This window comes from Dipodomys merriami, unplaced genomic scaffold, assembly GCF_024711535.1.
Source record: "Dipodomys merriami isolate MVZ:Mamm:240054 unplaced genomic scaffold, mDipMer1.0.p SCAF_28, whole genome shotgun sequence".
Taxonomy (NCBI): Eukaryota; Metazoa; Chordata; class Mammalia; order Rodentia; family Heteromyidae; genus Dipodomys; species Dipodomys merriami.
Window position 1 is genome coordinate 17,057,695 of NW_027204270.1, and position 71,256 is coordinate 17,128,950.

General features: G+C 45.1%; 1 protein-coding gene and 1 long non-coding RNA gene across 3 annotated transcripts in view; both read right to left on the reverse strand.

Moving 5' to 3' along the window:
- Positions 1-6,955: 6,955 nt before the first annotated feature.
- On the reverse strand, positions 6,956-41,003 carry Micos10 (mitochondrial contact site and cristae organizing system subunit 10). Its single transcript, XM_070037795.1, has 4 exons — positions 40,868-41,003; positions 12,665-12,712; positions 11,075-11,184; positions 6,956-7,203 (listed from the first exon to the last, which is right to left on the reverse strand). Exons 1-4 carry the CDS (start codon positions 40,929-40,931, stop codon positions 7,189-7,191), a joined length of 237 nt encoding a protein of 78 aa, XP_069893896.1. The 5' UTR covers positions 40,932-41,003; the 3' UTR covers positions 6,956-7,188.
- A 20,485-nt stretch (positions 41,004-61,488) lies between these two features.
- LOC138838371 (uncharacterized) overlaps positions 61,489-71,256 on the reverse strand; it is a 24,248-nt gene continuing 14,480 nt past the window's right edge. The window contains exon 4 of one of the 2 annotated variants that reach the window (XR_011375593.1): positions 61,489-62,141. This is a non-coding gene — a long non-coding RNA (uncharacterized lncRNA). Of the gene's footprint in view, positions 62,142-65,413; positions 67,770-71,256 lie in introns of those variants that run through there. The other variant, XR_011375592.1, reaches the window with a different exon arrangement.

The following is a 71,256-nucleotide window of genomic DNA, read 5'->3' on the forward strand; positions in this document are numbered from 1 at the left end:
ATGGGAGGGAAGAAAGATCTGGATAAGGACTTTCACTTGTCGAAAACATGATCCTTTCTGCACCTGGTTACTACCAGGTTGCAATAACACTAGATGGCCCAGAAGTGGCCCCCAGAATCCTTTTCTCTATTTCTTTTTTATCCCTGCTCTGAGCATGAAGGGTAAGTATTCTGTGTGTGTGTGTGTGTGTGTGTGTGTGTGTGTGTGTGTGTGTGTGTGTGTGTGTGTGTTTGTGTCAGTTCTGAGGCTTGAACTCAGGGTTTGGGGCATTGTCCCTGAGCCTCTTTTGTGCTCAAGTCTAGAGCTCTAACACTTGACCCATAGCACCACTCTGGGCTTTTTCTGACTCTTGGAAACAAGAGTCTCACAGCCTTTCTTGCCCAGGCTGGCTTCAAAATAATGATCCTCAGATCTCAGCCTCCTGAGTAGCTAGGATTACAGGTGTGAGCCACCGGCGCCCGGCTTGACAATTATGTTTCTAATGAATAAACAGGGATTGTTGTAAGAAAATACAGCTGATTTCAAATCCAATCAAACTACTCTGTAATGATCCGTTCCAATTTAAACAGCTTTTTTTTTTTTTCTTGTGTTGGTGCTGGTCCTTAACTCAAGGCCTTGGCACTGTCCCTAAACTTCTTTGTCCTCTGCTTAAGGGTAGAGATCTACCACTGTAGTCACAGCTCCACTTCTGGCTTTGTTTTTTTGGCAGTTAATTGAAGATGAGAGTCTCATGGACTCTCCTGCTCAGGCTAGCTTTATACTGTGATCCTCAGATCTCAGCCTCCTGAGTATTAGGAGGATATAAGCATGAGCTACTAGCAGCCAACTTAAACAGCTCTTCTTTTGCTGGAGGGAAGAGAGTTGAATTTGGGGCCTCCTACTTTTTAGGCTTGAGCACATTCTCTCTCCCATCTTAAATAGCTTTTGACTAGCATAGAGCATGGGTAAGAACCCAAACTCTGAAATCAAGTTTAAATCCTACTGACATTATCTCTTAACTGTTTTTCCTTAGACAAGTTAATTTATCCTTTTAAAATCTCCTTCATTTATAAAACCAAAATAGGGATAATTGTGCAATAATTAAGCACCATGAAAGACATAAAGATCAGCTGCGAACAAAATGCATGTTTAAATAACTATTATATACTCATTTATATTGATTGAAATCAGCTATGCTGATTCCTGGCTAGGCAAAGAATACAGTTAGCTTGACTGACAGCTGATAATAAGCTCTTGTGGCTGGGAAGGTGGCTCAGTGGTAGAGTGCTTGCCTTGCATACCTGAGGCCCTGGGTTCCATTCCTCAGCACCACATAATCAGAAAAAAGAAAAAAGCCGGAAGTGGCACTGTGGCTCAAATGGTAGAGCTCTAGCCTTGAGCTGAAGAGCTGAGGGACAGTGCCCAGGCCCAGAGTTCATGCCCCATGACTGGACCCAAAAAAAGAAAAAAAAAAAAAAAAGATAATAAGCTCTTGTCTCTAGCCTTAATTTCTTCCCTATTGACAACCATTTCCAACCATACTTCCTTCAAATTTTCCTGACAGCTCATCCACACCGCACATCAAAGCTGATCATTCTGAACTGGAATAGTAGTCCATAGCCATCAGTCTGCAACCTGTCTGGATGCCCCATGGGTTATTGGGTTCCCATTTTATTTCTTCAGCTTGGTTTTTCTCCTTCCCTTCACTACATCTAGCACTGGGCTCAGCCACTAAATCTGATTTTTTTATTTTTTAAGGTCTGACTGGGACTCTTAACTGGGGTACCTGATGCTTTCATTCATTGGCTAGTGCTCTATCAACCAAGCCACAAGGCTTGAATTCAACCCCTACTGTCACTTTTTTTTTTTTAAAGCTAGGGAATGTGTTTCAGTAGAGAAGCTATAATGGCCTTACACTAAAAACTTATCAATGAAGATGTAGTGTTTATAGCCATATGCTCATTCTCTCCCTTGGATCTTATGGATTTCAACCTCAAAAGCCAAATCTTTGAGCCCAACACCTGTAACTTTTCTCTCCTGAAACCATATCTCCTGACTATTGATACCATGCATTTTATTCTGATTCAAGCAGTAAAAGCCTCTTTTTTTTTTTTTTTTTTGTCGGTCATGGGGCTTGAACTCTGGGCCTGGGCGCTGTCCCTCAGCTCTTCAGCTCAAGGCTAGTTACTCTACCACTTGAGCCACACCGCCACTTCTGGTTTTCTGAGTAGTTTATTGGAGATAAGAGTCTCATGGACTTTTCCTGCCCAGGCTGGCTTTGAACCATGATCCCTAGATCTCAGCCTCCTGAGTAGCTAGGATTACAGGCGTGAGCCACGGGTGCCCCGCAAGCCTCTTACTTTTGTGGAGATGGAATCTAGGTCCTTGTGCATGCTGGTCAAGTGTTCTGCCACTGAGCTACACTCCCAGCTCCAGGCAACTTTTATAGACCCCAACCCAGGAACCATTTTTTGTTGTTTTGTTTTTGCTGGTCCTGGGGCTTGAATTCAGGGCCTGGGCACTGTTCCTGAGCTTCTTTAGCCCTAGGCTAGCACTCTACCACTGAGCCAGAGTGCTACTTATGGCCTTTTCTGTTTATGTGGTACTAAGGAATTGAACCCAGGGCTTCATGCATGTTAAGCAAGCACTCTACCATTAAGCCACCTTCCCAGCCCTAGAAACCTTTTTTTTTAAAAAAAAATTAAAAAAAAATTGTCTATTGTGGGCTGGGAAGGTGGCTCAGTGACAGAGTGCTTGCCTCGCATGCATGAGGCCCTGGGTTTGATTCCTCAGCACCACATAAGCAGAAAAAAAAAAAAAAAAAAAAGCCAGAAGTGGCGCTGTGGCTCAAGTGGTAGAGCGCTAGCCTTGAGCTGAAGTGCACTGGGACAGCGCCCAGGCTGAGCTACACTCCCAGCTCCAGGCAACTTTTTTTTTTTTGTCGGTTGTGGGACTTGAACTCTGGGCCTGGGCGCTGTCCCTCAGCTCTTCAGCTCAAAGCTAGCTCTTTACCCCTTGAGCCACAGCGCCACTTCCGGCTTTTTTCTTTTTGCTTATGTGGTGCTGAGGAATCAAACCCAGGGTTTCATGCATGCAAGGCAAGCGCTCTACCACTGAGCCACCTTCCCAGCCCCAGGAACCATTTTTTGTTGTTTTGTTTTGCTGGTCTTGAGGCTTGAACTCTGGGCCTGGGGGCTGTCCCTCAGCTCTTCAGCTCAAGGCTAGCACTCTACCACTTGAGCTACAGCGCCACTTCTGTCTTTTTCTGCTTATGTGGTGCTGAAGAATCGAACCCAGGGCCTCATGCATGCAAGGCCAGCACTCTACACTGAGCCACCTTCCCAGCCCTGTAAGAACCTTTTTTTTTTTTTGGGTCCGGTCGTGGGGCCTAAACTCTGGGCCTGGGCGCTGTCCCTCAGCTCTTCAGCTCAAGGCTAGCGCTCTACCACTTGAGCCACAGCGCCACTTCCGGCTTTTTTCTTTTTGCTTATGTGGTGCTGAGGAATCCAACCCAGGGCCTCAGGCATGCAAGGCAAGCACTCTACCACTGAGCCACCTTCCCAGCCCTGTAGGAACCTTTTTATACCCTTGTGTCAACATATACTTGACCCTCAAAGCCTATAGTGGAAAAAAAAAAAGCCTATAGTGGCTCAGTGGTAGAGTGCTTGCCTAGCATGCATGAAGCCTTAGATTCGAGCCCTCTGTACCATATAAACAGAAAAAGACACAAGCGGCATTGTGGTTCAAGTGGTAGAGTACTAGCCTTGAGCAAAAAAAGCTCAGAGACAGTGCCGAGGCCCTGAGTTAAAGCCATATGACTGAAAGAGAGAGAGAGAGAGAGAGAGAGAGAAAGAGAGAGAGAGAGAGGGAGGGAGGGAGGGAGGGAGGGAGGGAGGGAGGGAGGAAGGAAGGAAGGAAGGAAGGAAGGAAGGAAGGAAGGAAGGAAGGAAGGAAGGGAGAAAGAATGAAAAAAAAGAAAAAGAACTTCTTTGTGGTCACTGACAAGTCAGGGATCGAGCAGGCACTAAGTCCCAGGTCCTATCTCTCCTTGTCTCTGTGGGTCCTCATCTACCGGGATCTTTACTGCTGTCAGTTATCTCTGCCCCACACTCACACTACACAGAGCCTGCTTGCTGAACATGGAGCCTCCCCCTTGCTCCTACCTGGTCCCTATGTGTCCCTATGCCATCCTTTGGTCCCTGAAGCAAAGAGGTACTCATGGCACACTTAAAAGGGGAAAGTGGTGATGGCTTCCAGATGAGCTTATTATTCTAAATTGAACATTCCTTTTGGTACTTAGAATTTCCACTTTCTCCCTTCCACCCTTCTGCATTTGTGTAATTAGAAAGCATGCCACAGGAAACCATTTGTGTCTCCGGATCCTTCAGGACGAAGGCTGTCCCAGCTCTGTGGAAGTACATCCTTTTGGAAATACTTTGCAGAGTTTATTTGGACAGGTTCAAAAATAATCCTTCCAACAATACAATCAGATTGAACCATGACAAGTAAAATGCAATTATGGCTTGGTTACATAAAAAAAATTATAAACAGTGAGGTTTGAGAGAACTAAAAGCAAAACTACATAAACGACACAGTCATCCCCTTACCCCCAATGTCTGCATTTCCGACAGCAGAATTTCAGGACTGCATTCTTGGCTCTTTTGAAATCAGTGAGAGGATGACTGTCACTGAAGGAGACAGCTCAGCAGAGTGTGTTCTGAGGCCATTTCTCAGAACAAAGGCCCACTTCTGCGCAAGGCAAGTACGGCTGATAAAGCATGCCCCTAGTGGGTACTCGGGATTGCCAAAGTCATTCACCCAAATGAGTTCAAAATACATATTGTTCTGGGCCAAATTATACAGTGTCAGGCTGAGACTGTATGTATTTATATATGTTGGCAGAGCAGGCCACTTTCAGGGCGCCACAGCTTCTCCCAGTATCCTGTGCCCAGCTGAGTTCCCATCACTCTCTCCCCAAACCCATGAATTTCTTTGACCTTGGTTCAGAAGGGCAGACAAGAGGCAAAGTCCAAGTTTCACATCCCTACAAGGGAACAGAGCCCTGGAGAACTTGAATTTCTAATGAAACTTAAAGTAGAACAGAATGTAGGCCTCTGCCAACAAAGCTGGAACTTACTGAGGGTTGAGCTGAGATGGTGAGGGCGGGTGGGGGTAGAGACAAGATCAAGTATTGTGCTTTCAGCTGAACTATCTCTCTGAGGAAGTATGAGGAAGGAATACAAAGTACTCTGTACTCTAGGATGAAGACAAACAGCCAAGGCTTCCTTCGGCTGGCCTTTGCCAAGAACTGTTCCCTCAGAGCTGACCGCTTCAAAGGTGCTGGGCAGCCAGCTCTATCCAAACAGACACTTTTCTAAAACTAGCAACTGATCACAGAGGTCTGATTCTGATGGCCTCAGGCACTGCCAATTTTTTTCCCTGCCATACCTAGAGAATTAGCGAGCACACTTTTCTGTCTTAGACGGGAGCCTGTTATTCTTATCTCTGCCTGAATGAAGATGGAAAAAGTGGAGTGGGGGACAATAACACTGAAAGCAAATATGGAGAGTACCAGCGGAAAGGATGAATCAGGCTTCATGGTTATGGTTATTTTTCTGCCAGTTCTATGGGTTGCCTTTGATTATGAAACGAAGCAGGCCAAGTGAAAAGGGGCCACGTGGCTTGGGCATGCCACGGCCTCAACTTGCAGACCTGGGCTTAGCCAGTGCTGTCCAGGCAGATCTACAGCCTACCTTTCTGGAAAGGGGAGTGGGGCAAAGAATGAGGTAGGAACTAGCAGACCGGGATTTGCTATCCTGAATCTACTCATTATAGCACTTGTAAAAACTGAGAGGTGTAACCAGTGTGCCACGACTGGGGTGATACACTATTCTGCAGGGGTGTCACCCAGCCTCTGCCCTTCACTCCTCTCCTTTATCCTGCACTATGGCTCCACAAATGGTGCATCCCCACCCCCAAGCTATGATTCAGAGCCTTCACAGTAGCTACGTCCCTTCTCTTCCTCATTCTTCCTCCTCTGAGGGGTGGTCCTACCAACCTGGCAGTTCCTTCTCCTTTGTTCTCATTACTCTGATCCATGACCCCTACCCCCTACCTGTTACCGTGATTCTCTTTAGAGTTCCAGTGTCTGCCTGTCCATCTCCCAGATCCTAAGCTCCATGAAGGCAGGAATCTGTGTCTTCAGCTACTCCTCCGGTTGCCCAGACCAAGACTTTGCTTATGGAAGATAATTAACATTCACAAGATGGAGGGCCATGGGCACCAAGCTCTGCAGTGGTGGCATTTTATTATAGAGAGAAATAAGAAACAAAAGACCAAACTCTAAGGTTCCACACATCTTCTCAGAAAAAAATGGCAAAACATGTGTCCTACACTTCCCTGGTTTAGGTGAAAGTACAGGCCTGAACTCAAGACAGGTATCAGAAATGGCCCTGGTGTCCTTAAGTCTCAGCTGCTATGTGAACATAAACTATCCCAAATGTGACCTTCCATTCAGGTGAATAGCCCACATGTTCTCCCTATCACCAGAAGGAAACTCCCGCTGAGGCCAGTGCTCACTCCCTGCGGGGGGGCCCCCCCTCCCCTAACCCCACCCCTGCCCCCAACTGTACCAAGCCCCGTGAGACTTGGGATGGACATCAGTGGGAAGAGGCATGCAGTCAGGTTTCAGGAGCACAACATTGTGTGGGCCTAATGTGGAAGTGTGGCACCCCTGAGGCCTGCCCTGCCAGGTCTGCCAGAGGGAAGACAGTGAAACAGAGGTGTCAGGTGCTAGCCATCACCATCAGACACCAGCAGCAACTGGCAACCTGTGGCTCTGAGGTGGAGTGGTTCAGGGAACTGTGGGTTGGGAGTGCGTGAGGGTGGGAAGGCGAGGAGACTGCGACCAGGCTGTTCTAGCAGGGCTCTTGAGGCTCAGAAAGGACGGGCAAAGAAACAAAGGCAAGGCCAGGCGTCCCATTTTTGCTTAATTTATTTCTCTGAAGACCACCTCCTTACAATTTCCAGAGAGAAAATACAAAACGAGAGACAGACTTGGTTTCAAATACACAAATGGTGTGCTGGAGTTAAAGCATGGCCGACAGCATGGTGACAGAGGGATGTCAGCTCGCTCCGGGGCACTTCAGTATTCCTGAGGAATAAATGCGATTCTCTTCCTCCCGAGGGGGTGTTCTCTGCTCCGTGTAGTCACTGCTCCTGCTCCTGGGAGGCAAGAGTACTCAGGTTAAAGAGGCTCTGGGAGCCTGCCTGACCATACCTCCTGCTGTGACTGCCTCACCCACCCAGCTCCCTGGTCTCCAGGGAGGGGATCAGAAGGGTGCCCAAGCCAGTCAAGCAGTCCCCATAGCCATATTCCTGAAACCAGCTGAGATCACAGGCGAGGAGAGCCTCCCTTGACCCAGCAGCCAGTTAACCACAAGTCTCAACCTCAGCACAATTCAGTGTTCTTACTGCTGAATGAGGACAATCATACGTCTCCCGTTGGGCTGGAAGGCCAGAAGGAGAACAAGGAGCTGAAGCCCCTAGGACATCCACCCGGCACAACAGCTATCCTAACAGGCCTGTGTGGGATTTTTTCCCCCCTCAGAGCAGAGGATGACAACATCCCATCCGGCACAGACTCAAGTTCAGATGAAGTTACAAGGCCATTCTGGAGCAGTGTGCACAAGGCTGTAAAGAATGTAACAATATTTTCCACAGCAACTCCCACCTACTAAATATATAATATGCACATAATCACCTCTAAGCCATTATCCATGACAACTCAGCATGGAACAATGGAAACACTCTGAACAGTGAAAAGACCCCAAGCTCTCTCCCTGCTCCTTTCTGTTCGCCCCAAGTTTTGCCAAGAAAGTGAGGAGTCAGAACCCCCAGCCTGGTGGCATGCTCCCCTCCTTGCACTGCCCACCCTCTGCTCGCCTCAGCCTTGCTTCAGCACCAAGGGAGTTACCAGTATCAACCCTCCCTGCCCCCACTGATTGGGTGCTGGGCAGCAGGTTCTAAAATAGAGGCTGTGCAGCTGTGGTGGGACACTGTCACTTGAGAGTTGGTGACCCTGTGGCTACAGCTCTTGACCAGATTAGGGCATGCATTTGTGCCACATTTTCCGCTCTACTTGTTACTGGGGTAGAACAATGGATAAGTCAATCACACTTTTTTTTGGTTGGTCTCAACTATAATAACCAATGTTTCTACTTACACAACACCTTACAACTTAAAAACATTTTCACATTGAATCCTCACCACAACCCTACAGGGGGTAGTTGAGGATGTAGCTTAGGGTACAGCAGGGGCTCAGTATGCGCAATAACCTGGGTACAATACCCACATTCCTACCCCTACAACAATAACAACAAAAACCCATAGGGAGAAATTATTGCATTCTATGGACAGGAAATGGAAGCCCGGAAGTGAAATAACCCTACATGCTATAAGAAGCAGGGTCTCCTGGCCCAGCAGCTGTCCAACACGGCCCACCATGATGGAGATTCTAGCTTAAGGGAAACCTGGAGAGCAGAGTATGCTTAGTTCTTCATTGGAGGCTGGGTTGCAATAAAGATTAGGTCTGCTGGAGCCGGGCGCTGGTGGCTCACACCCGTAATCCTAGCTACTCAGGAAGCTGAGATCTGAGGATCATGGTTCAAAGCCAGCCTGGGCAGGTAAGTCCGTGAGACTCTCTTTTTTTTGGGGGGGTCCGGTCGTGGGGCCTGAATTCTGGGCCTGGGCGCTGTCCCTCAACTCTTCAGCTCAAGGCTAGCACTCTACTACTTGAGCCACAGCACCACTTCCAGCTTTTTTTTCTTTTTTTTTTTTTGCTTATGTGGTGCTGAGGAATCGAACCCAGGGCCTCATGCATGCAAGGCAAGCGCTCTACCACTGAGCCACTTTCCCAGCAGTCCGTGAGACTCTTATCTCCAATAAACCACTAGGAAACTGGAAGTGTTGCTGTGGCTCAAGCGGTAGAGCCCTGGCCTTGAGCTGAAGAGCACAGGGACAGTTCCCAGGCCAAGGGTTCAAGCCCCACAACTGACAAAAAAAAAAAAAAAAAAAATCAGGCCTGCCGGGCGCAGGTGGCTCACACCTGTAATCCTAGCTACTCAGGAGGTTGATATCTGAGGATTGCCATTCAAAGCCAGCCCAGGCAGAAAAGTCTGTAAGCTCTCATCTCTAATTAACCACCAGAAAACCGGAAGTAGCGCTATGATCCAAGTGGTAGAGCTCTTGCTTTGAGCTGAAGAGCTCAGGGTCAGCGCCCAGGCCCAGAGTTCAAGCCCCATAACAGAAAGAAAGAAGGAAAGAAGGAAGGAAAGAAGCAAAGAAGGAAGGAAGATAAGAAAGAAAGAGAAAGAATGATAGATTAGGCCTGGCCAAGTCCAAGGCCTTGACCACTTCACATCTAATTTACTATTCAATTTACTTCCTCACTCTATTCACTTCAGTGCCTACGACGTCTTAAGCCCAGGGACAGAGCAACAAATGCCACCTCTGTCCCTGAGCACCAGCCTCCCCTAAACTGTCACTTAAACCCATGGCAGCCAATCACCTCAAGCAAGAGAAAGGAAAAGAGTATGAAGTTTCCTGGAAACTTCAGGAAGAATGCCACACTCAGCCCTTTTCCAACTTGTTTGCCTCATCAAAAATCTACCCGTGGGCTGGGAAGGTGGCTCAGTGGTAGAGTGCTTGCTTTGCATGCATGAGGCCCTGGGTTCGATTCCTCAGCACCACATAAGCAAAAAAGAAAAAAGCCAGAAGTGGCGCTGTGGCCCAAGTGGTAAAGCACTAGCCTTGAGCTGAAGAGCTGAGGGATAACACCCAGGCCCAGAGTTCAGGCCCCACGACCAGACCCCCCCCCAAAAAAAATCTACCTGTAGTCAAGGACATCAGCACAATCACACAGGACTACACTGCCTCCTTCATTAAAGAGAAAGGTGGGGGCTGGAGGTGGCACAGTTGGTAGAGCACCAGAGAATGAGCAAAGTGTCAGATACCAAGTTCAAGTCCGTCTCATAACAAAAAAAGTCAGAATAACTGTTGCATTCTGGTAGTCTTCAGGTTTAGCCTGAATATGTGAATGATGTTTAAAGGACATTCTGAGATCTGAAGTAAGAAATCCTTCTTTCTAGAGCATTGCTACTACTTGGACTGTCTAGAAAACTAACATACGTAGATGTCTGAAGACACAAAAGCAATTCTGAGGCAAAATGTGGCTTACTGGTAGAGTGATTGTCTAGCATTCATGAAAACCTGGGTTTGATTCCTCAGTACCACATAAACAGAAAAAGCTGGAAATGGCACTGTGGGTCAAGTGGTAGAGTGCTAGCCTTGAGCAAAAGAAGCTCAAGGACAGTGAAATGGCACTGTGGGTCAAGTGGTAGAGTGCTAGCCTTGAGCAAAAGAAGCTCAAGGACAGTGCTCAGGCCCTGAGTTCAAATGCTAAGAATGGTAAAAAAAAAAAAAAAAAAAAGAAAAGAAAAGAAAAGCAATTCTGGGAGCAGTACCACTAATGACCAAATAATACTTTGCACTCAGTGGTATAGTAGTAACATCTTACTCATGAGTCATACTCTAAACAATTCTTCAGGGCCTTAGGAGAAACTTTTTTTCTTCTACAAGAAAGAGAAACAAGCCAGGTGCTGGTGGCTCACGCCTGTAATCCTAGCTACTCAGGAGGCTGAGATCTGAGGGGATCATGGTTCAAAGCCAGTCCCAGAAGTAAAGTACTTGAGACTCTTATCTCCAATAAACCACTAGAAAACCGGAAGTGGCACTATGGCTCAAGTGATAGAGGGCTAACCTTGAGCTGAAGAGGTGAGGGACAGTGCCCAGGCCGAGTTTAGGCCCCACGATCAACAACAACAACAACAAAGAGAGCGAGAAATGGGCTGGAATGTGGCTTAGTGGTGAAATACTTGCCTAGCATGCATGAAGCCCTGGGTTTGATTCTTCAGTACCACATAAACAGAAAAGGCCCGAAGTGGCGCTGTGGCTCAAGTGGTAGAGTGCTTCCCTTGAGTACAGAGAGGCTCAAGGAGAGTACCCAGGCCCTGAGAAACATCAATTCTATACATACTTTTACATATTTTCCATGTAGAAGATATGGAGACTGGAAATCATGCTGACAGTTGGAGTAGGCCATCCCTAGTCCCATGCCAGAACCAAAGGCTAATGGCCACGTTCTTCCTGTGAACAGAAAAAGGAAATCTCAGTAGGGAGCATTAGAGGATGAAGCCTCAAACCTTAAGCACGCTTCACTTGGAATCTGCTTATTACATACCTCCATGCTAAGTTTGAGGAAATGGTGATTCAACTCAAGAACAGCATAGTCTCTGCCAGTTCTAACCATCCTCTCAGCTGAACTAGTTCTTTTTTTTTTTTTTTTGTCAGTCGTGGGGCTTGAACTCTGGGCTTGGGCGTTGTCCCTGCACTCTTCAGCTCAAGGTAAGCGCTCTACCGCCTGAGCCACAGAACAACTTCCGCCTGAGCCACAGAGCAACTTCCGGTTTTCTAGTGGTTTATTGGAGATAAGAGTCTCACGGACTTTCCTGGCTTTGAACCAGGAACCCCTCAGATCTCAGCCTCCTGAGTAGCTAGGATTACAGGCATGAGCCACCAGCGCCCGGCTGAACTAGTTCTTCTTTTTTTCTTTTTCTTTTTTTTTTTTTTTTTTTGGGGGGGGGGGAGATCTGGTCGTGGGGCCTGAACTCTGGGCCTGGGCACTGTCCCTCGGCTCTTCAGCTCAAGGCTAGTGCTTTACCACTTGAGCCACAGCGCCACTTCCGGCTTTTTTCTTTTTGCTTATGTGGTGCTGAGGAATCGAACCCAGGGCCTCAGGCATGCAAGGCAAGCTCTCTACCACTGAGCCATCTTCCCAGCCCTGAACTAGTTCTTAATCTTGCAGTAAGTACTTGAATCTCAACCACTGTTTTAAGAATCTCATCAATATTTACATACTTTGGTTACTGCAAATCATGGGATTTACAATGTTCTAACTATGTAGCCTTTGTCAGTTCTTTATGGAAATAAGCCAAAATGACCCCCTTGTTCCTACTCAATATTTAAACTTTAGAAATTCTTCTGCAAAATAAAGAGATACTGCCTGCCCTTTGCTTAAAAGGGCCAACTGGCCAAGAAGTATGTTTTTCTGACCTATTTGTGTTTATTACCAGGAAGACTCTATAATTTTCAAGTTCCTTAGAAAAAATGATAATAGAAATAGTTGAGCATCCAGATTGGGCCAATAACTCACTAGAATAAATGCAGGCCTTTGAAATATCATATTTAAGATATCATGTATCCTGACTCAGTGCCCAGGAGCAACACTGAAGTATCCACCCCCTTTTCCAGTGGCTGACAGATCCCCAGGAAAGAAAAGAGTTGGCAGCCAGCCTCTAGAGGTGTCTAGTGTAGACTTTAGGCTGTAAAGTGGCAATCAATCATGGGCCTGGGAAGGTGGCTCAGTGGTAGAGCACTTGCCTTGCATGCCTGAGGTCCTGGGTTCGATTCCTCAGTACCACATAAGAAAAAAGCTGGAAGTGGCGCTGTGGCTCAAGTGGTAGAGCACTAGCCTTGAGCTGAAGAGCTGAGGGACAGCGCCCAGGCCCAGAGTTCAGGCCCCACGACCAGACCCCCCCCCCAAAAAAAAAGTGGCAATCATACTTACTTTTAAAGAAGGTAAGTGAGAAAACAACTCCTAGTCCAAAACCAGTACCTGCAAAAACAGAGAAGAAATGCTAAGTTTCATAATAGTAACCTGACAAAAAGATAACATTAATATTTCTTAAGTGTGAACATCATAAAAAACATGTTTTTTTTCCTTCATAATCTAGCATCTGACTTTCCCATTTCTATCCTTTATCATTGGAGCAAGCTTTGTACTTGTCTTTGGTCTTCCCACCCAAAAAAGGAAATAAGAGCTTCATTCCCTATCATTCTGTCTAGACAAGTAACAGGGCGTGAGGATGGGGGTTAGGGAGCAAGCCAGGAAACTGTTCTAGACCCTCCTGCACGCCTGGCAAATAGCCTCTTGTCTGCCTGTCTCACACAGGAATGCCATGGCCAAAGCAGCAGGTAAACAGTGCCAACAGACATTCCCGTGCCACCCTGTGCTTTCAGTGCTACCCACATTTGTGAGGAGATGCAAAGGAATGTTCCAAAACAGTCCTCAAGGGCTGCACTATCACACACATAACTGTGAACAGACAATATAAGCACAACTCTCAAAAGCCCCAAATGTGGAAAGTAACCCCCAATCATCACAGAGTCCTATGAAGGGTCTTTTAGTATACTGAAGGAGGTATAGAGCTTATATGTAAATACCACTTGACTTTTATATATGCTAGGCAAGTACTCTACCATTGAGCTACATCTCCAGTCACACTGACACTTCATTTTAAACCAAAGCTAACAGAAAGCTTGTTGTTGCTGTTGTTGTAGATGTTGCTTTACAGATTCAATTCTCATTTTTATCAATATGACAAGCCCTGGTATTTGACAATGCTAGCATCACAATTCTGCTAAACTTACACATTACTTGCACTATCATTTAATCATTTTCTTTGTTGTTGGTGGTGGGTTTTTTTGGTGGCTATTGAAACAGGGCCCTTACTCTGTAATCCAGGCTAGCCTTAAACTCTCATACTCTATCTTCCTTCCTCAACCTCCTGAATACTGGGATTACAAAAAAAAAGTTTCAAATTTGTGCTAATGAAATTCTAAATTTCTTTTTGCTGGGCTGAGGATGTAGACAATTAGTAGAGCACCTGCCTAATGTGTGAGTCCCTGGGTTTGCTCTCTAGCAATGAAAAAATATAAATAGATGTGGGGGGGGCAAAGGGGAGAGAGAGAAGGGGGGGAATTCTTCTCTGTCTAATCATGATTTCAGGATAATGCCCTGCAAAACTTCAAAGTACTCCCCAATTCCTCAATCAAGTTGCCTTTTCCGCTCCAACCGCACCATGAACAAACAAGCTAATCTACATTTTTTGTTACTGCAAAGGTGATGTACAGAGAGGTTACATACAGTAACATTAATCAAGTAATGAGTATATATTTTTTGTTTGTTTTTGGTCCGGTCGTGGGGCCTGAACTCTGGGCCTGGGCGCTGTCCCTCAGCTCTTCAGCTCAAGGCTAGTGCTCTACCACTTGAGCCACAGGGCCACTTCTGGCTTTTTTCTTTCTTTTTTTTTTTTTTGGGGTCCGGTTGTGGGGCCTGAACTCTGGGCCTGGGCACTGTCCCTCAGCTCTTCAGCTCAAGGCTAGCGTTCTACCACTTGAGCCACAGCGCCACTTCCAGCTTTTTTCTTTTTGCTTATGTGGTGCTGGGGAATTGAACCCAGGGCCTCACGCATTGCAAGGCAAGCGCTCTACCACTGAGCCACCTTCCCAGCCCCTGGCTTTTTTCTTACGTGGTGCTGAGGAATCAAACCCAAGGCCTCTGGCATGCAAGGCAAGCGCTCTACCTACCACTGAGCCACCTTCCCAGCCCCAGTACATTTGTTTATGAACAGTGTCACCTCTTTCCTTATTTTTTCCAAGTTTTTCCCTCCTGATCCCCCCTGCTAATCTACTTCTTTTTTTTTTTTTTTTTTTGGGCCAGCTCTGGGACCTGAACTTAGGGCCCAGGTACTGTCTCTGAGCTTCTTTTGCTCAAGACTAGCACTCTACCACTTGAGCACAGCACCTCTTCTGGCTTTTTCTGTTGATATGATACTGAGTATTCCAACCCAGGGCTTCCTACATGCTAGGTAAGTACTCTATCACTGAGCCACCTTCCCAGCCCCCAATCTATATTTCTTGACCTCAATAATTGTTTTTCCTATGTACAATACAGCCCGTGTTAGCCTGAAGTAGTAATGCTATTTACACCAAATGATTTCTGATAATTCACTTGTACCACACATATGTGGCCCTAATAAGGACAAGTTTGTGTGCGAGGTAACATTCCAACCAATCTCAAGGTTTTAACAGCAGGGAAACAGGACAGGGAAGGCACATGGGGGAAGTGCCGCCAGAAAAGTCACAACACTTAGAAGAAGCTTCCACAGACTCAACAAGCAGCTGAGGGAAGACTGAAAACATGTTGCCCCTCCTCCCCAAACACCAAAAGGTTTTCATTAACACAGAGGAATGTTCATGGTACAGTATCTGCTTACAAGCAAAACTCTGATAAAAAGAGAAACAAAGCAAGCAAACCACCATGGACATGTTTCTGGAAAGAGTGACCCTCCCCTGAGGCGAGGCCAAGGGGACTGGGGGGGTTCAGGAGGTACTGTTATCACAGGAGGAAACTTCTTCATGCTTTATTGCCCTGGGGACCTGTCAGTGGGTATAGCATACCAGCGTGACTCTGACCCTGTATAGCCTAGGCTAACGTGTGTTTGTGTCTTAGTTTTCTGTTATCTATAGTTTTTCTTTTTATATTTTTGGCAGTACTATGGTTTGAAATCAGGGCAAATGCTCTACTGCTTTGCTCTATACCCCTAACCTTTTGCCAAGGGCAGCCTGGAAGATTATCCCATTTATACCTCCCACATAACTGGGATGATAGGCGTACCACCATTACTGGTTTAGATGAGCTCTCAAAAACTTTTGGTCTATGGGGCTGGGAAGGTGGCTCAGTGGTAGAGCGCTTGCCTTGCATGCTCAAGGTCCTGGGTTTGATTCCTCAACACCACATAAGAAAAAAGCTGGAAGTGGCGCTGTGGCGCAAGTGGTAGAGTGCTAGCCTTGAGCTGAAGAGCTGAGGGACAGTGCCCAGGCCCAGAGTTCAGGCCCCACGACCGGACCCACAAAAAAAAAAACCAAAAAACTTTTGGTCTAGCCAGGCACCACACCTATTGTCCTACCTACTCAGAAGGCTAAGATCTAAAGATAGTGGTTCAAATCCAGTCTAGGGGAGAAAGTCCATGAAACTTTATCTCTAATTGAGCTCTAAAAAGTTATGGAGGGCTGGGAATGTGGCTCAGTGTTAGAGCACTTGCCTTGAATGCAATGCATGAGGCCCTGGGTTCAATTCCTCAGCACCACATAAGCAAAAAGAAAAAAGCCGGAAGTGGCGCTGTGGCTCAAGTGCTAGAATACTTGCCTAGCAAGCATGAAGCCCTGGGTCAGATTCCTCAGTACCACATACACAGAAAAATATAGTGCTAGCCTTGAGCAAATGAAGCTTAGGGACAGTGCCCAGGCCCTGAGTTTAAGCCTCAGGACTGGCACACACCAAAAAAACCCTTTGGCCTAAACTGGTCTCAAACAATAGATAATCCTCCTAATCTCCACCTTCTTTTTTTTTTTTTTTTTTTTTTGTCGGTCGTGGGGCTTGAACTCTGGGCCTGAGCTACAGCGCCACTTCCGGTTTTCTGGTGGTTTATTGGAGATAGGAGTCTCACGGTCTCTCCTGCCCGGGCTGGCTTTGAACCGCGATCCTCAGATCTCAGCCTCCTGAGTAGCTAGGATTACAGGCATGAGCCACCAGCGCCCGGCTTTAATCTCCACCTTCTGAGTCAGTAGGATTACAAATGTGAGCCACCATGCTCAGCCCTGCACCTTAATTTTTAACAGAAAAATAATATATATTATATATTTAATTAATAGAAAAGCATATAAAGAAAATACTTTAGGGACTGGATGTAAGGTTAGCAGTAGAGAACTTACCTAACAAGAACTAGCCCGGAGTTCAAATCCCAGAACTGACAAAAAATAAACATTAGGCCAGGTACCAGTGACTCATGCCTGTAATCCTATCTACTCAGGAGGCTGAGATCTGAGGATCCAGGCTCAAAGCCAGCTCAGGCAGGAAAGTCCTGAGACTCTTATCTCCAATTAACTACCAGAAAATCAAAGTGGTGCTGAGCTCAAGTGGTAAGAGTGCTGAAGAGCTTAGGGACAGCACCTAGGCCCAGAATTCAATCCCACAACTGACAAAAACAAAAAAACTTTAATAGGGGCTGGGAAGGTGGCTCAGTGGTAGAGCGTTTGCCTTGCATGCATGAGGCCCTGGATTCGATTCCCAGGGCTTCATGCATGCGAGGCAAGCACTCTACCACGAAGCCACATTCCCAGCCCCCATAATATATTTTTACTGGTCCTTCTCTGTTTAGATATAGATAGGCTTAGATACATAACCACTTGCCAAGTTACAACTCTCTGCAGTATTCAACATAGTGCCATGATGTGCAGGTTTGTAGTTGGCAAGTCTATACCCAGTAGTCCAGGTGTGCAGTGGCACACCATCTTGGATTGTGTGAGTACTTTGATGTCCACACTATGATGAAACTGAGGATGAAGTTCTGGGAAGATAGCCCCTGGTTACATGACATGACTATGTGTATCCTACATAAACAGGAATTGTATTTAAAAATCTTTACTTCCCTTCATCAAGTAGACCCAGTATCACATACTATTTTGATGCCAAACTTTAAAATGTTGTATCTGAAAATCACTAGGTATCCCTCCATTCAATAGGATGGTAGAAAAGGAATCAGCTTACAAGACCAATAAGCAATGCTGACATAATAAAAAGTAATATTTGGGTGTTATCACTGACTATCCATCCAATAATTTCCCCTAAAAAAATCCTCTTCGAAATCAAACCACTTTCTATGGAATCACACTTACCCAAGCAACATGAATTCATTACTTGTAGGGAATAAGATGGGCTTAAGCCTGCTAGGCTCCAACAGCACTGTGCCCACTGCAACCAGACACTCAATTCCCCTCCATTTCCAACCCCACCTATGGCTACCTCCCAAGGGAAATTGAAGCGTGCAGCTTTCACTGCCAGTGAGGTAAGGTGCTCCCTGTGAAACAGCACACAATGCTCAGCAACCAGCATTGTAACAAATCTCCACAAAACCTACAGGGCTTATTCACATTCATTTCCAGACTAATCCTACCGCACACGTCACAGGAACAGGTCTACCTATTCAGAGTGATGCAAGAACTCAGAAAACCAGAGCAACTGCTATTGATCCTCCATGGCTAAGGATCTGCTATTGCTCAGTTTATAAAATGGCAGAGGGCTCAATTTCAAGGCAACTTGCCTCACCCCTTGCAGCTGGAAGATGAGTAAGTCAGTAAATTGGTACTAGAAAATGAGGTAAAGGATTTGGACTGGCTTACAGATTCCAAACCAGGCAACGGGATGAGGAGGCAGGCCAGTAAAAACATAATGGCTTACAATCAGAGCTTTTGCTCTTCTCCATCTGGAGGCAATTTTTTGGCAACCAAATCAAAAGCCCAAAAGGAAAATATTTCAGCATTTTTCTTGTTACTCTGACTCCATGCTTGTCTCTTCTATTTCCCCCCAAGGACAGAGAGCTCTCTGATGCTCAACTTTTCCTAGTAGGAGACCAAAACTGATCTAAGTCCATGGCTACAGTGTCGCTCAATCAAAAAGATCATTTCCAGTGTTCAGATATATGCCCAGCCACCCAGTGCACTCTTGCTAACAGCATGTATCTGAAATACAAACACAAGCTCAAAATCATAGTCTATACCAGTCAAAATGTACAATGATCAAGGAATGGACCCTGTGTTATTCATTAAATGGAGCTCCTACACCTTCATTTCTTTTTTTTTTTTTTTTTTTTTGGGTCCGGCCGTGGGGCCTGAACTCTGGGCCTGGGCGCTGTCCCTCAGCTCTTCAGCTCAAGGCTAGCGCTCTACCACTTGAGCCACAGCGCCACTTCCGGCTTTTTTCTTTTTGCTTATGTGGTGCTGAGGAATCGAACCCAGGGCCTCATGCATGCAAGGCAAGCACTCTACCACTGAGCCACCTTCCCAGCCCACCTTCATTTCTTAGGAGTGTTTTTGTTGTTGTTTTGTTTCTATATTTTTTAAGACACAAGACACTCTCTTCAGAAAAGAAGTAACTCATAAAATGAGGTTTAATTGCTATGTTTTACTTAGTTATCTTGGTTACTTAAGAGAGAGATGCACAATGGGAACCCTGATGAGTTTTACAGATTCAAGTTCTCACACGCTCAATTCTCTTTTAACAGGCAACATGTTGCTTCAAAGAAAGTCCCACCTGACCAGGGGACAGACATCAACTCTGCAGCTGTTTCCACTAAAGACTGGCACCTCTAGGCCAGGTTTAAGCATTTTAACAATAAAACATGAAAGGTTTGTCTTACAATAAAAACAAACCAACATGGAAAGAGAAGAGTTTTCTCTGCCTTTGGCCACTTTTTCTTGTTGTTGCATGACAAGCTCTTCTGCAGGAAAAAGCCAAAGGAAAAAGTACAAAGCATTTTTTTACCTTCCCCTGGAAGCAAATATTTAACTATGAATATAGTTTATAGAAGTCTGCCTTCCCCATTTCAAGCTTTTCTCAGAAATCTATGCTGTCTACAATGACAAATACCCCTAAAGTAAAGAAATACCTGATTACAGGTACATACCTTCCTAATGGCAAAGTCCAGCTGTCAGGGCAGGAGGGCAAGGAAAATCCACAATAGAGAACCGCATGGAATTGACATTAGGCACAGGGCCCAAATTCTCTGTAGCCATTTGAGTATTGGCACTTATTTTTTTCAAAAAGAAATTATTCCAAATCAATCTAACTGTGCAAGTTAATGTATGCTTAGTGCCCAAAAGGATGTTATAAAACTAGTTAGTAGATAAACATACATTTTTAGTTAGGGAGGAGCAAATCCTTAACAGGCCACCTGATACAATTTTATTACAAAAAGAACAGAGGACTCTGCTCCCAATAACCACATGTGCAATGTTGCATTCTCTTATGCTGAAATAGATTTTGTAACCACTTTCAAAGGACAAGAAACAGAAAGGCACACCAGTGTACACCTTAAGTGCATTTTGGTCAGAAAGTGGATAAATGTATGTTGATAGTCACTGCAGTCATGGAGAATTTCCAGTTACTCAGGACTTTATTTCACATTTAGAAAAATCTTTGCTGCCTCCCACGTCATAAAGCCTGCTTTATGTGAACACTGCAAATAATTAGAAGGAAACATAACAGCAGGAATTAACAAGAGGCTATATAATCTGATAGCAGAAATGCATTTTGGATGTCAGACTTTAAACAGAACCAAGTTGGAGCAATACATGCTTCTGCAGAATCAACCTTGCAAAAGTTGTTATTGCCAGTGGACTTTCAATTAGAGAGGAATATTACTTGGAGAGGTACAACAACAAAGTCACTTAGAAATTCACTTAGAACCATTTCTATTTAAAACACACAGACACAGACACAAGACACATACACACAATGAACTAAAAGAAGCTCAGGGACAGCCGGGCACCAGTGGCTCATGCCTGTAATTCTAGCTACTCAGGAGGCTGAGATCTGAGGATCACAGTTCAAAGCCAGCCAGGCAGAAAAGTCCATGAGACACCTGTAATTCTAGCTACTCAGGAGGCTGAGATCTGAGGATCTCGGTTCAAAACCAGCCTGGGCAGGAAAGTCGGGAGACTCTTATCTCCATAAATCACTAGAAAACCGGAGGTGGCGCTGTGGCTCAAGCGGTAGAGTGCTTTGAGCTGAAGAGCTGAGGGACAGAAAAGTCTGTGAGACTCTTATCTCCAATTAATACCAAAAAACTGGAAGCTCAAGTGGTAACTTGCCTTGAGCTGAAGAGCTCAGGGACAGTGTGCTCAGGCCCAGAGTTCAAGACTAAGACCAGCACCACCCTCTTCCCCCAAAAAACACTGTTGGTAAATAAAGAGTTTTTTACATATACATGTGCTAAGGTATTTTTTTTTTTTTTGTCGGTCGTGGTGCTTGAACTCTGGGCATGGGCGCTGTCCCTCAGCTCTTCAGCTCAAGGCGAGCGCTCTACCACTTGAGCTACAGCGCCACTTCCGGTTTTCTGGTGGTTTATTGGAGATAGGAGTCTCACGGTCTCTCCTGCCCGGGCTGACTTTGAATCGCGATCCTCAGATCTCAGCCTCCTGAGTAGCTAGGATTACAAGCGTGAGCCACCAGCGCCCGGCAAGGTATTTTTTATTGTGACTCTTGGGATTTTAATTAACTTGTTAATTCATTAATTTGTGTGTGTGTATGTAAGTGACACTGAGATTGAACTTCAGGATTCCCAATTGCTAAGCAGGTGTTCTATTGCTTTAGTCACACCCCCACCCCACCAATGTCTGGTCGTGGGGCCTGAACTCTGGCCTGGGTGCTGTCCCTCATCTCTTCAGCTCAAGGCTAGCGCTCTACCACTTAAGCCACAGCACCACTTCTGGCTTTTTTTTCCTTTTGCTTAGGTGGTGCTGAGGAATCGAACCCAGGGCCTCAGGCATGCAAGGCAAGTGCTCTACCACTGAGCCACCTTCCCAGCCCTAATTTTTAATCTATAGCTAAAAACTAATTCACAATGAACAGCAACTCCACTTTATTCTGTGTAACTCTCAACATATATAAAGCAAAATGTTCAACAGAACAATGATCTGGCAATTTATAAATATGAGAAGCTCCAAGAATTTCTATTAACTCTTTTAAAATCCTAGTCATGGGTGCCATAAGCTTCTTCATCCTTAAATGTCTGAAAAAAACAAAAACAAAAACAAAAACAAGGCTTTCAAGAAGGCCCTGGGGCAATCTGGGCCTTACCTTTACCAGCAGGCTGTGACCTAGGCCAGTCATCCTGAGCAGCTGGCTTTCTGACCTCTTACCAATTGCCTAACCTGGTCAACTTCAACCTGCTCAGACACCCAGGAAAAACTCTACATCAAACCTGTATTAAGGAAATGTTAAGGCTCTAGTGCTGACTGGCACACAGAGTTCAATATTAAGTTCTGTCATTTTTCTGATGGAACTCCAATAAAGTCAAATGAACAATAGTTACTCCTGTTTTTATAAGATCACATTGTGGATGAGCCACAGTTAAAGGCAAAACCCATTTTTTTCCTGCTATGAGCAGTTGGTTATATTTCACTGTTAGCATCAGGTAGGGTGTGTGTGTGTGTGTGTGTGTGTGTGTGTGTGTGTGTGTGTGTGTGTGTGTGTGTGTGTGTGTGTGTGTGTGTGTGTGTGTGTGTGTGTGTGTGTGTGTGTGTGTGTGTGTGTGTGTGTGTGTGTGTGTGTGTGTGTGTGTGTGTGTGTGTGTGTGTGTGTGTGTGTGTGTGTGTGTGTGTGTACTGTTAGCATCAGGTAGGGTGTGTGTGTGTGTGTGTGAAAAACAGGGGATCCTGGGGCTGGGAAGGTGGGCTATATTTCACTGTTGTTAGCATCTGTTAGCATCAGGTAGGGGTGTGTGTGTTAAAAACAGGGGATCCTGGGGCTGGGAAGGTGGCTCAGTGGTAGAGCGCTTGCCTGCATGCTTGAGGCCCTGGGTCCGATTCCTCAGCACCACATAAGCAAAAAGAAAAAAAAGCCGGAAGTGGAGCTGTGGCTCAAGTGGTAAAGCGCTAGCCTTGAGCTGAAGAGCCGAGGGACAGTGCCCAGGCCCAGAGTTCAGGCCCCACGACCGGACCCAAAACAAAACAAAAAACAAACAAAAAACAGGGGAATCCTTTCAGATCTATTATGAACTAGATCACACTGTCTTAATGTAATAAAGATTTTCCCATTGGGGGGGAGGGGGGAGGCTGGGAAGGGACGTGAAGGGTAAACAAAAGGAGGAGGCTGCAATGCTTGGTAAGAAATGTACGCATTATCCTGCCCATGTAATTGTAATCCCTCTGTACAGTATGTTCACAAATAAAATAAAATAAAATAAATAAAAAAAAAGATTTTCCCAGGTGTCTAACAGTGATCTATTTATGCTTTGAAATAGATGAAATCTGATTGACCAATCAATAACAAGACCACTTCCTGTTCAATCCTGTTTCTATCAATGCAATTACAATCATCAAATGCATTGGTTATGACAGAACCAACAAGAATGTACTTTTATAGAAAAATACACTTGGGACTGAATTGAGAATTACATTTCCAAGAAAAATTCCTGATTTATGAAAGATGCTCAGGGCCCAACTTATGAGGAAAAAAATAGCTCTGTCAACTCCAAAGTGTGTTACTTAATCCTCTGAGGCAAAGACAGATTGCCCCAGGTGTCTGGGTGGAGATGCCAAGTCATGTGAATTAACCAGGAAAATGTGACAGACTAAAGATCTGGGGATGGCAAATGTGTTCTGTCTAATCAGCTTCTCAAAAGTCAATATTGCTTCAGGGTCTGCAGGAAATAGACTAAAAAGGTGGCTATTTTACAAGACCTTAACCTTCCTGTGGCCATCCAGACTAGACAGGGGCTAGAACATCTGTAGGAATTTCTCGGGTGAACATCAATTACCAGGATTCTGATCAGAACAAGCAAACCAGTCAGCAGAAGGAAGTAAGATAGGGCAAGCAAATGTGGAAGTCATTACTGGTGTGCTGTGCTTCAAGTAACATTGGGCTCACAGAAGGGGCCTTTTAAATGAGGGTGTACGGAACATGACTCCACATTCAGAATTCTGACAGCCATACAACTTGCAAGAATGCATAAAACAAGAAACATGGATATAGACATTTTACTGAATATAATTAATTCCCATGTGGGCCTAGTATGTAGAAAAATGAGAAGAAGCTTAAAGATTAATTATTAAAAGGAGGTTGAGGGGGAAAAAAAGAAGTGGAATAACTAAATGCAGATAAACACAATTAACGGCTCACATGACATTTTGGGTAGCACCACTTATGGACTTATTACGATTTCATCTACCAGAAGAGATGACGACGACGACGACAACTTGCCTAAGCAACACACAAGCAGGAAAAGCAGCACTCAAACCCTGTTTGACTGCAGTCATCACTGGTTCCTATGTCAAGGGCTAAGCCTAGAGGCCAGCAAAGCAGGGCATCTTATCTTTCTGGAGTATCTCACTATGCTGTGGGTACTTTGTAACTGTGCAGCCTTTGGCTCTTCAGCAAAACAAGAGAACCACAGATGGTTGACAGTCAGGAATGGTAACAAAAGCCTGACAGACTTAGAATCAATGAGAAATTGTCAACAAAACAAGCCAGGAAATACTCTCTGTATACTGGCTGAGGCCTCACAACTACTCAAAATTGTATGTTCTAGTAACTCCCTTCAGTCCAAACATCTCCACCATCTCCAGCTCCTCCTCATCCTATATCAGTAGCTGGATTCAAATCTCCTTGCAAAATTTGATGCACCTCTGTATATAATACTGTACGTTGTTGCCCATCTATCCTCTGATTCAAATGAAAAGTTTAATGGAAACAAATACCAATAATTTTTCCCTTTATACATGGTTAGCTTGATTATCATTTGTTAGCATTTATTAAGTAGAAAGCACTAGGGAATTTTTCTTTAAGCATGGAGCAGAGCAGTGGAGGACATAATGTTCACTCTTTGAAAACTGGGAAAAAGTAGTACAGAGTAGCTAGACTCTAGTTAGGAGGGCATGATCATTTAACAGCTGTGCCTTAGTCCCTAGGCAATTATATGTGTACGCTTCTTGTAGAAAAGAGGTAGAACTGAGAGTGGAGGTCAGATGTAGAACACTGAAAGGAGAAGAGAGAGGAGAGAAAAGGGAAGAAGAGAGTATGGGAAATGAGGGGAGAAGGGAGGAGTCTCTGTAATCCTACCACTTGGGAGGTTTAAGAAGGAGGATCATTTTAGACTATGTATTCCAGGCCAGCCCCACCCCAACACACACACACACACACCCCACCCCAACACACACACACACACACCCCACCCCAACACACACACACACACACACACACACACACACACACACACACACACACACACACACACACACACACACACACACACACACACACACACACACACACACACACACACCATCCAGATACAGTGGCTCCCACCTATAATACTTGGTTCAAGGCCAGTCTAGACAAAAAAGAAGACCTTAACTCTATCAGCAAGTAAATCAGCTAAGTGTGATGGCACACATCTGTAATCTCAGCTTTGAGGGATTGTGGTTTCAAGCAGAGGTGGTTCCCTCTGGCACAACAAGGAGAAAACGGAAGCTTCCATTAAAGATGCAGTTAAGAAAAGGCCACTGCAGTAGGAGATGGGGCCAAACTCAGGTTTTTAGTGGTGTTAGTGGTGCTAAGTTTCTTAGTGTTGTTTGTAGTATGGAGTATCAAACTTAAGACCTTGAGCATGCGAGGCAAGCCCTCTTCCACTGGACCACATCCGTAGCCCCAAGACCCGAACTTCAGCTTCTCTCTTTTCTGCTCACCTACATTCTTTGGTTTCCAGTATTCCAAGATGGGCAGAAATGGAACATGGTAGGTATTAAAGTAGGCAGTGAAGGATAAAATACCTATTTGGCCAAGGCTAAGAAGTTCTGAGTGATGGCATCTAATGGCAATTTGATACTAGTAATCCATAGGTAAGGACAGTAAGATGTCTCTCTGAGGAAGACAGGTAAAGCCATTAAAAGGGGTCAGATGTTTTCAACATGTACCAGGTCAGCATTTGCCAAAGTGGTGGAGGACTTGCTTGAATCTGGCGCTTCCATGAGCAAATGTGGCCTTCTTCTGGCTCTCCATATCTGCCTCTATTAAGGCACCAAACCTAAGGTACAGAAACCGTACCCACTGGCTTTATTCCACAGCAGTGCACATACTCTTTTTTTTTTTTTTGGTCAGTCGTGGGGCTTGAACTCTGGGCCTGGGCGCTGTCCCTCAGCTCTTCAGCTCAAGGCTAGTGCTCTACCTCTTGAGCAGCAGCACCACTTCTGGTTTTCTGAGTGGTTTATTGGAGATAAATAAGAGTCTCACAGAGTTTCTTGCCTAGGCTGGATTTGAACCTCAATCCTCAGATCTCAGATCTCAGCCTCCTTAGTAGCTAGGCTTACAGGCATGAACCACCACGCCTGACAGCACATACCCTTTTCTAACCACTTACTTAGAAATGACTAGAAAATGACTGCTCCACATCTTTGCACTTCCACACACCAAGAGCCCACCAAATCAGTTTTCATAAAATGAGTGAAAAGGAAAAGTCCCTAGTATAAGTTATGAGCTGATAAAAAAAAATGTCAGGTTGAGAAGAAAAATAACTAGTAAACATTTTCAATGGTCACAGTCTTTTCTGGGAATATAAGATTAGTGGCACTGGACATCTGTAGTTCATACCTGTAATCTTAGCCACTCAGAAGACTGACATCTAAGGATCTCAATTTGAAGCCACTTGGGGTAGGAAAAATCTGAGACCTTCTCCCTCCACCACCCCTCCATGGCTTGAACTCAATGGCCCTGAGCTACCAGCACCTGGCCCATAATTGAGTTTCTAAAGCCATTATTCTTTTTGTTGCTGGTGGTGGTGGGCTTGAACTTGGCCTGGGTGTTATCCCTGAGCTTTTCCATTCAAGTCTAGCACTCTATCACTTTGAGCCACAGCATCATTTCTGGTTTTCTAGTGGTTCTTTGGAGATAAGAGTCTTATAGACTTTCCTGCCTGGGCTGGCTTTGAACCTGATCCTCAGATCTCAGTCTCCTGAGTAGCTTGGATTACAGGCATGATCCACCAATGCCAAGCAAGTCTGTGAGATTCATCTCCCATTAACCATAAAAAAGCTGGAATGGAAGTATAGCTCAAGTAATAGAACACCAGCCTTGAGAGAAAAAGCTAACCAACAGCACCCTGGCCTTGAGCTCAAATCCCACTCTTCCTCTGATGGCCCAGCTTCTTAGGTCTTTTTTATTCCCTCACTCAAAACAATGAAAACACCAGGGGCTGGTGTCTCATGCCTGTAATCATGCTGAGATCTGAGGATAGCAGTTCAAAGCTAGCCCAGGAAGGAAAGTCCATGAGACTCTTATCTCCCATTAATGACTCCAAAACCAGAAGTGGAGCTGTGGCTCAAAGTGGTAGAGCCCTAGCTTTCAGCAGAAAGGCTAAGGGATGGTGCCCAGGCCCTAAATTCAAGCCCCACAACTAACAACAACAAAAGGAAAGCAAGAGTTGGAGGTGTGGCTCAAGCATAGAGCCACCTGCCTACCAAATTTGAGGTCCTTAGTTCAAACCCTAGTACCACACCTGGGGTGGGACTATGTACAGATTAGCATACCAGAGAAGAAATTAAGGGTCAGAGAGGCCAACAACATCATTTCCTTCCACTGTTGCACACTGCCTCTCCAGCTAAAGGAGATGACACAGACGGCCTTACTTCCCTTATCCTTGCAGCAGTTAATTGTTTCTGTCTGTCCTCTTTAGAGCAGCAAAAACCTGTTCTCTACTGACACCTCCCACAGCAGGCCAGCATATCCAACTGCCAGTTGCTGTTTGAGGAGCCAAGTTAATGTAGGCCCCGCCTCCTGAACTCCATCATGCTTTACAGGGCATGTTCTGGAAACTCCAAACTACAGAAGTACCAACTGTCATCTCTTAGTTAAGCCTCTGGAGCAATCATAAGGAAAATAAGAAACTATCACATTCAGCACAAACACAATCTTTTTTTCTTCTTTTTCTGCTGTGCTAAGGATGGGACCCATTGCATGTGCCAAGTGCTCCACCGCCTAGCCCCACCTCCAGCCCACTAACCAGTGGGCTAAATAACAACCAGCAGTGCCGGGCGCTGGTGGCTCACGCCTGTAATCTTAGCTACTCAGGAGGCTGAGATCTGAGGATCTCGGTTCAAAGCCAGCCCGGGCAGGAGAGACCGTGAGACTCCTATCTCCAAGAAACCACCAGAAAACCGGAAGTGGCGCTGTAGCTCAAGTGGTAGAGTGCTCGCCTTGAGCTGAAGAGCTGAAGGACAGCGCCCAGGCCCATAGTTCAAGCCCCAGGACCGACAAAAAAAAAAAAAAAAAAGAAAAAAAGAAAAAAAAACAACCAGCAGTATGGATGTCCATGGCATGTGCCCAGCGGTAGTGGATAAGCCACCCAGGAGGAGAAACAAAGGGGTCTAAACAAATCATCCTACAGGGAGACCTATCAAGGATCAGTTTCCAATCTGTGAAATAAGAATTCTCACTAAGATAGATCAAAGCTCTCCTCATCCCCACCCCTCTTCACCCCCCTCAAGAAATGGAATTTTACTTTCCAACTAAAACATCTCACAGAAAACAGACACATAAATATATATCAATAAGCTGGGTGCTGGTGGCTCACACCTGTAATCCTAGCTAGTCAGGAGGCTGAGAAAATCTACTTGCTCAGTCCTCCCTCTTACTTTCCTCAGTACCTCCTGCATCCGGAGCTGACCTCTAGGGGATCCTTAGTGACATTTTGAAACCATACTCCGCTATTTCAAAGAGACTATTCAACCGGGCTGGCCAAGGGTCATAAGATGGCATGGACAGCACATCCATCCCAGCAGGTCCTGTTCACCTGCCCAGGATAAACTTCTTTTATTTGATGCCAATGCTCATATTCCACAGCTTGTGGCAAGTTTGAAGAAACTCCCACTTTACTGTCATAACACAGTGAAATTATTTAAGGTTCAAAATAAATTTTTAACAGAAATTTCCCATTTGTGTACTTTCTTCTAAGAAAAAGTGTGAGGTTAATAATGATCTTCCAGATCAGACAGAGTTCTTCCCTAGAGACAGCCTGGCTTGTTTGTTGTTTAGCTCTCATATGGGCTTGCCCATCACAGGGCTCTGGTGGCTGGCTTCTCACGCCTTACAGTGAGTGACACTCTATCCATAACAGGTACAGGTCTTTTGTAACCACTTCATTCACACAGAGGCCTGCCTGTACCCCTCTACTCATGAGTTCTAACAACATTGTTTTGCCAGTTCTTAACTTTCTGCATGGAAAGGAGTCGTAAGTGAGAAGGCTAGCACACATGGTTGGGAACAGATTTTGTCACCACCATCATAATGGACATCGTCACATAACACCGTTCACAATCCAATGTGAACAGTACTCTGGAGTCCCAGCATGCACCTCCACTGAGAGCACATCTACACATAGACTGGCTGGTCACGAGGTTCAGAGGTTTTCTCTAGTATGCTGAGGCCAGTTCCCAAAGTGGTGGCACTAATTGCCACTACCACATATATACAGTGTGGGAGACCTGGTTGTTCCCCAACCTTTTTTCTTTTCTTTCTTTCCTTTTTTTTTTTTTTTTTTTTGCCGGTTCTGGGACTTGAACTCAGGGACTGGGCACTGTCCCTGAGCTTCTTTTGCTCAAGGTTGGTAGTACTCTACCACTTGAGCCACAGCACCACTTCTGGCCTTTTCTGTTTATGTTGTACTGAGGAAATGAACCCAGGGCTTCATACATGCTAGGCAAGCACTCTACCACTGAGCAACATTCCCAGCCTCCCCATCCTCCTCCTTTCCCCCCTCCCTCCCCTCCCCGCGGTCTGTCATGGAGCTTGAACTTTGGGAATGGGTGCTGTCCCTCAGCTCTTCAGCTCAAGGCAAGCACTCTACCACTTGAGCCACAGTGCCACTTTCGGTTTTCTGGTGGTGAATTGGAGATGAGCCTCACTGACTTTCATGATCCTCAGATCTCAGCCTCCTGAGTAGCCAGGATTACAGGCATGAGCCACCATACCTGGCGTCCCCATCCTTCTTAAAAACAAGTTTTGAAGAATCTCACTGCTGACTTTTCATTCATTGTCTAATATATATATATATATATATATATATATATATATATATATATTGAATTTAAATAACTTTTTAGGCATAGTTTATATGCAATAATAAATAAACTGTACCCATTTCAAGTGCACAATCTGAGCTAGGGGCTTAGGTGGTAGGGCACTTTCAACTTTTTCTTTTTTGTCAGTCGTGGGGCTTGAACTCTGGGCCTGGGCACTGTCCCTCAGCTCTTCAGTACAAGGCTAGTGCTCTACCACTTGAGCAACAGAGCCACTTCCACTTTTCTGGTGGTTAATTGAAGATTAGAGTCTCACAGACTTTCCTGCCTGGGATAGCTTTGAACCATGATCCTCAGATCTCAACCTTTTGTGTAGCTAGGATTACAGGCTTGGGCCACCAGCACTGGGCTCACTTTGAGTTTTTACATTCAGGTCTATGATGCTTTCTAGGAGGTACATTTTGTCTCTACGCGGATACTCAGTTATTCTACAATTTCTTGAAAAGATTTTTCTTTTGCCATCAAACTACCTTTGCAGAAAATAAATTGGCTACATATTTATGGGACTACTTTCAGTATGTATAGTGTTCTACTGACCTATATGTATATCCCTTCTCCAATACCACTGTCTTATAGCTTAAGTATTGAAACTGGGTAATAAGTCCCCCAACTTTGTTCCTAAAAATACCTTTGAGGGGCTGGGAAGGTCGCTCAGTGGTAGAGCACTTGCCTTGCATGCATGAGGCCCTGGGTTAGATTCCTCAGCACCACATAAGCAGAAAAAGCTGGAAGTAGCGCTGTGGCTCAAGTGATAGAGCACTAGCCTTGAGCTGAAGAGCTGAGGGACAGTGCCCAGGCCCAGAGTTCAGGCCCTACGACTGGCAAAAAACAAAAAACAAAAAACCTTTGACTAGCCAGGAGCTGGTGGCTCATGCTTGTAATCCTAACTACTCATGAGGTTGGGATCTGAGGATCACAGTTCAAAGCCAGCTCAGTCAAGAAAATCCAAAAGACTCTTATCTCCAATTAACCACCAAAAAACCTGAAGTGGTGCTGTGTGGCTTAAAGTGGTACAGTGCTAGCCTTGAGCAAAAAGAGCTCAGGGACACAGGCCCAGAGTCCAGCCCCTGATGGACAAAAAAAAGTTCCTTTGACTATTTTGGATTATTTACATTTTCATATACACTTAAATCAATGAGTGTGGCTTGGTGATAGAACACACAAAAATAGCACACAAAGTCTGGGGTTCCCTCTCCAGCAGGGAAAAAAATGATAATAATCAGTTTCCCAATTTCTACAACTTCTTTTTCTTGCTAGAAAGAGATTCATAAACTTCCTCAATGAGTTAAGGGATAATATATTAATGTATCAAACCTGGTGGTACATTAATGAGCATTCAATTAGCTTTCTGTTTCCCTCTGGCCTTTAAATAAACAGGATTCAATCTACAATGTCCTAATATTTCACTAGGGGGTCAATGGCCCATAGTAAAAATATTACTGCACTAAACAACTTCTATAAATATTTGTATTTTTACTTGGAGTGAATACTGAAATGCACTTGCCAAAGAAAGCAAGTCAGCATATTTACTAATAAGCTGTTTCAAGCCACATTTTAGGAAAGCATAAAACCACAACCAGAACAAAAATCTAATGTTTTCAAAGTCCATATAGTGCCTAATTACATTATTCTATAAGACTAACAGAAAGTCTCCCTCCAGCAGGATCGGGGTTCCATTATTCATACTACTGCCACAAGTGGAGGATTTCCCACATTATTTAGAAATATACAAAACAAACAAAACAACATAACATTTATTAACTTCAAACTCCAGCAAAAAGACAGACTTTTCCAAAGAGGATTTCAGCCTAGAACACTTTTCAGGTCCTGAGGCCTGAACTCTGGGCCTGGGCACTGTCCCTCAGCTCTTCAGCTCAAGGCTAGCACTCTACCACTTGAGCCACAGCGCTACTTCCGGCTTTTTTCTTTTTGCGTATGTGGTGCTGAGGAATCGAACCCAGGGCCTCATGCATACAAGGCAAGTGCTCTACCACTGAGCCACCTTCCCAGCCCCCTAGAACCACTCTTTTTTTTTTTGGGGGGGGGGGGGGTCCGGTCGTGGGGCCTGAACTCTGGGCCTGGGAGCTGTCCCTCAGCTCTTCAGCTCAAGGCTAGTGCTCTACCACTTGAGCCACAGCGCCACTTCCGGCTTTTTTCTTTTTGCTTATGTGGTGCTGAGGAATCGAACCCAGGACCTCGAGCACGCAAGGCAAGCGCTCTACCACTGAGCCACCTTCCCAGCCCCTAGAACCACTCTTTCTGTATCATCACCATCCTTTTTTTTTTTTTTTTTTTGCCAGTCCTGGGGCTTGAACTCTGGGCCTGGACTCCGTTCCTGAGCTATTTAGCTCAAGGTTAGTGCCCTACCACTTTGAGCCATAGTTCCACTTCTAGTTTTTGAGTGGTTAATTGAAGCTAAGAGGGGTAGGGGGGAAGAGGGGGGAGGCACAGCACTGGGAATGTGGCTTGGTGGTAGAGTGCTTGCCCAGCATGCATGAAGCCCTGGGTTCCATTCCTCAGTACCACATAAACAGAAACAAAACAAAACAAAACAAAAAACTGGAAGTGGCACTGTAGCTCAAGTGGCAGAGTGCTAGCCTTGAGCAAAAGCTCAGGGTCAGTGCCCAGGTCCTAAGCTCAAGCCCAAGGACGCCCCCCCCCCAAAAAAAAAAAGTCTCTCACAGGGACTTTTCTGCCTGACTGGTTTGGAACCAAAATCCTCAGATCTCAGCCTGTTGAGTAGCTAGGATTCTAGGCATGAGACTCAGGCTCTGCCCCTTCTTTTACAATAAACTAAAAGTCCTGAGGAAAAACGGACATAGTATTAAAGTTTCTGGTTTACCTCAGGACCAGGATATGAAATATCCCAGGAAATACTAGCTTCAGCTCATCTTCAAAGCACCCTCCAGAGAACCTTCAGTGAGACCCTGGTTCCCATCACACAGTCATCAACTTGGTCATAAGCATCACAGCCTGCCACTCAAGGATGAACGGCTATAAGAGGCGCTTACAACAATGACAGCACCTCTATGCCCACACTTGCAGGGCTCAGGAACTCTGAAACTCCAGGGAAGCAGACCCTCAAGGCTGACATTTTTCTCATTTAAAATCCTGTTTTCAGAGACAACAGACATAACCTCCTATACCTTGAAGAGTGCTGAGACCAAACTAGGGCTATCAGCTAGGGCTGATGAGGGACCCGAACTACTAGGCCACCTATGCTCATTAAGAAAGAAAGAAAGAAAGAAAGAAAGAAAGAAAGAAAGAAAGAAAGAAAGAAAGAAAGAAAGAAAGAAAGAAAGAAAGAAAGATAAAGAGAGAAAGAAAAAGGAAGAAAGGAAGAAAGAAAGAAAGACAGAGGGAGGAAAAGAAAAAGAGGGAAAGAAAGAGGGAGGGAAGGAGGGGAAGGAAAGAAGGGAGGGAGGGAAAGGAAAGAAGGGAGGGAGGGAAGGAGGAAGGAAGAAAGGAGGGAGGGAGAAAAGAAAAGGGAAAGGAAGGGGAAGGGAAGGAACTGGATGCTGGTGGTTCAAGCCTATAATCCTAGCTACTCAGGAGGCTGAGATCTGAGCATTGTGGTTCAAAGCCACGTGGGGCAAGAAAGTCTGTTAGACTGTTATCTCCAATTAACCAGCAGAAAACTGGAAGTGGCACTATGGCTCAAGTGGTAGAGCGCTTGCCTTGAGCTGAAGAGCTCAGGGACAGCACCCAGGTCCCAAGTTCAAGCCCCATGACCAACAAAAAAAAGTGACTTATTCCTGCTTGTGGGTACACACAGGACCAATTACTTGGTACATAAGGAAAATAAACATTAGTCTTTTCACTCTGATGATAGAAAAGCAAAAAAAAGCAGAACATTCCAGAAATCTGGTTTAAAAAAAGTCCATAAAATTAGCAAAACCCATTAATGACGCACTCACAGAAAGCTAACGGAACATGCCATTCATAAAATGTAATGTTCTTCATCCTTTTAATTTCCTGTAGTAAGGCTCTGGCGCAACTGCTTAAACCAAACACCACCACTTTGTTTAAATGCAGAAGTACTCTCCATATTTGACTACTCTAATACATTCCTAGCACTACTTTATTACCATCTACTGACAGTCATTTATATCCCCCAGTGAAATAAAAACCTGGTAGAAAGTCAGGTGCTGGTGGCTCATGCATATAATCCTAGCAGCTCAAGAGGCTGAGATCTGAGGATTAAGTTCAAAGAAAGCTTGGGCAGAAAAGTCTTTGAGACTCTATCTCCAATTAATGAGCAAAATGTCAGGCTGGAGGTGTGGCTCAAATGGTAAGCTTGCCAGCTGTGAGCAAAAAAAGATGATGAAAGCACAGGCCCTGAGTTCAAGCCTGATACCAGCACCAAAAACAAAACAAAACAAAAAAGGCTGGGCATTGTAATCCTAGCTATTCAGGTTTGAAGGGAACCCAGGCAGAAAAGTCCATGAGATAGATTCTTGTCACTAACTAGCCAAAAGTCAAAAGTAGAAGTATAGTTCAAGTGGTAAGAGTGCCAAAGAAGCTAAGCAAGAACACAAGGGGTAATGCTGGGACAGAGTCCAATGGTAGAACACAAGGCTCAGGGTTTGTTTGATCCTGGGTGGGTGGGCAGGTGAGCAGGTTGGGGGGGAGAGAAACATGACACATTTTCAACAAACTGGTGGGAAATGAATGAAAACACTTTAGGCAAGGAGCTGGTGGCTCACACCTCTAATCCTAGCAACTCAGGAGGCTGCGATCCTCAGATCACAGGTCAAAGCCAGCCCAGGCAGTAAAGTCTGTAGGCTCTTATCTCCAATGAACCACCAGAAAACTGGAAGTGGTGCTGTGGTTCAAGTGGTAGAGTGCTCTCCTTGAGCAAAAAAAAGAAAAAAAAATCTGGGGCTGGGAAGGTGGCTCAGTGGTAGAGCGCTTGCCTTGCATGCATGAGGCCCTGGGTTCAATTCCTCAGTACTACATAAGCAAAAAGAAAGTGGCCCTGTGGCTCAAGTGGTAGAGTGCTAGCCTTGAGCTGAAGAGCTGAGGGACAGTGCCCAGGCCCAGAGTTCAGGCCCCACAACCGGACTCCCCCCCAAAAAAATAATAATCTCAGGGACAGTGCCCCAGGCACTGAGTTCAAGCCCCACGACCAAAAAAAAAAAAAAAAAAGACACTTTAGGTATAAGCCTGGCAAGCAGACTCACAGAGATTACCGTCATTTACTGTAGGTTCCCTAGCTGGAAGCCTGCACTGGACCAAATCTCACCTTAGGGCAACTACCATTCCTTGAGATTCCATCTCCATTCTGAGATATAGGAAAGCAAGCTGCCAAGGAGGCACTACCTAGAGGAATGGGAAGGCACACACAGGATAAAAGCAGGGCTCCCCCATGGTCTCAGGAGCCATTCTAACAAAGCCCCCAAGCCTCCTCACTCCTCTTCTGCTTTTCCCTGATCCCATTAACAATAGATCAACCAACTCAAGATCCAAACTCATCTCCCTCGAAATAGAAACCCCCTTCTCAAGTTTTATATGATCATTTTCAAACTCAAAAGGCAACCACAGCTGGACAGCAGTGGCTCACTCCTGTAATCCTAGCTACTCAGGCTGGTGAGATCTGAGGATCTCACAGTTCAAAGCCAGCTTGGACAGAAAAGTTTGAGCCTCTTCAATGAACCACCAAAAATCTGCAAGTTGGGGCTGGGAAGGTGGCTCAGTGGTAGTGCTTGCCTTGCATGTATGAGGCCCTAGGTTCGATTCCTTCACACCACATAAGCAGAAAAAGCCGGAAGTGGTACTGTGGCTCAAGTGGTAGAGTGCTAGTCTTGAGCAAAAGAAGTTCAGGAACAGTGCTCAGGCCCTGAGGTCAAGCCCCAGGACTGGCAATCAATCAATCAATCAATCAATCAATCAATCAATCAATCAATCAATATTAAGGGCTGGTAAGATGGCTCAGTGGTAGAGTGCTTGCCTTGCATGTATGAGGCCCTGGGTTCCATTCCTTAGCACATATAAGCAAAAAAAAGCCAGAAGTGGCGCTGTGGCTTGAGTGATAGAGTGCTAGCCTTGAGCTGAAGACCTGAGGGACAGTGCCCAGGCCCAGAGTTCAAGCCTCACAACTGACAAAAAAAAAAAGAGAGAGAGAGAGCCAGTGGCTCAATATCTATAACAAAAGCTACCCTGTTAACAGGAAAGCCGAAATCCAAAAGAACATGGCTTGAGGCCAGCCCAGGCAGAAAAGTCAGACTATTATCCCCCAAACCACCAGAAAAGTCAGTCTATAGATTCTGCTCAATAGTTAATAGAACAAGCAGGCTGAGGGAGCACAAGACCCTGAGTTCAAACCCAGGTTCTGGCCAAAAATAAGTTATCCAGACCAGAAAACAGAGGTAAAACAACCTTTTTACTGCTAGGTACTGCTGGCCTAGGAAGAGATGCTATTATCTCCATTTCATAAATGGGAATTCCTGAAGTTTCTCAAATATACCCATTCTTTTTCAGGTTAGTGCTTCACACTCACAGCACCACTAGCTTTGACTCCAAACCCATCCTATGGAGAAAACTGCCAAACAATCATACTAACATTCCATTTATAGCACAATTTCCTGGAGAGGGTAGTGAAAATACCTTCAGCTTCTCTATTTTCCCAGATACTGGTCCATAAATCAGTAAATCCATGCTTAAAGCCTTTCCATGCTTGCCACCAATCACCATGGGACAGTGAAGCAGTAGACTTGTTTTTTTGTTGTTTTGTTTTTGTTTTTGGTGCTTGTCTTGGGCTTGAACAAGAGCTCGGCATTGTCCCTGGGCTTTTTTGCTCTACTTCTGGCTTTTTGTTGGTTAATTGAAAATCAGTTTCATAGACTTTCCTACCTGGGCTGGCTTCAAACAGTGATTCTCCTATCTAAGCCATCTGAGTAGCTAGGATGACAGGCATGAGCCACTGACAAGAATTGAACCTGAGACTCTTATCTCCAACTAACCACCAGAAAATCGAAGTGGTGCTGAGCTCAAGTGGTAAGAGTGCTGAAGAGCTTAGGGACAGCACCTAGGCCCAGAATTCAATCCCACAACTGACAAAAACAAACAAAAAAACTTTAATAGGGGCTGGGAAGGTGGCTCTGTGGTAGAGTGCTTGCCTTGCATGCCTGAGGCCCTGGGTTCGATTCCTCAGGACCACATAAATAAAAAGAAAAAAGCTGGAAGTGGCGCTGTGGCTCAAGTGGTAGAGTGCTAGCCTTGAGCTGAAGAGCTGAGGGACAGCGCCCAGACCCAGAGTTCAGGCCCCATGACCGGACCCAAAAAAAAAAAAAAGAATTGAACCAACAGAATTTAAAAGAGACTGGGGGTGGGGGGGGGGAGATGGGAAGGGATGGGAAGGGAAAACAGAGGAGGCAACAATGCTTGGTAAGAAATGTACTCATTACCTTGCCCATGTAATTGTAACCCCTCTGTACAGTATTTTCTCACACACACACACACACACACACACACACACACACACACACACACACAAGTATGCTCTATGATCTATGACAAAAAAAAAAAGAATTTAAAAGAGAGATGCAAAATGTACTCAAAAAAGTCAAAGGCAACCAAGCAACCAAACATGGTCCGGTCGTGGGGCCTGAACTCTAGGCTTGGGCGGTGTCCCTCAGCTCTTCAGCTCAAGGCTAGCACTCTACCACTTGAGCCACAGCGCCAATTCTGGCTTTTTTTTTCCTGCTTATGTGGTGCTGAGGAATCGAACCCAGGGCCTCAAGCATGCAAGGCAAGCTCTCTATCACTGAGCCACCTTCCCAGCCCCACTTTCATTTTTCTTAAAAAAATTTTTTTTGTGTTGGTCTAGGGGCTTGAACTCATGGCCTGAGCACTGTCCCTGAAGTTCTTTTGCTCAAGGCTGGCACTCTACCACTAGAGCCACAGTGCCACTTTTGGCTTTTTCTGTTTATGTGGTACTGAGGAGTTGAACCCAGGGCTTCATGCATGCTAGGCAAGCACTCTATCACTAAGCTACATTCCCAGCTGGCTTTTTCTGTGTAGTTTATTGGAGATAAGTCTCACACACAGACCTTACTGTCCAGGCTGCCTTCAAACCTTGATTCTCAGATCTCAGCTTCCTGATAGCTAGGATTACAGGTGTGAGCCATCAGTACCCCGATTTTTTACAGTTAAAATTTTGTTGTCAGTACTGGGACTTGAACTCTGGGCCTCAAGCTTCGTAGACAGGCATGCTTTACCACTGAAGCACACCTCCAGCCCCAAGCTGAACTTTTTTTTTGGTTGGTTGGTCATGGGGCTAGCCAGCTCAAGGCTAGCACTCTACCACTTGAGCCACAGCACCACTTCTGGTTTTCTAGTGGTTTTTTTGGAGAAGAGTCTCACAAACTTTCCTGCCAGGGCTGGCTTTGAACAGTGATCCTCAGATCTCAACCTCCTGAGTAGAGTGGTAGAGTGCTAGCCGGACACCCCCAAAAAGAAAAAAGAAAAAGAAAAGTTCAGGAGGGTAAGATGTGAGGATGTATGTTCAAAGCCAGCCAGGGCAGGAAAGTCTATAAGACTCTTACCTCCAATTAACAACTAGAAAATGGAAGTGGTACTGTGGCTCAGAATGGTAGAGCCATAGCCTTGGACAAAAGAGCTCAGGAATGGTGCCCAGACCCTGAGGTCAAGCCCCATGACTGACAAAAAGCATAAATAAATTCAGCTTGGCCTCAGATCAATCAGCTCTTCGAATCTGTCTAAGCTATTTGGAAAGGTTCGATGTAGACCCATTTCCCTAGCCAATTCATTGGATGACCTTGCCCTTACATTTACTTGATTTACAAAAACTTCTACAGAGGGGTAGGGAATGTGGCTTAGCGGTACAGTGCTTGCCTAGCCTTCTTGAAGCCCTGAATTCCTCAGTACCACATAAACAGAAAAAGGTGGAAGTCATGCTAGGTAACGGCAGAATGCTAGCTCAGCTCAGGGACAGTGCCCAGGCCCTGAGTTCAACCCCCAGGACAAGGAAGGAAGGGAGGGAGGGAGGGAGAGGGAAGGAAAGAAAGAAAAGAAACTTCTACAGAAGTCTGAAGCTACTTTTTATGTATATTCCACTGTAAGTGTCCTATCCCCTCCTTCCCCAACCAGCATCCACTCACCAGAGACTTAACTCACTGCCTCCAGATCTCAACAGTGGTAGAGTAATAAATGTTAACAATAGGGCTAGGAATGTGGCTTACTGATAAAGTGCTTGCCTAACATGCATGAAGTCCTGGGTTCAATTCCTCAACACCACATAAACAGAAAAACCTGGAAGTAATGCTGTAGCTCAAGTGGTAGAGTGCTAGCCTTGAGGAAAAGAAGCTCAGGGACAGTGTCCAGGCCCTGAGTTCAAGCCCAAGGACTAACAAAAATGAATAAGTATCAATAATATTAATGCCATTTTTTTGGGGGGATGCAGTCCTGGGGTTTGAACTCAGGGCCTAGATGCTGTCCCTGAGCCTCTCTGTGCTCAAGGCCAGCACTCTACCACTAGAGCCACAGCACCACTTCTGCCTTTTTCTGTGTATGTGGTACGGAGGACTTTATTCCTGCTAGCAAACACTCTACCACTAAAAGCCACCTTCCCAGCCCCAGAGCCTCATTCTCTTGCTTGGCTTTTTCTGCTCAAGGTTAGGACTCTACCAACTGAGCCACACCTCTACTTCCAACTTTTTGGTTAACTGGATTTGGGATAAGACTTTTCTGTTCTGGCTGGCTTCAAACCAAGATCCTCATATTTCAGCGTTTTAAGTAGCTAGTATTACAGGCATGAGCCACAAGCACAAGCTCCAAGTGTACCATTTGTAAGCCTTTAACTCACTGAATCTTCCCAACAGCTCTATGAGAGAGGAATAATTATTGACAATTTACAAACAAGGACATAGGCACAGGGCAATTAGATCACTCCACTCCAATCACAAAGCTGTTAAGCGTTGAATTAAGGAATGGGATAACTATGATAAATTCATTCATTCACTCCAACAATTATACACTTCTAAAGGCTGAGAGTACAACAGTGAATAAATCAGATAACATTCCAGATTCATGGGGCTTACAACTTTCTCTCTTTCTCAGTATGTTTCATTCAAGGACATAATCCTAAATACTTTTAAATATCCTAAGATTTTCCTAATATATCAAATATATATATACATACATAAAATTTGACTGGGTGCCAGTGGCTCATACCTGTAATCCTAGCTACCAGGAAGCTGAGATGATCTGGGGATCACAGTTTGAAGCCAGCCCTGGCAGGAAAGTTCACGAAACTCATCTCAACCACCAAAAAGCCAAAAGTGGCTTTTTGAGCATTGAGCTGTGGCTCATATGGCAGAGAACTGGCCTTGAGCAAAAAAGCTCAGGAACAGCACCCAAGCCTTGAGTTCAAGCCCCAGGCTCAGCATCAGAAAAAAAAAAAATCAAATTCAGATAATCAAATTTAATATAGGAGAAAGAGCATAGGGCTTGGAGCCAGTAAACGTGGTTTAAATTCTCAACATTGCCATTTACTAGCAGTGTGGCCTGGGCAAATTCCTTCACCTGACTGTTCATGCCATAATGTGTAAAAGGGCTGTTTATGAAAAGCAGTTTCTCAAGTAAGTGATGCTTCTCTCACATCGCAGATCTTTAGGACAGGTTCAATAAAAAGAGTTTCCTTCTCTCCCCTCCACTCCTTCCCGGGAGTCCCAAGCAACCATATAATGACTTCATAATGTGTCTCATCACCCAACACGTGGTGTTTGTTTTTTTTTTTAAAAAGACAATCTGGAACTACAATGAGAACCGAAACGTAGCCGGGCTCTTACTTCCCAGGGCAATCCTCACCGGAGATTGTCACCACTGTCTCCACTGTCAGGGCCCAGACTGCTCTGATTCAGATACATGAGGTGACAGTCCGGAATGACAGCGGTTCACAGCCTGGCAGTGGCCGTCGGCAGGGGTGGCTCTGTCTCAAGCTGGCGACCTGCAGAGAAGGTGCCACGCTTCCAGCCGGGGGACGGGGAGGGTCCGGAGTGGCACGGGGGCGGCGGTGGACAGCGCCGGCGCGAGTTCGGCTCCCGCAGCTGCTCTCCCGCCACCTGCCACCCCGAGGCCACCTCCCAGGAGGGGCCGCACCGCCGACGCCGGCGTCCCCGGCGCCCAGCGGGCTCCGCGGCCCGTGTCCCCTCCGCCCCCGTGACCTGTCGGCCGGAGGCGCCAGAGCAGGCCGCAGCCCGACCCCGAGCCGACTTCCCTTCTGGACTCGGAGCTGCTCGGCTCCGGACGCGGCGAGGGAAGAGCGGGAAGCCCTCACCTATCTTCACGACCGTATCTGCCATGCACCGGTCCCACTTCTTGCCGAGGTCGGACTCCGACATGTTCCCCACCCGCAGCTCCAGCTTTTCCTCACGGCCGGCCCCCGCGCTTTGACTCCCGGCAAGTCTCGCGAGAGCCGGCCTCCGTTGCAGGCCCGGAAGGCCTGCTTCCCAGATATCGCGGGATTACTTGCCGAGGCCGTCCCTTCCGGTTTGGGTCGTCAAGGTGACAGGTTGCCTGGAGGCCAGTGGCGACCCTGACCTTGGAGCGGCTTCCAAGCCGGGTGTGGCTGATAGTTTCCTAGGATTGGCCCTGGAACTGTCAGGGTCCAGCAGGCACGTGATGTGTTCATTCCTGCACTTAGTTGTTATCACAGTGCCCACTCATTCATTCACTCATTCATTCATTTATTGCCGGGGAGGGAGTTCCCACCTCCAGTCACGAAACCGGGCACTGCTCTGGCAAAGTCAAAGACACGCTTTTTAGAAAGTCTTTAGGCATCCTTGGACCCTTATCTTCCTTATCTCATTTGTCTTCCTTATCTTCCTTTTCTCTCCTCCAGTGATCTAACTCCTAGCTGTCACTCCTCTCAAGTTCTCTTCAGACTCTTCCACTTTTGTATGCCACCTAGGTGGCTTCTGACGTTTTCATCAATCCTTTTAGTTTAGGAAATCTTCACGAATAATTGCAACCCTGGTCCAAGTATAGCCCTAGTATCAAACATCTACTTAAAGCAATCTCTCTGTTTCTGTGTGTCTGTGTGTATCTGTGCTTCGCTCTCTCTCTCTCTCTCTCTCTCTCTCTCTCTCTCTCTCTCTTTCTCTCTCTCTCTCTCTCTCTCTCCCTCTCTCTCTCTCTCTCTCACACACACACACACATATACAGATAATTGCTGTGTCATTGATTGTAGTCTTTATTTCTTCAACTCTAGCAATAAATATAAATTGTCTCATGGTATTTCTCTGATTAGAAGCTATCAATGGCTGGGCACCAGTGGCTCACGTCTGTAATCCTAGCTACTCAGGAGGCTGAGATCTGAGGATCATGGTTCAAAGCCAGCCTGAGATCTGAGGATCACAGTCCAAAACCAGCCCGGGCAGGAAAGTCTGTGAAACTCTCTTTTTTTTTTTTTTTTTTTTTTTTGGTCGGTCGTGGTGCTTGAACTCTGGGGGGCTTGGGCGCTATCCCTCAACTCTTCAGCTCAAGGCGAGCGCTCTACCGCTTGAGCCACAGCACCACTTCCCCTGAAACTCTTATGTCCAATAAACCGCCAGAAAAAAACAGAAGTGTGCTGTGGCTCAAGTGGTAGAGCACTAGCCTTGAGCTGACGAGCTGATGGACAGCACTCAGCCCCAGAGTTAAAGCCCCAGCACCGACAATAAAAAAAGAAGCTATCAATGGCTCTCATGCATATATAGTATATATGCAGTCTTCAATACTCCACTCATCTTAAGGATGTCTGTTCTAAGAGAATACAGAGCCTTTCCTTGTCCAATGAATTTGCCTAACCCATAGAATTCTTCTACAGCTTGGCACCTATAGCTCATGCCTGTAATCCTAGCTACTCAGGAGACTGATATCTGAGGATTCATGTTCAAAGCCAGCCTAAGCAGGAAAGTCTTTGAAAGTCTTATCTCCAATTAATTGTGGAAAAAGTGTTGTGGCTCAAGTTGTAGAGTGCTAGCCTTAAGCAAAAAGGGACTCAGAGACAGTGCCCAGGCCCTGAATTCAAGCCTCAGGACCAGTACATAAATAAATAAACAAGTCTGCTAGATAGATGTTTTCGATGTCCTTTGTCAGTACAAGTTCTTTAAGGGCCTGACTTCTCCTTTTTCCTTCTTTTTTTTTTTTTTTTTTTTTTTGGGGGGGGGGTCCGGTCATGGGGCCTGAACTCTGGGCCTGGGCGCTGTCCCTCAGCTCTTCAGCTCAAGGCTAGCACTTTACCACTTGAGCCACAGCGCCACTTCCAGCTTCTTTTTTGCTTATGTGGTGCTGAGGAATGAAACCCAGGGCCTCATGCATACAAGGCAAGTGCTCTACCACTGAGCCACCTTCCCAGTCCCTCCTTTTTCCTTCTTTAAGTACAATGCCTTAGGTATTGAGTATAGCCATGAATATTTATTGAGCTGACTTGAATGGTCAATTGAACTGATTTTGTTGAATGAATGATTGAATGAATTTTTTAAAAAAGAATTCTACTTCTGGGGATACTGTACTGTAGTATTCTGTAGAGAAAAGGAACATTAACTTCACTAAATTCCTATGATCTCACAATTTACACCAGGCACTTCATGTAATTGCACTGATCTCACAACAGGTTGAAAGTCCTCTTTTCATTTTCACAGATTTGGAAACTGAGTCTCAGAGAAGTTACATAACAGCAGATGCATTGTGTAGATTTATAAACTGATAGAGACAGGCATTTTTATTGGATTCAAGAGAGCTGTAAACTTCTGTAGGAGGTAGGTAGATAGAACATTATGAAAGCAATCAGAGGCAGATGGGATAGCATGAATCCTGGAGCCAAGCTGTCTGCATTCAGATCCCAGCCTCTTTATTCCCTTGCCTGTATTATTTATTCTCTTTCCACCGTTGCTTTCCTAGCATAATGTTTTGTTCTCTGCTATAGTCCAGGCTATAACGCATTATCTGACACAGCTTTTTTTGATAAATATTTATTGATTGAATGAAACAAAGGATCATCTAGGCACCAGTGGCTTATGTCTGTAATCCAAGCTACTCGAGGCTGAGATATGAAAATCACAGTTCAAAGTTATCCCAGGCAGAAAAGTCCATGAGACTCTTATTTCCAATTAACCGCCAAAAAAGCCAAAGGTGAAACTATGGCTCAAGTAGTAGAAGGCTAGAATTGAGCAGAAAAGCTCAGGGACAGTGTCCAGGCCCTGAGTTCAAACCCCAGGACAAGCATGCGCACACACACACACACACATACACCACACACAAATATCAGTGAAAATGGTGAAATTTTTATAGTTCTTAGAAAACAAAATCACACGTAGGGAAATAATTGATTTTAAAAAAACAATACATTCATTATAAACTTAACTTTTAAAATGGTTAAATCCTAGGTATTCAAAGCTGAGTTTTGGTTGGGAATGTGGCTTAGCAGTAGAGTGCTTGCCTGGCATGCATGAAGCCTTGGGTTTGATTCCTCAGTACAACAGAAAAAGCCAAAAGCGGTATGTGGCTCTAGTGATACAGTACTAACCTTGAGCAAAAGAAGCTCAGGGGCAGTGCCTAGGCCCTGACCTCAAGCACCAGGACTGGCCAAAAAGAAGTCTCAGACTTTTCCGCCCTGGCTGGCTTTGAACTTGGATCATCAGATCTCAGCCTCTACATCTGGCTTTCTTTTTTTTTTTTTTTTTTTTGCCAGTCCTGGGGCTTGAACTCAAGGTCTGGGCACTGACCCTGAGTTTTTTTTTCTCAAGGCTAGCACTCTAACACTTGAGCCACAGTACCAATTCTGGCTTTTTCTGTTTAGGTGGTACTGAGGAATCAAACCCAGGGCTTCATCCATGGCAGCCATGCACTCTACCACTAAGCCACATTCCCAGCTCCAGTTGCTATTTTTTGAAGGAAAGAAGGAAGGAATTATTTTTCTTTTCATTTTTATGTCTATAACAATAGTCATACCACATATGTAGCGCTGCTCAGTTGGTGTTCTTGGGTTAGCACTTGGCCCTACCTTGGTGGTTAGAGAGTCCTAGTGTGGGACAGAAGCTTAACAGTAAGAACCGAAGTAGGTTTAAGGTTCAATTGACCTTAAGAGTTTGAGGGTGAGTAAATGCTTGGAAAGTTGTGTTCTAAGAGATAATTTACCTACATCTAATTTACCTACATTTAATGGTGTGCTCAAGTTGCATAGAATTAATTTATGAGACAGTCTGAGTGAGACAAATATTGTTGAACTACTTTGGATTTAAATATGTGAGCTTTTTTTTTTTTTTGGGTCCGGTCATGGAGCCTGAACTCTGGGCCTGGGCGCTGTCCCTCAGCTCTTCAGCTCAAGGCTAGCACTCTACCACTTGAGCCACAGCGCCACTTCCGGCTTTTTTCTTATGTGGTGCTGAGGAATCGAACCCAGGGCCTTAAGCATGCAAGGCAAGCGCTCTACCACAGAGCCACCTTCCCAGCCCCAATATGTGAACTTTAGAATGAGGGTTAGTGAAAAGTTTAAGCATCATAGCTTGAGGGCATTTCAGAGATCAACCACAATCACACATTTGCCCACTACACGGCCCCCAGGCTACCAAAATCAAGTTACCTCTGATTTTTTTTTCCACCTCGATAATATGAACTAAATTATGGTATAACTGACAATTGCTTACTGTTCAGTTAATTAAAAAGTAGGTATAAGCCCAGACCCAGAGTTCAAGCCCCATGTCCAGAAAAAAAAAAGTTTATATGTGTAAGGTATATTAAATAGGTAGGTTTTAATAGGTAGCCAATGAAGAGAACACCACATGGTATTCGGGCAGGTAAAGTTTATTTACCAAACTGCTGCCTGCATTGTGGTGGAGAGACAAGGCCAAAAAGAGGCAACCCACCCCTGGGCCAGAACTTATCTAGGCTGGGGATTTATCTGGCTAGTGGAAGAAAGGTGTGGCTACACTGGATCCAGATGGGACCTCAGGGCCTGAGACCTTCCTGCAGTCAGGTGTGTGTGGGGGGGGGGAGGCAGGAAGTGAGGTGAGGAGGGATGTGACTGCTTCTAGGTGTGCCACTAAGTGACTTAGGTACTGGGTGGAAACTTCACCAAGAGGTAGAGAGCTGTCTGAACTGGGCCTGCATGGCCTGAGGCAGACCTTACTAGGAGAACAATTTTTAGGTGAGTGTATCAATCCTGAACTGGCAGTATCCTTCCAAAGTCACATCTTCACCAAGAGGTCGATAGGAATCCCTGAATCTCTATGCAAATCTGTGTGAGGAATTTTTTTCCTTGCCATTCAGGGCCTCACTGCACCCCCATGCTCCAACCCTAGCCTTATGCAAGCCTTAATATAGCTGTGCATCTGTTTTGTTCCTTTCGGTTTGTATCTTTTCTCAGATCCTCGGAGGGATCCAGGATCCAGAGATTAATATGCATTGACCTTGAGCCAAATGCGGGCCTTAGAAAAGGAGCCAATCCTTCCAGCAGAGGGCAGTGGCGCCCATATTCCCCACTCCGCCCCCTCCCCTCCTCCTTGACCTTGACATTGGTTATCAAGAGTTCCATTGGTTGAGTCTAGTAGGCTGACTTGAGGCCTTCTGGAGACAACACTGACCTTGCTCTGCTCTTCCTCCTGGCTTGGTTTTGAAAATCCTATTTCCAACTCTCAATCATATGACAAACCCTCAAGCACTGACTCTGGGGAAATCCACCTTATCCAGTCAACTTCCTGAAAGGGCCTGGGAAATTCTTCTAGGGTTACATATTTTTCCGAACCTCACCACTCCCTTGTCAACGCCAGATTCTCTGGCTTCCTTCACGGATAATGTTTGACCTCCCATACAAACATTGATTCAGAGATCCTGGTTGGAATCCTCTGGAAATTCTACCCAACTATCAGTTGGAAGCCCTTGTCGGTAAAGAATATAAACACCTGGATCTTTAACCACATTCAAAGTCTCTGAGAAAAGATCCACACTCCCTTCCACTCTTGCTTTATACCCATGTTGCATGGACTCCTTCTGGATCAAACTATGCCTGCAATGGATTAGACTTTCCAGCTGTTAGATTTTAAAGAAGAGGTTGCCAAGTAAAAACCACACCACGAATGTGGTATTCAGGTGAGGGGTAGGTTTATTCATCCTTCCGGCTGGCACCAGGTCAGGGTGGCACTCCACACAGTTGGGAAAGAGCGCGTCTGGCTCTGGGCAAGGCCTTATCTAGGGTAGGGGTAGGGAAAGATGTGGCCATATCGAATCCAGATGTGACCTCAGCAGATGCAGATGTGACTTCTTCCAGGTGTTCTCGTGGTAGAGCGCTAGCTTTGAGCAGAAGAGCTCAGGGACAGCACCCAGGCCCAGAGTTCAAGCACCACGACCAACCAAAAAGAAAAAAACATAATCAGATGAGAATTGCAGGCATACAGATATATATATATATATATATATATATAGACTGTGGGGTCTAGATCTTGTACAGGTATAGTGTGGCTGGAACAGTGTGCAGAAGCAGGAGATAAAACCAGAGAATAAGGGCCCAGTGCCAGTGGCTTATGCCTATAATCCTAATTACTCAGGAGCTGAGATCCTAGTTCCAAGCCAGCCTGGGCAAGAAAGTTCATGAGACTCTTTATCTCCAATCCTCAGAAAAACAAAAGCCAGAAGTGGGGCTATGGCTCTAGTGGTAGAGCACTAGCCTTGAACAAAAGCAGCTCAGGGACAGTGCCCAAGCTCAGAGTTCAAGCTCCAGGACCAGGAAAAAAAAAAGATAAAAGCACACAAAATAACACCTTACAGGACTAGTGAACACTTTTTGGTTTTACTCTTAGTGAATGGGAAAACATTAGACATCTCACATTGAACATTGCACTGAGAAGAGAATGCTGCAAATGCGGCACAGAAGCTGGAAAGCAGAAGACTATGAAAATCATCCAAGAATGACAGAGAAGGAGGCAATGAAAAGAACTTGGGTTCTGGATACAGTCTGCCCTCTGTGTCTGCAGGTTCTACACAAGTGGATTCAATTGATACTTGTAGCAAGTTGGTGAATAGCTATGTAGCTCAGTAGTAAAGCACTTGCTCAGCATGTGCAAGGCCCCAGAACCACAAACTGAAAATGCATTTGCGCTAAGCATGTATTATTTTTCCTAGTCACATTCCCTAAACAATACAGTGCAATAACTATTTACAAAACATTCTTATTATAGTATGTATTACAAGGAGCCTAGAGAAGGACACAGAAGAATATATCAGTTTAAACAAGTACTACATTGTTTTGTCTAAGGGATTTCAGTGTCCTGCCTTTTGGTGTTCTCAGAGACTCCTGGAAATTCTTCCCCATGGACACACTAAGGGAGTGATAGAGCTGATGAGATCCTTGGCCAGTTTTTTTTTTTTTTTTTTTGCCAGTTGTGGGGCCTAACTCTGGGCCTGGGCGCTGCCCCTCAGCTATTCAGCTCAAGGCTAGCACTCTACCACACAAGCCACAGCACTACTTCTGGCTTTTTCTGCTTATGTGGTGATAAGGAATCAAACCCAGGGCCTCATGCATGCAAGGCAAGCACTCTACCACTGAGCCACCTTCCCAGCCCCCTTGGGTAGTTGGATATAGGGTGTTTTGTTGTTGTTTTGTGCAGGTCCTTGTGGCTTGAACTCAGGCACTGAGTTCCAGAACAAGGCACTGTTCCAGAACTACATTTGGTCAACGCTAGCACTCTTACCACTTGAGCCACAGCTCTACTTTGAGCTTTTTGGTAGTTTATTGGAAATAAAAATCTCACATGGCTGAGAATATGGCTTAGTGGTAGAATGTGGGCCTAGCATGCATGAAGCCCTGGGTTTGATTGTTCAGTACCACATAAACAAAAAGCCAGAAGTGGTGTTGTGGCTCAAGTGGTACAGTGCTAACCTTGAGCAAAAAGAAGCTCAGGGACAGTACCCAGGCCCTGAGTTCAAGCCCCAAGACTGGAAAGAAAAATATAAGAATCTCACAGACTTTCTTGCTTGGCCTGGCTTCAAACCACCATCCTCAGATCTCAGCTTCCTGAGTAGCTAGGATTAGAGGCATAAGCCACTCCTGCCTGGTGATGTAGGGCTTTTGGAGGAAAAAAAAAAAAACAACAGAGATAAATGATTCTAAGATTTGGGCTGCAAATAAATAGGAACCTTGACCTGACACAAAGGTGTCAGTTGGATGGGGTTAAGGTCTCTTTGGAGATGTCACTTACCTAGTATATGTGGTACTTTAGTATATGTGTGTTTCCCCAGCCCTGCCCCCCTCCAACTCCCCTCCCTCTCAACTATTTCCTTGAACCAGAGCCCTGGCTATCACAGCCGGTGGTGGCCTCTGCTGAGATCACAGGTGTCCTTCATCTTTTCCATGGTGAAGGCCAAGTTCCAGTTTGCTCCATCCATCACACTTGTAATGGGAGCTGCAAAAAAAGCTCCAGGGCCTGGGTGAAAATGTCCAGTGGTTTTTCTTCCTACTTCTGAGCTCAGAGTAAATTCTAAACCAGGTGTGGGAAGACTGGCATACCCAAAGGATCCGTAAAAGACCAGGAAACACAGCTCAGAAAAAGAGATGAACTTGTATCACTGAATGGCAAAATGAGACAGAATTGATGGATAAATTCCATCTCCTTCCAAGGGGCAGAAATGACACCATCTCCTTCCCAAGACCAAGTACCACCAAGGGACCATGGCTTCTTCGAGCCCCTCTATACATCTTTGCTGTAAGAAGTAGCAACTTAACTATGACTTCTTGGAGATGTGTAGCTCTATACAGATTACCTGTGTTTGCTTTTTCTTATTCCCTGCCTCATTTCCTGTTTTCCTTTTTGTCTTCTTCAGCTTTGCCTCAGCCTCTGATTTCTTCTAAGAATCCCAGAGTAAATCAACATTTAAGTGGAAATGCAGAATAAACAGGAGGGCTGGGAATGTGGCTTAGTGGTAAGAGTGCTTACCTAGCATGTATGAAGCCCTGGGTTTGATTCTTCAGTACCACATAAATAGAAAAAGCCAACAGTGATGCTGTGGCTCGAGAGTGCTAGCCTTGAGCATAAGAAGCTCAGGTCAACTCAATGTCCAGGCCCTGAGTTCAAGCCCCATGACCAACAACAACAACAAAAAAAGATTCAAAATCAGCCTGGGCAGAAAAGAGACTATACTATCTCCATGAAACTCCATCTCCAAAATAAAAAGCAAAAAGCCAGACTAGAGGTGATATTAAGCGACACAGTACCGGTGGACAAACAAGCTGAGTAAGAACTTGATTCAGGGACTGGGAAGGTGGCTCAGTGGTAGAGTGCTTGCCTTGCATGCCTGAGGCCCCAGGTTCAATTTCTCAGCACCACACAAGCAGAAAAAAGCCGGAAGCAGTGGTAGAGTGCTAGCCTTGAGCTGAAGAGCTGAGGAACAGCACCTAGGCCCAGAGTCCCGGCCCCATAACTGACAAAGATTCACTGAGCTAAAGTTCCCATATCCAGGTCTGGTTATGTAGCTTAGTGGTAGAGTGCTTGCCTAATATGCAGATCTCAGCCTTCCAAGTAGCCTCCCAAGGAGGCCAGAAGATTGTGACATTTTTTTTTAGAGCTTGCACATATTCAGTATGCACAGCAATTATTTTTTGAGTATGTTAAATCTGAGCTTGATTGGCCCCAGAGACGAAGAACCCACAAACACAGAATGCCAACTGTATAAACTGTTCAGGTCACTACAGGCTGGAATGTAGATGGAGGAAAGGAAGACCTAAGACAGAGTTTTGTGGTATTCAAACATTTAGAAGCTAGAGAAATGAGGATGAGTCAGAGGAGGAGAAGGACCAACCGTGGCTGAGAAGAAAACCAAGAAAGGCTGTTTTTCTGCAAGCCAAATTAAGAAAACATTGCAGGCAAACTTGATTAAATGGGTCACATAAATGAGCATAGAGAATTGACCACTGCATTTAGCATTAAGAAAGTCTTATTGGTGACCCTAACAAGAAAATTTTCTGTGTAGTGGTTAAAACCAAAACCCAAGACAGCAGGCTTGGAGGAAGGGCAGGATGACAAGGTTTGGTTTGGAGTGAGTGAGTGCATGTAACTTTTTTTTTTTTTTTGGTCATGGAGCTTGAACTGTGAGCCTAGGCACTGTCCCTCAGCTCTTCAGCTCAAGGCAAGCGCTCTACCACTTGAACCATAGCGCCACATCCAGTTTTCTGGTGATTAATTGGAGATAAGAGTCTCATGGAGCCAGGCACTGGTGGGTCACTCTTATAATCCTAGCTACTCAGGAGGTTGAGGTCTAAGGATCACGGTTCAAAGCCAGCCCGGAGCAGCCAAGTCCGTGAGACTATTATCTCCAAATAACCACCAGAAAACTGGAAGTGGTGCTGTGGCTCAAGTGCTTGCCTTGAGCTGAAGAGCACAGGGACAGTGCCCAGGTCCAGAGTTCAAGCCCCATGACCAACCAACCAACCAACCAACAAACAAACAAAAAAGAGTCTCATGGATTTTCCTGCTTGGGCTGGCTTTGAACCAAGATCCTCAGCTCTCAGCCTCCTGAGTAGCTAGGATTACAGGCATGAGCCACCAATGCCCAGCCTGACTGAGCTTCTTTTGCTCAAGGCTAGTGCTCTAACATTTGAGCCACAGCTGCACTTTCCATTGTTTTTATGTATTGCTTTTGTAGTTAATTGGAGTTAGAATTTACAAATTCTGTGTAAATTGTTACACTATGTTGTTTAGGGGCTGTGATTTAGGGTACTTTAAAAATTTTGTTTTTTTTGTGCTAGTCCTGGGGCTTGAACTCAGGGTGTGAGCATTGTCCCTGAGCCTGCTTCTGCTCAAACTAGCATTCTACCACTTGAGCCACAGCACTACTTCCAGCCTTTTCTGTTTATGTGGTACCGAGTAATCGAACCCAGGGTTTCATGTGTGCTAGACAAGTACTCTACCACTAAGCCACATTTCCAGCCCTGGGTGCCAGTGCTCATGTTTGTAATCCTCGCTACTCAGGAGGCTGAGATCTGAAGATCATGATTCAAACACAGCTCGAGCAGGAAAGTCTGGGAGATTCTTATCTCCAATTAACCACCAGAAAACCGGAAGCAGCACTGTGGCTCAAGTGGTAGAATGTTGGTCTTGAGCTCAAGAGCTCAGGGATAGTGCCCAGACTCAGAATTCAAGCCCCACGACCCACAAAAAAAAAAAAAAAAAAAAAAAAATTCCCAAGGTTTCTTGCTTGACTCCACTTTGAATGGCAAACCTCAGCTCTCAGCTAGGATTACAGGCCTGAGGCACCAGCACCCAGCTAACTTTTTGAAGACTTTTTCTCTAAAAAGGAACAAAGACAAAGAGCTTGAGAAGGGGTTTGAACAACTGCAGGCTGCTCTAGGATGGAAAAAATTACTCATATTTGCATATATCATTCATCAGAAGACAGAAGTGACAATCTCAGAGACAGAGGTGACCCACAACCACTGTAGCTTGGAAGTGCCCAGAAGAAATGCTAAGGATGGATGAAGGTTCCTGGGATCTCAAAGCAGGAGGCTTGTTTCTGGAAAGGAAAAAGGGAATTCTGGACATCTGGAATTTCCTCTCCATGGCCGCCTGACTCTCTAGGGCTCAACTTTGAAAGTTGAATGTTTACTTTTTGATGTGGTTTGAACCCCAGAGCCCACACTAGGTTCCCAAGAGTATTTAATTAAATGGGAATCGGGTGTGCATCTGTGAGTAATTAATGGTGATCAAAAATAATTAAATAGTAGATGTCAGTGCTGTTACCTGGTTTCTTAACAATAATTGCAAAAGGATGAAAGTACTTATCAAGTCCTTATCTTCTGTGGGGAACCAAGTTCATGTTAAAATAATGAAAGACCTTGGGTTGGGAATGTGGCTTAGTGGTAGAGTGCTTGCCTAGCGTGCGTGAAGCCCTGGGTTCGATTCCTCAGTACCACATAAAGAGAAAAAACAAGAAGTTATGCTAAGTGGTAGAGTGCTAGCCTTGAACAAAAAAAAGCTCAGAAGCAATGCCCTAAGCCCTGAGTTCAAGCCCCAGGACAGGCAAAAAAAAAAAAAAAAAATATATATATATATATATATATATATATATATATATATATATATATATATATATATATATATATATATGGGTGAAGACGACCTTAGTGGTAGGGCACATTCTAGAATGCATTAGGAGCCGGGCGCTGGTGGCTCACGCCTGTAATCCTAGCTACTCAGGAGGCTGAGATCTGAGGATCGCGGTTCAAAGCCAGCCCGGGCAGGAGAGACCGTGAGACTCCTATCTCCAATAAACCACCAGAAAACCGGAAGTGGCGCTGTAGCTCAAGTGGTAGAGCGCTCGCCTTGAGCTGAAGAGCTGAGGGACAGCACCCAGGCCCAGAGTTCAAGCCCCATGACCGACAAAAAAAAAAAAAAAAAAAAAAAAAAAAAAAAAAAATAGAATGCATTAGGTCTGGGTTCTGGGTTCTATCTACAGCAGTGCAAAAAAATTCAAATAAAGATTAAAATATACCTATTTGAAGCAATAAAGTACCAAACATAGGACACAACATTCTCTTTCTCAGTCTAGAAGGACTCCTTCTCCAAGAGGAAAAATGAGAGGTTCATAATATAACAATATAGAATCCTTTTTGTCTCTAGTGGTACTGAGATTTGAACTCCAGGCCTTGTGGTTGCTAGGTAGAAACTACTGCTTTATCCACATCCCTGGTTCTTTTTTATTTTAAGTTATTTTGGCATAGGATCTTGAATTTTTGTCTGGGTTGGCTTGGACCAAAATCCTTCCTATTCACATTTCTCTATGCACATTTCCCACAGGCATACCTTACCTGCTCAGAATTATTAGTTGAGACGGGGAGCAGGGGGTGTCTCTGAAACTTTTTGCCTATATTAGCCTTGACCTGAAATCCTCCATATCTTTGCCTCCTGAGTAACTGGGAATTCAGATGTGAGCTACTGTGCCTGGCTTATAACAAACTTTTTTTTTTGTCAGTTGTGGGGCTTGAACTCAGCCTGTGGGTGCTATTCCTCAGCTTTTCAGTTCAAAGTGAGCACTCTACCACTTGAGACACAACGCCACTTCCAGTTTTCTGGTGGTTTATTGGAGATAAGAGTCTAATGGACTTTCCTGCCTGGGCTGGCTCTCAATCATGATCCTCAGATCTCAGCCTCCTGAGTAGCTAGGATTACAGGTGTGAGCCACCGGCACCCAGCTAAAACACACCTTTTTGGTGTGTGTCTGTCATCGGTTTTGACAGGGCCTGGGCACTATCCATGAGCTTTTGTGGTCAGAGCTAGACTTCTACCACTTTGAGCCACAGCTCCATTTCAGCTTTTTGGTGATTAAAGATAAGCTTCTCATAAATTTTCCTATCTGGCTGGCTTCGAACCATGATCATCAGATCTCAGCCTCTTGAATAGCCTGGATTACAGGCATGAGCCACCATTGCCCTAGTCTTATTTTTTTAATGGTCACTGGCATTCATGAGTCCAGGACTGGATTTATTTGTTGTTGTTGTTGCTGTTGTTTTATCAGTCATGGGGCTGGACGCTGTCCCTGAGCTTTTCAGCTCAAGGCTGGTGCTCTACCACTTGAGCCATAGTGCCACTTCCAGCTTTTTCTGCTTACGTGGTGCTAAGGAATCAAACCCAGGGCCTCATCCATGCAAGGCAAGCACTTTACCACTGAGCCACCTTCCCAGCCCCAAGGACTGGATTTATTGATAAAGAAGCCACTCACCTATAGGTGCTGAAATCTTAAAAATATCTCAGAAAAAATAGAATTATAAGGGAAACAAAGGCAAACAAATGCAGCAGTAGTACTCACTAGATACTATGTTGAAAATGAACTATACAACTTACAGGTGGGGATGGGAGGGAAACACAGAGAGAGAGGGAAGAAGTGACATTGTCCAAAAAGAAATGTACTCATTACCTGGCTTATGTAATTATAACCTCTCTGTACATCACCTTTATAATAACAATTTTTTAAAGTGCTATGGGAAAAAAAGGCAAGCCAGACACCGATGGCTCATGTCTGTCGTCCCAGCTGCTCCAGAGACTACGCTCTGAGTCTCCCAGTTCAGTTCCAAGCGAGCCCCAGCAGAAAAGTCTATGGGAGTCTTACCTCCAGTTTGTCAGCAGACAGACAGAAATAGAGTTGTAACTCAAGTGGTAGAGCACCAGCCTTGAGTGAAAAAGCCTAGGAACATCTCTCTGGCCCTGAGTTCTAGCCTGGGCTCCCGCACAAAAACAAAGGAAGGAAGAAAGGAAGGAAGGCAGGCAGGCAGGCAGGCAGGCAGGCAGGAAGGAAGGAAGGAAGGAAGGAAGGAAGGAAGGAAGGAAGGAAGGAAGGAAGGAAGGAAAAATCATTTCCATGGTTAAGGGTACAGAAGAAAGCTTAACCCAGAAAAGTCTTAGGGAGAATAAGAGTCTAAGGAAGAAAGGCAAAGAAGGGTCATGAGTTTGGAAAGAGCATGTTCAGAGAGATTTCACCAAGGGGCAGGGGAGGTTCAGCTTGCCCAGCGCTGCAGAGAGGGCAAGATGAATGAAATCTTCCAAAGTGCAGATAAGAATAGGGAGAGGTCACCGATTCTCTGCAGATGTGGTATCCATCACCACCGTGGTGAAAGCAGAAAGGAGGAAGCAGGAAGTTCAAGACCAATAGAGAAAATGGGCTCATTCTTCAGTGGAAAAGGAAGAAAAATGACTCCCTCCATCATACCCACACACAAAGCAGGCCCCAGAGGGATCTAAGATGGAAACAATCAAGGTAAAATCATTTTCAAGAAATGAACATGAAGTCAGAGCTATCCTGGAGGTGGGGGTGGAGCTCAAAACCACAAAGAACAAATCCCTAAGGGAGGGAGATGCTCTAATCTGGCAACACTGGAATTAAGGAATTTTGTTCAACCTGTGGTATTAGAGGACAGTTTTTACCCCCCAGGTTTGAACTCAAGACCTTGTACTTGCGAGATATGCACTCTACCCACTTGAGCCACACCCCCAGGCCCTTTTTACTTCAGGTTATTTTTCTGGATAGTGTTGTGTAACTTTTTGCTTGGGCTAGCCTCAGACACAAATCCTCCTACCTATGCCTCTCATACAGCTGGGATTATGGTTATGCACCACCATGCCTAGCTTGTTGAGTGTCTCCCTAACTTTTTATCTGGGTTGTCCTTGAACCCAAATCCTCCTGATTTCAGCCTGATTTCAGTAGCTGGCATTACAAACAGAAGCCATTAATCTCAGCATACAGATGGATAAAGATTAAAAGAAGCTATGTGGGGGCTGGGAAGTTGGCTCAGTGGCAGAGCGCTTGCCTTGCATGCATGAGGCCCTGGGTTCGATTCCTCAGCACCACATAAGCAGAAAAAAAAAAGCCGGAAGTGGCGCTGTGGCTCAAGTGGTAGAGTGCTAGCCTTGAGCTGAAGAGCTGAGGGACAGCGCCTAGGCCCAGAGTTCAGGCTCCATGACCGAACCAAAAACAAAAAAGAAGAAGAAGAAGAAGCTATGTGGCTCACACCTTTAATCCTAAACCATTCAAGAGGCTGAGATCCAAGCATCACGGTTCAAAGCTAGTCCAGGCAGGAAACTGCAAAGATAGCTCCAACCATCAGAAGTGGTAGTGTAGCTTACATGGTAGAGCACTAGCCTTGAGCAAAACAGCCAAGTGAAAGCACAAGGCCCGGGCTGGGAAGGTGGCTCAGTGGTAGAGCGCTTGCCTTGCATGCCTGAGGCCCTGGGTTCGATTCCTCAGCACCACATAAGCAGAAAAAAAAAAAAAGCCGGAAGTGGCGCTGTGGCTCAAGTGGTAGAGCACTAGCCTTGAGCTGAAGAGCTGAGGGACAGTGCCCAGGCCCAGAGTTCAGGCCCCACAACCGGACCCAAAAAAAAAAAAGAAAGCACAAGGCCCCAAGCTCAAGTCCCAGCAAGGCACAATAAATAAATACATACATACATATATGCATACATACATACATACATACAATAATAATAGGGGTTAGGAATATGGGTAAGTGGTAGAGTGCTTACATAACATGCATGAAGTTCTGAGTTCCATTCCTCAGTACCACATCAACAAAAAAAGCCGGAAGTGGGGCTGTGGCTCAAGTGATAGAGTGCTAGCCTCGAGCAAAAGAACCTCAGGGACAGTGCTCAGGCCCTGAGTTCAAGCCCCAGGGCTAGCAAAAAAAGAAAAAAGAAAAAAAAAAAAAAAAGCAAACTCCTGGGCTCCTTCTGATTGGGAACAAACAAGTTCTTCCTGTTGGCTGAGGATCCCAGGAACTCCGGTAAAGGGCCGGGTTCCTGTCCTCTTCCCATCCTGTTCTCCAAGAGGCTCAGAATAGAACCAAAGTCTCTCAGCTTCTCTTGGAACCAGAGCTAAGAGACCACACGACCACTTTTTCCTGTCCACTACTTTCTTTTGAGGTGGAAAGCAGTCCTTTGGAATAATTTACCCAGAGGCAGGGAAAGGAAAAAACAGCAAAAAATGTTTGAAAAGGGAGTTATACAAGCACTTGCAGGAAAACCCCATTGAGGGGCGTAAATGCTGATTCAAAAGAGCAGGAAATATGAAATTTGACAGTTTTCCAAACTTTCCCTGGTCCTGAATTCCCTCCCCTCCATCATACATTTTTCTTACCCACAAAACAAGCATTAAGAAAGAGGACAGGTTAAAAAATAGACCAGGTAGAAAGGGGGTGCTATTCTCTGTAATATCCAACCAGCTCCCCTAAGTAATAAAAGGGAAAGGCAGGCTTGAGCAGAAACGCCTGATGACTCCCCTGGGGAAGGATTACTAATGGAGGCCATTTTCCAGGGCTGCTTTGATCTCCTGCCTGATCCAGAAAGCCAGGACTCCAAGGCAAACGGCTCTTCCACAGTCCCAAGCAGCTGTCTTCCCACTAGGGCGTGTGCCTGCTGCACTGTGAGGCCCCTCTTCCTGCTGTTGCCCAGCTCCCGAGCCCCTTGTCCTTGGCCTCTAGGAGTCCTGCCTCCTCTACTCCTCCCCAACTTCCAAAACAAGAACTGACTTTGCGGCTGAAAATGAGTAAGTGTGAAGCGAGACTCTCCACTGGTCTTTGTTGAGGGTTTGTTTTTGCCAAGCGGCTTGGTGGAGAAAAATTGCATTTCTTGGTTATTTTTAAACCTGGATTTCTGGAATTTGATTTGGAAAAAGAAAATAAAACAAGAGAGAAAGTTATGGGAGGCTAACAGATCTGGGCATCCTCAGGGAGAGGCTGGATACTCCATAGGGCTTGGGAGTCTGGGAACTTTGCCTCATCAGAGGACAGAGAAGCAGAGAGCTCCCACTCAATTCTGTAGAATTCCCACATGGCATCCTGGGCAGAAACACAGTGCCTTCATGGGCCTCTTCTCTGGTATTTGAACTTGCCCCATGCCAGGTTCTGGGCTCGCTGCCCAGGGACCCAAGGTAAGTTTGGTCCCTCATCTTGTGGATCTCACAGTTTCCATGCAGAAATGGACAGCTGCAACATATGGACAACACAAGCTTGCTAGTAAAAGACGCAGAGGGTTGGGGACAACCAAATGAAGACTTTTTTTTCCTCTTTGTGTGTACCTTGAGTAGAAGGTTTTGAACTTGGGGCTTTGTGGTCTTCCTTGGCTTGCTTTTTTATTTTTTTCTTGCCAGTCTTGGGGTTTGAATTTAGGGCCTGGGCACTGTCCCCAAGCTTCTCTTTATCAAGGCTAGCACTCTATCTCTTCAGCCACAGGACTACTTCTGGCTTTTTCTATTTATGTGGTACTGAGGAATTGAACCCAGGGCTTCATGTATGCTAGGCAAGCACTCTACCACTAAGCCATATTCCCAGCCCTTCTTTGTTTTTTTTAAACTCAAAGCTGTTGCTCTAGCACCTGAACCACAGCTCTACTTCTGGCTTTATGATGGTGAATTGGAGAGAAAATTCTCATAGGCTTTCCTGCCTGGGCTGGCTTTAAACCACCATCCTCAGATCTCAGTCTCCAGGGTAGCTAAGATTGCAGATGTGAGTCACCAGCACCAGGTGCCAACAGGTGCTTTGAAGGTGAACAGACATGATTCTCAGTTTCTGTCCTAACTCTGATCATCTGTGCTGCCTAAGCAACTTTTCGTACCTTCTTCTGTACCTTACCATCCTCATCTGCAAAATGGGCATTCTTTTTTTTATTCATCCTTTGCTTACAAAAGCTAACATTTAAGCTGGCTGAGCCAAGGGCTGGTGGCTCCTGTCTGTAATCTTAGCTAGTTAGGATGCTGGCACCTGGAGGATCATGGTTCAAAGCAAGCCTAGGCAGAAAACTGTTAGCTAGCAAAAAGTGTAGCTGGAGGCATGGCTCAAGTGTTAGAGCACTAGTGAGCAAGTGTTGCCCTAAATTCAAATCTGGGTAGTAGCGCACACACACACACACACACACACACACACACACACACACACACACACATGCACAAACACATATATGTAACGTTTATTGAGTTCAAGCTAGATGGCAAGCACTGTTCTAAGCATTTCACTTATGTTAATTCAAGGGACCACCTTCCAAAAAAAAATTTTTTTTTTTTTTGTCGGTCGTGGGGCTTGATCTCTGGGCCTGGGCGCTGTCCCTCAGCTCTTCAGCTCAAGGAGAGCGCTCTACCATTTGAGCTACAGCGCCACTTCCGGTTTTCTGGTGGTTTATTGGAGATAGGAGTCCCACGGTCTCTCCTGCCCGGGCTGGCTTTGAACCGCGATCCTCAGATCTCAGCCTCCTGAGTAGCTAGGATTACAGGCGTGAGCCACCAGCGCCGGCTCAAAAAAATTTTTTTTAGTTCTTTTCTGGGTAAAATGTACTTGCATCAAAGGGCTGACAGAATCTGGCAAGTTAGAAGGGTGCCAGCCTTGAGCAAAAAAACGCCAAGGGAGAGTATGCTAGCCCTGAGTTCAAGTCCCAGTACATGCAAGCTAAGCAAGTATTCTATGACTGAGCTATGTCTATAATCATTTCATTTTTAGCAGTCATTCCACTTCTTTGCCACAGTAACTAACTTCAATTTCCCAGACCAAACTGGGATGTGAGGAGGTAGCTAATTAAAAAATTAAGACATGTCTGCCTAAACTAAGTATTGTAGCTGACTAGCAAATGCTAACAACTTTCTATAACCACATACTTCTTACACCTTTGAAAAATGTTCATTAACATAACCAAAATATAGCCTTTACATGTGGCATATAAGTAGGAAATATAAACTTAAAATTATGCTTAGTAAACAATGTTTCAATATTCTAACTTACTTAAAAAGTAAGTTGGAAATGAAGGGGTTTTCATAAATTGTTTAGGTATCAGTGATAATTCATTAAGTGAGTCAATTTAATATCAGCTCATGGCTTTAAGTCATCTAAAGATCTTGGAAACTGGGTTGGGGCTTGGCTCAAGTAACAGAAAGCCTGCTTAGTAAATGTGAGGTTCTGAGTTCAAACGCCCTCTCCCCATTCTCCAAAAGTCTATTCTATAATTGGAAAGATGAAGACAATAAATTCACCTCTCTCCTTTGTCCAGTGTTTCTACTTTGAATAGAAGTGCTTTTGATGTTTTATTTCAAAGTTTACTGTCTCACATAAAGAAAGGGCTTAGACCACTGAGCAGGTAGATACTGGTGGCTCAAGCTTATAATCCAAACTACTTAAGAGGCTGGGATCTAAAGATCAAGGTTCAAAAAGAAAAAAAAAAAAACAGGTGTAAGCCTGTAATCCTAGCTACTCGAGAGGCTGAGAGCTGAGGATGCAGTTCAAAGCCAGCCTGGGCTAGAAAGTCCGTGAGACTCTTATCTCCAATAAACCAACAGATAACCGAAGTGGCACTGTGGCTCAACAGCTATAGCACTAGCCTTGAGCTGAAGAACTGAGGGACAGCACCCAGGCTCAGAATTCAAGCCCCATGACCAACCAAAAAAAAAAAAAAAAGAAAGAAATGTACTTATTACCTGACATATGTAACTGTAACCCCTCTGTATATCACTTTTACAGTTAAAAAAGAAAGAAAAGAAATGAAGCTGGGCCCTAGTGGCTCACATCTGTAATCCGAGCTATTCAGGAGGCTGAGAGCTGAGGATCATAGTTCGAAGGAAAGAAAGTTCATGAGACTTTTATCTCCAATTAACTACCAGAGAACTGACTGACCAAACAAACAAACAAAAACTAAACTCCACAACTCAACTATCTTATCTGGGGCTGGGAATGTGCCTTAGTGGTAGAGTGCTTGCCTAGCATGCATGAAGCCCTAGGTTCAATTCCTCAGTACCACATAAACAGAAAAAGCTCGAAGTGGCACCATGGCTCAAATGGCAGAGTGCCAGCCTTGAGCAAAAGAAGCTCAGGGTTGGGCTGAGAAGGTAGCTTAGTGGTAGAGTGTTTACCTTGCATGCATGAGGCCCTGGGTTCAATTCCTCAGCACCACATAAGCAGAAAAAGCCAGAAGTAACACCGTGGCTCAAGTGGTAGAGCACTAGCCTTGAGCTAAAGAGGTGAGGGACAGTGCCCAGGCCCAGAATTCAGGCCCCAGGACTGACCAAAAAAAAAGCTCAGGGTCAGTGCCCACGCCCTGAGTTCAAAACCCAGGACTGGCAAAAAGCAAAACAAAACAAAAAGCAAAAAACTAACTCCAAGTAACCATCAAAAAGCTGGAAGTAAAGCTATGGCTCAAGTGACAGAGCTATGTTGTCAGAAAGAAGTCGTTTCAATAAAACTTTATTTAGGGCTGGGAAGGTGGCTCAGTGGTAGAGTGCTTGCCTTGCATGCATGAGGCCCTGGGTTCGATTCTTCAGTGCCACATAAGCAAAAAAAGCCAGAAGTGGTGCTATGGCTCAAGTGGTAGAGCACTAGCCTTGAGCTGAAGAGGTGAAAGACAGTGCCCAGGCCCAGAGTACAGGCCCTTTGACCGGCCAAAATAAAACAACAATAACAAACAAACAAACAAAAAAATAAATAAAACTTTATTTAAAAAAATATATAGTGGGCCAGAATTCATTGGTGCACCATAGTTTGCCACTCCCTGATCAATGGGAATAACAGCTTCTGCCTAGGAATTGTACAACAGGTGTCCAGAGCTTTGTTCTCTCTGGCTGATTTTCCAAGCTTCCCCCCACTCCCCAGCTTCCTCTTGTTTTCTATGAGCCTCCCTATTCTCTTAATGAATTTTCATTTTGGCTTCAAGTGGAGTCAAATTCTGTTGCTTGCTACCTGACTGATGGCAGCACTTACTCAATTTCATGTAATTCCATGTGGCTTCTTAGGAAAGCAAAGTAGAGGGGAGAGGAGAGTAGGCTTGGCCCTTCATTCCCACTGCTGCTGAAACAGCTCAAAGCCGATTACAGCCAACAGCAGTCATTACTGTCACCTTGATTTATGATGCATTCATGTGTTTAAGTGTTTCCGTGCTATACAGCTTTAACTTCTTGTACCTCTTGCTTAGAGGATTGCTGGTTTCTTCAATCAGGACAGCTCTGAATACCAACTTCTCCCAGTTCATTCCACAGCTAGTAGTCTTCTTTTTCCTCTTCCTCCTCCTCCTCTTTTTTCTCCTCCTCCTCCTCCCATCAGCTGCTTGGCTGTTACAATTATCTGTTTCCTGTTTACAGAGATATGAAATATATTTATTAGACTCCTCTCCTCATGCTTTGCTGTTTCCTTCTGCCTGACAAGATGGATTTCCCTTGGCCCTGGAATTTTATTTGTCCTTGCAAGTACTTGATTTGATGTTTACAGATTAATGATAGTATAAGATCACCTCAGGTGCTCAGCGCACATTATTCATCTGTGTTTTGCTTATTTAGACACTCCGTCTTGTTCCAAAGAGGATTTTACTAGATGTGTACCAGGTGATTTTTTCTTTTTAAATCAAAAGGTAAATGATGAAGTTGTGGCTTAGCAAAACAAACAAACAAAAGAACTAGGGAGGAAAAAAAAGTGAATTAAGAGGCGAATTAGAGTCTAAAGTCACTCCAACATCTGTGGCTTCAAGTTTTGCACAGATGTTAGAGTTGTACTGTAAATCTTGTGCTGAGCTTCTTGGTTGGAAAAACAAACAGGGGAAAAGTTTTCTTTAGAGGATTTAATTTTTTTAACTGATCAACTGATATTGAAAAGCATAAAATTGTACATATTCATGGGGTACTTATGGATTCCGTGTGATTTTTTAATATATATGTATTGTACAGTATTAAAATAAGGTAAAAACTTATCTCTCTCCTCACGTATTGATATATTTTTTTTAAAATCACTTGTGGGGCTTGAACTTAGGGCCTGGGCGCTGTCCCTCAGCCCTTCAGCTCAAGGCAAGTGCTCTATCACTTGAGCCATAACACCACTTCCAGTTCTCTGGTAGTTAATTGGAGATAAAAGTCTCATGGACTTTCTTTCCTGGGTTGGCTTCAAACTATGACCCTCAGCTCTCAGCCTCCTAAATAGCTTGGATTACAGATGTGAGCCACTAGGGCCCAGCTTCATTTCTTTTCTTTCTTTTTTAATTGTAAAAGTGATATACAGAGGGGTTACAGTTACATATGTCAAGTAATAAGTACATTTCTTTTTTTTTTGGTTGGCTGTGGGCTTGAACTCTGGGCTTGGGCGCTGTCCCTGCGCTCTTTAGCTTAAGGCAAGCACTCTACCACTTCAGCCATAATGCCTCTTCCAGTCTTCTAGTGGTTTATTGGAGATAGTCTCATGGACTTTCTTGCCTGAGCTAGCTTTGAACCATGATCCTCAGATCTCAGTCTCCTGAGTAGCTAGGATTACAGGCATGAGCCACCAGTGCCCGGCTTGAGTACATTTCTTTTTGAACAGTAATACCCCTCCCTCTTTTTTTTTTTTTTTTTTGGTGCTGGTTCTAGGGCTTGAACTCCTGAGTGGTTAGTATTACTGACAGGAGATACTGGGCTCCTTCTTTTACCCTTTCTCAACTGGGAATCCTTTGTGTCCTGCTTCCTGCAGAGGCTTCCACAGTCATAAGGCCACAGTTAGAATGAGGAGAGATAGGAAGAAGAAAACGGTTTCAGAGGTCTGGAAGCTTTTAGAGGCCTGGTCAGCTGTAGAATGAATCAGAATCTCTCCAGAGGCTCTGTGAAGACACTGGGAAAGGTAGGTGTGCTGGGGAAGGTGTTAGACTCTGACCCTGTGGGCCAGCTGGTGCTCAGAGCTGGTCCAGACCTTGCTGCCTCTTGGGGAGGGAAAGCGAGGTCTGCTGTAGCCCATTTCATAGAGCCTGGGAGAGCAGCTGGGGTGCAGTGCAGGTGGCATGTAGGTTAACTTAGCATCCTCGCAGCCCCAGCCCTGGCAGTGCTGTCTGTTCCCCCAGGTTACAGAGAGGGAACTGGAGATCTAGAAACTGACTCATGTGTGAGGCTTTGCAGACATCCTGTCTAAAAGTTACCTGGGGTTCATAGAGCTGGTAAGCTGTAATGGTTTAAGCCCAGCGGTCTAGAAATAGAGGGTTCTGATAAACATTACATTTTATGACTGTGTTAAATCTGAATGTAATCCAGACTGAATTCATTCTTACATATCCATTCCCATTCTATTGCTTTCTTTTCTTCTGATTCAAAAATAAATGTAAGCTGGGCACTGTAGCTCATGCTTGTAATCATAGCTACTCAGGAGGCTGAGATCTGAGGGTTGCCATTCTGGAGAAGTACCCTCTCCATCTATGTGCATGCATGTGTGTGCTATAACACTAGGGCATGAATTCAGGGCCTGAGCACTGTTCCTTAGCTTTTTGCTTAAGACTAGCACTCTAGGGGGTTGGGAATGTGGTTTAGTGGTAGAATGCTTCCTAGCATGCATGAAGCCCTGGGTTCAATTCCTTAGCACCACACAAACAGAAAAAGCCAGAAGCAGCTCAAGTGGTAGAGTGCTAACCTTGAGCAAAAGAAGCTCAGGGACAGCGTCCAGAGCCTGAGTTTAAGCCCCAGGGCTGGCCAAACAAAACAAAAACAAAAACAAGACAACCAGTCTGAGCAGAAAAGCTCCTGAGATTCTTTTTTTTTTTTTTTTTTTTGGTCAGTTATGGGGCTTGAACTCTGGGCTTGGGGCACCGTCCCTGCGCTCTTCAGCTCAAGGCGAGTGCGTAATCTACCGCTTGAGCCACAGCACCACTTCTGCTCCTGAGATTCTTAATCTCCAAAAAAAGGAGCTGTAGCTTGTGGTGAGATCCATAGTTTTGAGTGGAAAAAGCTTAGGAACTGCATCACGGCTCTGAGTGCAAAGCCCAGCACCAGCACCAGTACAGAGTCTCCCTTTTCTGCCTATCAGCACCACTGGTCTCTTTGGTACATTGGGGCCAGTGGCCAGACCTGACATGTGGAACTCATCATGAACTGAACCACCTATGGATCTTACCAGAGACTGAGCAGATGCTCTTGGAGTTCTCAAATGATGGGCCTGAACAAACCTCTTTCCTTTATAAATTACCTAGTCTCGGCATTCTGTTACAGCAAGGGGAAATGGTTTCAAAAAGTACCTTCCTTCCATTGTTCTGTTGGGCAGTACAAATTTCCCTCTGTTTCTCCATGCCTTCAGTCCTGTAGGGCAGCCCGTACCCTGAGGTATACCTCCAGTCCAGTGTTGAATGGTTAAAGGGTGAACAATCATGAGCTCCTTAGTCAGGTACCTCAAACCAAACTTTCCATGAGCTTTATGCCAATTGAATGACACATTCAGTTGCACCTTCTTAATTCCTGTGTCTGTTCTTCACTCTGGGCCAAATCCAGTCAGGAAGAAGTGACTTTTTACTGGTTTCTCTAAATCCCAACAGTCTTAGTGGAGAGACATCTAAGGAACTTACAATCCAATGAGAGAATGGTACCTACCAACAATAGATAGAACATCACTGAAGTCAACAAGACGTAGAGATAACACATAATTCATCTTTTGAATCCAGTGAAGAAGTGATGAGATTAAAAAAAAAAACAACCAATCCATCCTCCTCCCCCCACTCCCGAAATCGCATTCTTATGATCTGTAGCTAAAATATTTACATGGGGCCCTGATGATATTCAAGCATTGGTTTACAGAGCACAGCCTGTTCAAACCAAACAGTGTTTCTGATTTTGGAAAGTCGTCAAGGAATCCGTGTTTACTTAGACAACCCAGGCCCCAAGCAGCTCTTGTGTAGGCTGGATTCATGCCAAGAAGACATGGCTCCAGAACATTCCTCCTTCTCCCAGGAACTCTAGAATACAAAGCTCTCAGCTCTCCAGGGCCCTCTAGAGGGCATCCAGTTCAGCCTCTGATCAACTGTCCTGTCCTTAAGTAGGAGTGGGTAGCCCAAACTCTGTTTTAGAACTGGCGTTGTCAGCTTCCAATGCAATGAGTAAACCTGTGTGTGAATGTTTCATTTATTTAACTCCCCTAGAGAGAATAGGCTTCAAGGCAAAGGATTTGAGGTTTCATGTGTGGATGGCTTGAATTAGACTGGAGCATAATGTAAGAGGATGGGCTAGCTGTGGGAAAGATCAGAGAACCCAGGGAGGCCAAGTCTGAGTTCTAGAAAATGACTTGCTACTTCTACTGAAAGCAAGAAAACGGGCCACAACATTATTGGGAAACAGTGGAAGTACAAGTGTGAACAATAATGGACACAAAAGGCACATTTCGTGGCTGTGTGTTCCTGCCTGTAATACCAGCTACTTTGGAGAAGGAGATTGGGAAGATCAGGATTCTGGGCCAGCCTGAGCAAAAAACTTGAGGGGCTATCTGAAAAGTAACTAAAGAAGAAAGGTTGAGGCCTGGTTCAAGCAGTAGAGTGCTTATATAGCATGCATGAGTTCAAACCCCAGTACAATATAGTATAGGCCACCATATCTAAACACTCAACGAAAGTAGCAGTATGTGTTCTCCTTGAGCACAAACAGGCAGATCACAATCCAGTCAGGCACAAGCATAAGGAGAGACCTGATTCCCAAAATAACTAATGCAAAAAAGAACAACAGAAAAAAAGAGAGTCTGATTGAGTGGCTCAAGTGGTAGAGCAACTGCTTAGTAAGCGTGATGTCCTAAGTTTAAATTCCAATATTATATACACATCTACAAACAAAACAAGTACTTGAATATTCTTCCTCCTTCCTCCTTCCTGATCAATTTTCACTTTTAGATAGCTATCATTTTCCATGACCTTTGAGCTTTCAGGTGAGAGCAAAATCCTAGGGGAGACAAGTCATTGTCTAGTCAAATCATCAATAACAAGGGGCTGGGGATCTATTTTTTCTCTCTCTTTTTTTTTTTTTGCCAGTTCTGGGGATTGAACTCAGGGCCTGGCAACTGTCCCTGAACTTCTTTAGCTCAAGGCAAGCACTCTACTACTTGAGCACCACGACCGGCTTTTTCTGTTTATGTGGTACTGAGGAATTGAACTCAGGGTTTCATACATGCTAGACAAGGACTGTACCACTAAGCCATACTCCCAGCCCTGCTTTTCTGTCTTTTACACGTGTGTATATTCCACAGGCATGCTTATAATTTAATATTTAAGCTGGGCTCTGGTGGCTGACACCTGTAATCCTAGCTACTCAGGAGGCTAAGATCTGAGGATGATAGTTTGAAGCTAGCCTGAGACTCTTCTCTCCAATTAATCAGCAAAAAGCCAGAAGTGGAGCTGGGGCTCAAGTGGTAAAGTACCAGCCTAGAGTGAAAAAGCTCAGGGACACTTCCAAGGCGCTGAGTCCAAGTTGCAGTGCTGGCACGAAAAGAGAGGAGAGAGAATAACAAGAGGAGGAAAGGGTTAAGAGGAAGCGATCCCAGAATTCAGCAAGTATATTGCCTGACATTGCTTCTTCAAGCAGAGAAGAGCTAAGTTGTGTTGTGTTGGACCAGGGCTCGCTGAGTCAGGGGTTCAAAGAGACTAGCGTGAGGCTGGGAGCACATGACATCTGTTCCAGATGGGGATACCCCAGAGACAAAGTGTGGCCTTGAGATGTTTCCCTCCCCTTCACTGGCCTGGGAATCAAGGTCAAGGGGCAGGAAATCAAAGCTCAGTTCCCTGAGGTCCCAATCCCAGTCTCTCCAGCAGGCCAAAGCCATCTAAAGAGAGCATCAGTCTTGTTCCACCCTTGGCCTCCACTGCAGGCTCAGCAAGTCTCAGAGGCCAGGGATGTGAACAGGATAATCCCGAGCATCTGCTCTTCACCATCATTTCTTCTTTTGGCTGCACTTTCTCAACCCTGAGCTGAGCTTCATTCAGCAGAAATGACTGACTTTGTTCTGCCTGACAAAAAGAAAGGGAGGATGAGTATTAAAAGAACAGATTTGGCGCTCCATATTTACCCCAGATGACACTGTCTTCTTGGTCCCGAAAATAACTCCAGCTTGCCTGGGTGGAACGTTCTCGTAGTTTTTTTGTTTTTTTTTCATCTCGCTATTTTGCAATTTGTTTATGGAGACCATCACCAGAGTGATATTATCAAAGCAGGTCAGAACAAAAGTCCAAACCCTTGTTATTATTGGTTTTTCCTTTTGTACTTTAAAACATGACTTTTTCACCCCAATTTATTATGAGTAGTTGGAGTTCTCAGCCACACCTGGGCCAGCATTGTGTGTGTGTGTGTGTGTGTGTGTGTGTGTAGGCACGTACACATGCGTGCATGCACACTCGCACTCTACCACTTGAGCCACAGCACCACTTCCAGATTTTTGGTGGTTATTTGGAGATAAGAGTCTCATGAACTTTCCTGCCTGTGTTAGCTTTGAACTGTCATCCTCAGACTCCAGCCTCCTGGATAGATAGGATTGCAGGCAGGTGGGAGCTACCACCATCCAGCCCAGCATGCCTTTTTGATGGATTCTAGACAGTTAAAATTACAGAGGCGGCCCACACCTGGGGTGGGGAGGGGAGCAGCAGAGGTGAGGTGGGGGAGACAAAGTACTTAGATTGGCTTTTCAAACTGAACACTACCAGAAATCCCCTTCCTTTCAGATAAAACCTGAGTCAAAATTACAGGGTGTTGAAAGAGGTACTAAATAAACCAGAGTTGAAAGGACCTTCACTGTTTGGCCCAAGGAATAGAGTGACAGAATTCAACAAATAAACACAGCTGGCATGGGGTAAGCCTTTAGCAAATACTTACCTTCTTGATTATTTTTTCATAACCATCTCCTTGGATCAAAGCCTTTATTGTAGCATTCTTGTACGCGGATGGTGGGGTGGTGAACTTGTACAACTTGCTTTTTTAATTTTTTAATTTTTTTTGTCAGTCCTGGGGCTTGAACTCAGGGCCTGGGTGTGGTCCCTGAGTTTCTTTTGCTCAAAGCTAGTCCTTTACTACTGGAAGTGCCACTTCCAGCTTTTCCTGAGTAGTTCATTGAAGATGAGAGTCTAGAAGACTTTCTTGCTGGGCTGGCTTTGAACAGTGAGCCTCAGATATCAGCCTCCTGAGTAGATAGGATTACAGGCATGCACCACCAGCGCCTGGCTAAAAATGTGACTCTTAAGAATAATAGGTTGGGGGGCTGGGAAGATGGCTCAGAGGTAGAGCGCTTGCCTTGCATGCCTGAGGCTCTGGGTTCGATTCCTCAGCACCATATAAGCAAAAAAAGAAAAAAGCCGGAAGTGGCACTGTAGCTCAAGTGGCAGAGCGCTAGCCTTGAGCTGAAGAGCTGAGGGACAGCGCCCAGGCCCAGAGTTCAGGCCCCACGACCGGACCAAAAAAAAAAAAAAAAAGAATAATAGGTTGGGGCTGGGAATGTGGCTCAGTGGTAGAGCACTTGCCTTGCATGCCTGAGGCCCTGGGTTCGATTCCTCAGCACCACATAAGCAAAAAGAAAAAAGCCGGAAGTGGCACTGTGGCTCAAGTGGTAGAACACTAGCCTTGAGCTGAAGAGCTGAGGGACAGTGTTCACGCCCAGAGTTCAAGCCCCCACGATCCACAAAAAAAAAAAAAAGAATAATAGGTTGTGTGGGGCACTGGTGACTCATGCCTGTAATCCTAGCTACGCAGGAGGCTGAGATTTGAGGCCCCACAACCGGACCCAAAAAAAAAAAAAAAAAGAATAATAGGTTGTGCCGGGCACTGGTGGCTCACGCCTGTAATCCTAGCTACTCAGGAGGCTGAGATCTGAGGATCTTTGTTCAAAGCCAGCCCGGGCAGGAAAGTCCGTGAAACTCTTATCTCCGAAAAACCACCAGAAAATCGAAAGTGGCGCTGTAGCTCAAGTGGTAGAGCACTAGCCTTGAGCTGAAGAGCTGAGGGACAGTGTTCAGGCCCAGAGTTCAAGCCCCCACGACCGACAAAAAAAAAAAAAAAGAATAATAGGTTGTGTGGGGCACTGGTGACTCATGCCTGTAATCCTAGCTACGCAGGAGGCTGAGATTTGAGGATCACAGTTCAAAGCCAGCCCAGGATTTGAGGATCACAGTTCAAAGCCAGCCCAGGCAGGAAAGTCCATGAGACTCTTATCTCCAATAAAAATCACTAGAAAACCGGAAGTGGCGCTGGGGCTTAAGCAGTAAAGCACTTGCCTTGAGCTGAAGAGCTGAGGGATAGCGCCCAGACCCAGAGTTCAAGCCCCATGACCGACAAAAAAAAAATAGATTGTCATACCTTTTAAAATTACCTGTCTTATAGTCCTTGTTTGAAAAAATAGAATGTTATTCTAGAAGCCTCCAAACACAAATTGAGAACAGCTCAGTGATTTCTACAGTTATAGAAAAATAATAGGTGAATAGCATGGTACATAAGACCAACAAATATTTAGGCTTTGACCATGCTGTTCAATAGAAAATGACCTTTGTGGTTGGGCGCTGGTAGCTCACACCTGTAATCCTAGCTACTCAGGAGGCTGAGATCTGAGGATCTCAGTTCAAGGCCAGCCCTGGGAAGGAAAGATGGGGAGACTCTTATCTCCAATAAACCACTCAGAAAACCAGAAGTGGTACTGTGGCTCAAGTGGTAGAGTGCTAGCCTTGAGCTGAAGAGCTCAGGGACAGTGCTCAGGCCCAGAGTTCAAGTCCCACGACTGACAAAAAAAAAAGAAAAAAAAAGAAAAAAAGAAAAGAAAAGAAAAGAAAAAAGAAAATGACCTTTGTAACTTGTGGGCAGGAATGGGAGAGGGAAACTGGAGCAAAGCCAAGGAAGGGGTGACATTGTCCAAAAAAAGAAATGTACTAGCCGGGTGCTGGTGGCTCACGCCTGTAATCCTAGCTACTCAGGAGGCTGAGATCTGAGGATCGCGGTTCAAAGCCAGCCCGGGCAGGAGAGACCGTGAGACTCCTATCTCCAATAAACCACCAGAAAACCGGAAGTGGTGCTGTAGCTCAAGTGGTAGAGCGCTCGCCTTGAGCTGAAGAGCTGAGGGACAACGCCCAGGCCCAGAGTTCAAGCCCCACGACCGACCAAAAAAAAAAAAAAAAAAAGAAATGTACTCATTACCTGACTTATGAGATGGTTACCCCTCTGTACAACACCTTAGTAACAACAATAAAATATAAAATAGTTAGGCTTTGTGCTTATTTGAAGTAGAAGGTCAAAGACATGCAAACCTGACATAACAACCAAGTATAGCTGGGTGCTGGTAGTTCATGCCTTTAATCCTAGCTGCTCAGGAGGCTGAGATCTAAGGATTGAGGTTCAAAGCCAGCTAGGGCAGGAAATTCTGTGAGACTTTTTTTGTTGGTCGTGGGGCTTGAACTCTGGACTTGGGTGCTGTCCCTGCACACTTCAGCTCAAGGTGAGCGCTCTACTGCTTGAGCCACAGCG

Bases quoted from the DNA above. Each gene is read 5' to 3' on its own strand.
- Micos10 (XM_070037795.1), bottom strand. From the start codon at position 40,931: ATGTCGGAGTCCGACCTCGGCAAGAAGTGGGACCGGTGCATGGCAGAT. The intron at 12,713-40,867 runs GTGAGGGCTTCC...CTGTTTTTGCAG, and splicing joins AGATACGGTCGTGAAGATAG to GTACTGGTTTTGGACTAGGA. The intron at 11,185-12,664 runs GTAAGTATGATT...TTCTGTTCACAG, and splicing joins CTCACTTACCTTCTTTAAAA to GAAGAACGTGGCCATTAGCC.